The sequence below is a fragment of the Primulina eburnea genome, chromosome 17 (genome assembly GCF_022965805.1).
Source record: "Primulina eburnea isolate SZY01 chromosome 17, ASM2296580v1, whole genome shotgun sequence".
NCBI classification, from domain to species: Eukaryota; Viridiplantae; Streptophyta; class Magnoliopsida; order Lamiales; family Gesneriaceae; genus Primulina; species Primulina eburnea.
Genome location: NC_133117.1, coordinates 5,841,555 through 5,912,484, shown reverse-complemented (window position 1 = coordinate 5,912,484; position 70,930 = coordinate 5,841,555). Strand labels below are relative to the sequence as shown.

At 35.8% G+C, this 70,930-nt stretch overlaps 7 protein-coding genes across 8 annotated transcripts; 3 read left to right on the top strand and 4 right to left on the bottom strand.

Moving 5' to 3' along the window:
- Positions 1 to 6,664: 6,664 nt before the first annotated feature.
- Positions 6,665 to 10,253, bottom strand: LOC140818476 (protein STRICTOSIDINE SYNTHASE-LIKE 4-like). The gene is made up of 6 exons (XM_073178436.1): positions 9,931 to 10,253; positions 8,169 to 8,381; positions 8,009 to 8,076; positions 7,486 to 7,722; positions 7,261 to 7,393; positions 6,665 to 7,134 (listed from the first exon to the last, which is right to left on the bottom strand). Exons 1-6 carry the CDS (start codon positions 10,108 to 10,110, stop codon positions 6,859 to 6,861), a joined length of 1,107 nt encoding a protein of 368 aa, XP_073034537.1. The 5' UTR covers positions 10,111 to 10,253; the 3' UTR covers positions 6,665 to 6,858.
- A 2,329-nt stretch (positions 10,254 to 12,582) lies between these two features.
- On the bottom strand, positions 12,583 to 16,405 carry LOC140818290 (purple acid phosphatase 5-like). 2 transcript variants are annotated; one of them, XM_073178213.1, is made up of 9 exons: positions 16,145 to 16,405; positions 15,807 to 16,013; positions 15,653 to 15,734; positions 14,390 to 14,419; positions 14,075 to 14,301; positions 13,687 to 13,825; positions 13,338 to 13,558; positions 13,096 to 13,217; positions 12,583 to 12,987 (listed from the first exon to the last, which is right to left on the bottom strand). In XM_073178213.1, exons 1-9 carry the CDS (start codon positions 16,307 to 16,309, stop codon positions 12,783 to 12,785), a joined length of 1,398 nt encoding a protein of 465 aa, XP_073034314.1. In that variant the 5' UTR covers positions 16,310 to 16,405; the 3' UTR covers positions 12,583 to 12,782. The 2 variants fall into 2 exon arrangements, with proteins under 2 accessions (XP_073034314.1, XP_073034313.1); XM_073178212.1 differs by lacking the exon at positions 14,390 to 14,419 and having other exon boundaries at positions 12,584 to 12,987; positions 14,075 to 14,326; positions 15,648 to 15,734; positions 16,145 to 16,404.
- Positions 16,406 to 31,194: 14,789 nt separating this feature from the next.
- On the top strand, positions 31,195 to 34,891 carry LOC140818419 (uncharacterized). Its single transcript, XM_073178362.1, has 5 exons — positions 31,195 to 31,935; positions 33,874 to 33,926; positions 34,089 to 34,133; positions 34,318 to 34,368; positions 34,449 to 34,891. Exons 1-5 carry the CDS (start codon positions 31,792 to 31,794, stop codon positions 34,726 to 34,728), a joined length of 573 nt encoding a protein of 190 aa, XP_073034463.1. The 5' UTR covers positions 31,195 to 31,791; the 3' UTR covers positions 34,729 to 34,891.
- A 485-nt stretch (positions 34,892 to 35,376) lies between these two features.
- Positions 35,377 to 38,675, bottom strand: LOC140817731 (subtilisin-like protease SBT1.8). Its single transcript, XM_073177481.1, has 2 exons — positions 36,964 to 38,675; positions 35,377 to 36,202 (listed from the first exon to the last, which is right to left on the bottom strand). Exons 1-2 carry the CDS (start codon positions 38,576 to 38,578, stop codon positions 35,538 to 35,540), a joined length of 2,280 nt encoding a protein of 759 aa, XP_073033582.1. The 5' UTR covers positions 38,579 to 38,675; the 3' UTR covers positions 35,377 to 35,537.
- Positions 38,676 to 48,221: 9,546 nt separating this feature from the next.
- On the top strand, positions 48,222 to 51,121 carry LOC140818451 (putative kinase-like protein TMKL1). The gene is made up of 2 exons (XM_073178404.1): positions 48,222 to 49,725; positions 50,378 to 51,121. The coding sequence occupies exons 1-2, from the start codon at positions 48,369 to 48,371 to the stop codon at positions 51,013 to 51,015; spliced, it is 1,995 nt and encodes a 664-aa protein (XP_073034505.1). The 5' UTR covers positions 48,222 to 48,368; the 3' UTR covers positions 51,016 to 51,121.
- A 3,392-nt stretch (positions 51,122 to 54,513) lies between these two features.
- Positions 54,514 to 57,426, bottom strand: LOC140818406 (RING-box protein 1a). The gene is made up of 5 exons (XM_073178342.1): positions 57,181 to 57,426; positions 57,005 to 57,055; positions 56,855 to 56,914; positions 54,893 to 54,964; positions 54,514 to 54,803 (listed from the first exon to the last, which is right to left on the bottom strand). Exons 1-5 carry the CDS (start codon positions 57,341 to 57,343, stop codon positions 54,766 to 54,768), a joined length of 384 nt encoding a protein of 127 aa, XP_073034443.1. The 5' UTR covers positions 57,344 to 57,426; the 3' UTR covers positions 54,514 to 54,765.
- Positions 57,427 to 63,252: 5,826 nt separating this feature from the next.
- LOC140818039 (vanillin synthase-like) lies at positions 63,253 to 67,105 on the top strand. The gene is made up of 8 exons (XM_073177846.1): positions 63,253 to 63,505; positions 63,619 to 63,740; positions 64,509 to 64,624; positions 65,102 to 65,175; positions 65,297 to 65,561; positions 65,771 to 65,902; positions 66,468 to 66,603; positions 66,795 to 67,105. The coding sequence occupies exons 1-8, from the start codon at positions 63,312 to 63,314 to the stop codon at positions 66,830 to 66,832; spliced, it is 1,077 nt and encodes a 358-aa protein (XP_073033947.1). The 5' UTR covers positions 63,253 to 63,311; the 3' UTR covers positions 66,833 to 67,105.
- Positions 67,106 to 70,930: the final 3,825 nt, after the last annotated feature.

The following is a 70,930-nucleotide window of genomic DNA, read 5'->3' as shown; positions in this document are numbered from 1 at the left end:
ACTGGTAGAGGGTCATCACCCGGAAACTCGTCTGAAATCCCAGGCCTCTGGTAGCTCGGTAAGATGATGTCCCGGGCAGTCATTTGCATGGCTGGTATCGGATCAGCCCAAAGCTTTTCATGACCTAATCCATGATCCGGGATCATTCAGAACACATGACTCAGACCTCCCAAGGGGTATCACCACTCCCTCTCTAAATAGTCGAGCTAGAGTCTAGCTTGCTGTCCTGATCACTCTCTTTTTCCCGGTCATGTAACATTTTTGTCGTTTCATATTCCTGGGTTGGTAGGACTGATTTCATGATGACGTATGCCCTAGAGTTTGAATGGCCTAAAACGCTTTGAATTCCGAGAAGATGAACAGTCTGAGACGCTTCGAATTCCGAACATGTCCTTTCATATCCCTGCACAAAGTTCTAAGATGCATCATGTCCGTCCTTTTATCTTTAGATCAACGGTTGAGATCAATTCCGCACAGATGATGCCAATGATGTGATATGGGAATCGATTCTTAAGGCCAACTTAATTTTTTCTCCTGAGGGTGCTATCAACACCACCCCGACTCCACATCCAGCGAGACTTGCTGCTCCATCCACGAACACTCTTCATACTTCTATTTCGCCCGACTGAATCATTTCTGAAAGAAAATCTAACAGGGCTTGCGCCTTAATGGCGATCCGGGGCTTGTATTCAATATTGTGCTCCTCTAGCTCCACTGTCCACTTTACAATTCTTCTCGAGACCTCAGGGTGAGTCATGATTCTCCCCAGAGGACTGTTGGTGAGAACCGATCGGATGAGAAAGAAAATAGGGCTTCAACTTCCGAGCAGTCATTACTAAGGCTAGAGCTATTTTCTCCACTTCACTGTATCTGAGTTCAGCTCCTCTGAGATCATGGCTGACATAATATATAGGCTTCAGGTCGGAACCCTCCTCCCGGATAAGCACATAACTGACAAGCGTACTCTGTAGTGGATAAGTAAACAAATAATTTTCCTCGGGTTCTAGCTTTACCAAGACTGGAAGTTCTGCTAGATGATTCTTGAGATCCCTGAATTCCTGTTCGCACTTCTCATTCCAGCCAAATTTTGGGCTTTCCGCAAGAGCTGAAAAGAAAAGATAACTCATGTGCGCAGCGGGAGATGAATCGGGAAAGAGCAGCGATTCTCCAAGTTAACCTTTGAACCTCCCGAATAGATCGAGGAGAGGACATGTCGAGTACCGACTTGATTTTCTCATGATTCACTTCAATTCCACAATCTGTAATCAAGAAACCCAAAAACTTGTCACTTTTTACCCCAAATATGCATTTGGCCGAGTTGAGCTTAATCTCATAGAGCGTAGCAAATGTCTTCTCCAAGTTGGGGATAAAATGGGAAATCACCCGGGATTTGGCCAGGATGTCATCTACATACACTTCAACATTCCTACCTAACTTCTTCATGAAGACTGGTTCATTAGGCGTTGATACATTGCTCCGGCATTTTTCAATCTGAAAGTCATGACCACATAGCAAAATGTGCCTCCCAATGTAATAAAAATGGCTTTGTCTTGATCTTCCTTGACCAGAGGGATTTAGTAGTACCCCTGATAGGCGTCCATAAAACTGAACAACTCGAAACCAAAAGTGGAGTCCACCAGCTGATCGATCTGGGGAAGAGGATACTAATCCTTAGGACATGCTTTATTGATATCCCTGAAATCCACGCATATTCTCCATTTCCTTGTGGTTTTGGGAACCAATACCACATTCGAGAATCATGTAGGAAATTGTACCTCTCGAATGTGTCCGGCTTGCAACATTTCCCGGACTTATGCGTCGATCACCTTGTCTTTTCAGGACCAAAGTGCCTTTTTTCTGTATCACAGGTCAAGATCCCGGGATGATATTTAACCTATGTTCGGCTATCATGGGTGAAATCCCGACCAGTTCCTGTTGTGACCAAACTAAAACATTAATGTTAGCTTTTAAGCAGTTCAATAAACTGACCTGGGTGGGTAAGACAAGGTCTCGGGCCACCCGGATCTCCTCTTCTGACACGATCTCCACAATTTTTTGCTCTTCTTCCATCACAAAATGCACTTCCCCCTTTCCCATCGTCTTCTCCTCCTCCCTGGTCCTATCATTTCCCTTCTACTCTTGTCTTGCTTTCTTGTGATCTATCCTGACAGTCTCCACATAGCACTTTTGGAAAGATGGTTGATCTCTCCTTAGTTCTCCAACCTGGTTTTCGAATGGGAATTTAATCTTTTGATATTAGGTGGAAGCTACAACTTTTAATTCATTCATAGCTGGCCGACCCAAGATATATTATACGATGACTGGGCGCTCACAACTGTGAAGGTAGTCATAACAGTTTTTCGTAACTTCCGGGTGCCAAAGGTCAAGGGCAAAATTATTTCTCCTTCCGGGTACACGACGTGACCAGCGAAACCAAAAAGGGTTGTTTCAACTGACTCCAACTGGTGCCCTTGCAAATTCATCTGCATCAGGACTTCCTTGAATATTACATTACCAGAGGTACCCGAATCTACAAAGACTCACATTACGTCGTAGTTAGCAACTCGGGCCTGGATCACCAGAGCGTCATTATGAGGAAGGCTGAATCCCCGGAGATCATCAGGGCGAAAGCTGATGACCAGCTAACTCCTCTTTTCTCCCTCTACTTCCAAACAGTCTCTCCTGCCCTGTGCCTTCCGGACCCGATTAGAATCGACATCCATGGAACCATCAAAAATCATCTTTATTACATCTAAGTCAGGGGATAAGGCCTTCTTCCGCTCTATCTCTTGGTTTCTTCTTCCACTTGGGGCACCTCGGAAACCATCGTGTGATCTAGGAGGCCCTTGACGTTGAGTTGACCAGGGTGGCAACCTCGTTTTTCTGTTTGATGGGTTGTATTCTGGTACGGAAGGATGAATGTATTCCTTCTTCAACATTCGACACTCACTTGTGTCATGAGAACATGGTTTGTGAAGGGTGAAAAATCCCCTCTTTTCGGACATAGCGGATCAAGAATTGGGGTTCGGATCCCGCGATCGATCCGAGCTACATTCTTGGACATCCCGGTCCTAAGCAACTTTCAAAGGCACATGATGGGAAAAATACCCTGAATTGACCCTCTTTTGACCTCTCTCCTCGAGTTTGACCACCCGGTCACCTCTCTCTCTTTTTAAAGCATCTCGCTCCTTCTTCTGAGCTCCTTCCATGTCAATATATTTTTTTGTCCGGGCCAAAAGATCCTCAAAGTCCCCAGGCAGATTCTTGGTTAATGACCGAAGTAACTCCCTCTCCTGTAGTCCTTGGGTAATTCGGTGGTTTTCGTTTCAGGGGCGCAGGAGGAGACATCCATAGAGACTCGATTGAATCTTCTTATGTATGCCCTTAGAGTTTCTTCAGGCTCTACTTCACCTCGAACAAGCTGAAGGTGGTTCTCTTATACTTCTTGCTGCTATTAAAATGGTGTAAGAATAGTTTCTGGTGATACTCTAGGGAAATTTAGGGTCCGCTCCCAGCAAGTGTCACTAATCCAGACGCGGGTTTTGAAGTTACCCTGAGCCTGAAATAACAAAGAAGATCGTTAAGAGGGGGCCAGGAGGGTGTCCATGCGTAGCCCCTCCGACGCTCAAGTCAGTGACTGAGGATATATGGGGGGAGCAGCTAAGGGCGCTGCTGAAAACGATATATTGAATGAATAAACTGAACACCCAAACCTGATATTTATAGGAGAATACCTGGGCCCTTAGTGGGCCTGTCTTCCATTTGGGCTAGGGCCCTTGGTGGGCTCGTCTTTCCTTTGGGGCTTGGGATGGGCCAGGGGTAGTGGGCTTATCCCTAGGGTATCATCTGGAAATCCTCGAATGACTGAATACTCTGAGGGGACAGTCTTTCGAACCATCTTTAGGTCGAATCAACTAGAGTAGTCAAGAACACCTTACATTTGATCTTGTCTCCGTAACAGTGCAAGATAGCCATATTTGTGAACCGAGTAATGTGTTATTCCGGGTCAGAACTCCTGTCATAATCTTTTATCTTTGCGGATTTGAAATTCCCTGGCAGAGGCTCCCGAACGATGACATCAGAAAAAGGACATCCCTTAGCCATCATCCGAGTGCTGCATCAAGCCCCAACTTTTCCCTCCAAGACCTTCATTTTCCTCCTTAACTCTTCAAGTTCTTCCGCTACAATGGGGGATATGGAACCAGCACTCGACTCTTTTTCCTCCGCTCTTCCATCCTCTTCTCTGCACCCATTGCTCCCGCTCCTGCTCACACTCTGGCTGGAAAGAATGATGGGAAGGGGCCTTCTTTTCCATGGCCTTCTCAACGGCGTCGGATATAATCCGAGCCAATTCTTCGAGTGACAAGGTAACAGTAGGCTACCAGTGAGTGGAGGGCCGCCTTGACCAGAGAGAGGGGGGGTCACCTCCAGGAACCCGAGAGTTTTCTTTGTTTGTTCGTCTGGTGGGAGCCATATATACGCCTTAAACTCGATTTTCCACAGACAACGCCAATGATGTGATCCGGGTAAATCGAGTGAGCTGGGTCAGACAATTTACTGGATCAAGTATAAAATTGATGAGGGATTGATATGTGCATTTTGTGCACTTAAATTATCCTTATAAATCTTATAGATTGTTAGTTTTCTTGGGCAGAATTATGCGTTTTTGTTATTTTTGGTGTGATCCCAGGAGGTACGACTACGACATGGACGTGAAAATGAATTAAAATGACGCTTATGAGAAGAAGTGTGAGAAAAGCAAGAGCCGAGGGCAATGCATCAGCGCACATACGCGACTTAATTTCGCGCACATGCGCGACACAAGCAGTGACCATCGCGCACCTGCGCGACTCAAGGCGCGTACATGCGCGGTACAGGCAGAAGGCTCCGTGCATATGCGCGGAGCAATGACGCGCATATGCGCGCGCAAGAAAAAAGCAACGCAGTGAGACCCGCGCATATGCACGAGTCTGTGTCGCGCATATGCGCGCGGCGCGAGTTTTCGGAATTAAATAGGTTTCGCGTGGATTTTTTAAGGGTTCCGAATATTCTTGCCACAGCCGTCATATCATTCGAGAAAAGGAGAAAAAGTGAGAGCGCACGGAGCACGGGATGCGAAGAACAGAGATAAAAGACGTTGGATCCGGACACGGAGACGCACTTTCATCTCTCGCCAACACGTTCTTAATTCGGTTTCTTACTTTTACGTTTTTAATGATTACAAACAGGTTTTGTATTGATTTAAATTCGAGTATGAACTAATTCTATTTTCTAGAGATTGATGTAGTCTTGGTTGAACCTATGTTATTGACGTTTTGAACTTTCATGAATTAATTCTTCGTGTTTATTTACGATTTCTTGTCATTAATGCTGTTGAATTACTGGACATAATTCGATTGATCAAATAATTAAGATCTTACACTCGACAGAGGGGATTGAAGTTAGGACAGGGGATATCTCATCGTCAGATGTTTATAACGTGCAAAAGACGTATAACTCTGGTGAATCCTTGAAAAGAACCTTGTTTACATTTATTACGTGTTACGTGATTTTGAATAGACATATTAAAATCAGTATTAGGTAGTACATTTCTATTTATCACTCGACAGAGGGAATAGAAAATATTGCGAGTTCTTGGGTAGTAAACATGGTGCAATTTAATAATATGTCAGTCAATTTTAATTTAGCATAGGGGAAACCAGACGAAATCATATCTCTAGATTTATTTACTCAATGAATTTTCTACTGCGTGCTAGAATTACCGAATTTGTTATTTTATTTGAATTGATTATAAACCAACTATTTGATTTGTCTAAATAAAGTTAAGCTATGTCAATTATGGTAATTAATATACAATTTTAAATAATTACTCTTCGTGTTATCGATATCTGTACTCAACCCTGTACTAAAACTTGACACCGTATACTTGCGGTAGTGAAAATACACAACAGGGATGAGAGCATAACGAGATGTATCCAAACCAGAGGCTTTTCTCCCGGGAAAAGCTGGTGCGGACCTGCAAACAGGAAGATAATCATATGAATGGACCGAAGAGGTATCCGGCATGGCCACTCCGATGCTAAAGTCAACATGTGAACGAAGAGAACCAATGTAGCATAGAGAATATTGTGCCAATGGTGTATAAATTTTTTGGAGAGTTTTATAGTAAAATGGTGTGGGCAATATATGTGTGAATGAATGTTTAAATATTAAGCAAACTTGATATTTATAGCAAGAAAGTCAATGATGAACTTGTTTTCAGTGTCTGCTTACTAATTATGGCAAGATGGTTGATCATACCCTGTTTTCTGACTCCAACTTTTCTGACACGCCAAAATATCCCTTTCGCCCTGTCAAATCCATATGATTTTTGACGATATGATTACCAAGATAAGGTATCACATGCTTGTTCATTCGAGTGTGGTGCTATAATCGAGGTAACTCGGGTAGAGGGCCATCGCCCGAGAACTCGTCTAAAAGCTCAGGCCTATGGTAGCCCGGTGAGAAGATGTCTCGGAAAGTCATTTGCCCGGCTGGTATCGGATCGGCCCAAAATTTTTCGTGACTTAATCCATGACACAGGATCATTCAGAACCCACAACCCGGGCCTCCTCGGGGGTATCACCAACCAACTTTTTCAAAAATATGAAATTATTGTCGTTCATGGATCACTCGATCAACACATTCATTCAAGAAACACAAATATCCTGCAAATAAAACACAATTCACAAAATATGGAAATATATTTTATGTATATCTTATGGAAGTTTTACTTTTTCTAAAAAAAGTGTTTACAATGAGTCTCAAACATGAAACGTCGTCCCAAGAAAGAAGGTAGGCCAAGAGGCCTTTGGTGCATTACACGGAATTTAATGGTAATTTCCCAATGAAATTGGTTTGAAGACTTCCCAAGTACAGATGGTCTTCAAACTCTAACACAGATGTTACAAAAGCCATCACTTTTCCTGTTGGATCATCAAAACTCCTCTTGATCTGCTTCCCATTACTTGCTACATTCACCACCGTTGCTTTCTTGTGCAAACCAAAAACCCATAATTTGCTCACTTGGAGAGACGCTATTACGCGTTTTACAACTCTCGAACCATGTATGAATTTCAGCCTAGGAGAAACTAACTGCATCACCAATATAATTTTTTTTGCCAAAAACATGTTATACTCCGGTGAAAATTAGCGAAATCGATTCAAAACTAACATGGATGATCACATATAGTTCATATCATAATTTAATGTAGGAGGTACCTGTAACAAGGCAATCCAAAATGAGCCATCCGGAGCAAGATTAATGTTGTCAGGAGTACCAGGAAGATTATCAATAAAAATCTCTGTTTCTCCTTTAAAATCCCCTTTCAACCAATATTTCAAGCACCTAAATCTGATCCAATAATCACATTAACTCACTCGAATCAACCATCACATGTAAAAGGACGAAGTAGACAGTAATTTGCTAGAATTTTTACTGCTTACTTCAATGTTTCGCATACGACCAAGAAATCTTGATCTGCAGATAGAGCAACACCATTTGCAAAGGCAAGCTTGTCCAGCACGATGGATGTCTCCTCCGACCCAGGATCGTATTTTAGAAGCCGGCCATGAGGCTTCGCTTCAAGCATGTCGAGATGCCAGTCACGGAGGCCGAATTTGGTGCTTGCATCACTGAAGTACAGCGTGCCATCGGATGATTCGATCACGTCATCTGCCAGCCTTACATCAATGCATAGAATCACGATCAAGATTTTTGAATATTATGTTCTTTAGAATAGAAGAATTCATTATCGGAAGACAAATATGTGTGCACTTGTAGGCTACAGCCAAGAAAAAAATCGCCAAATTCAAAATATCAAAATTATTATGCCAAGAAAAAACATCATACCATGCATTAAAGAACTAAAATTAAGAAAACCCTTTTAATTTCCGGACAAAATGAAAACAATAATAAATCAAACTTTGCTCAACAAAGAAGAAACCTTCTATGATTTAACATTGTTACCTCAACTTGGAACCGTTAAAATGGGATACAAGAACCTTGACACCCTCTTCATTAACCTTAAGCAAACCCTGTAAGCCCAGAAACATGCATCATCCCAAGTTCTAATCCTAAAAATAAGTTCAACAAAATAAATTATGGTGTGATACTATGTTTCACTCACATTCTCTGCATCGCATACGATAACATCGCCGGCCCGTGTTACGGTTAGCCCGAGTAAACCTTCACTCTCAACATGCCACCAATTCTCCCATGTTCCATTCTTGTGCAACCTTTTGATCCAACCATCTCTTGTAGCTGTATAAAGTACGCCATCTTCGTCTATTGCAACGTCTTCTGGTTTATCTAGTAATCCTTCTCCTAATTTAATCACTTCCTGTGTTATCGTAACAGTGAAGTTAGCGAAAATGTAATCTCGATCCGCTTGAATTACTGGACAGCATGTAGTAGCCCTTCGAAAAGGTCGGGCAGGGCGGCGATCCTTGAAACTATATATATTTTTAAAAAATCAAACATTAATATACATTGTTTGTTTGAAAAAAAAAAAAAAAATTATATTTGGGCCACCAGAAAATATTCTATTAATTTTAAAAAACTGCAATTATGGTCCATTGTTTCTTTGCAAATTTTTCTTTCATATTATCTAATTTTAGTCTTAATCTCGTATTTTTAAATTTTTTGACAATTTTAGCATTTTTTATCCGAAGTATTGATGTGAGATTTCATACATCGACTCAATATCAGAGCCACGTAAACACCACATAAGTATCATATTAACTTCACGACAGAAAAATAACTAAAATTATCAAAATAACATTGGTCTGAAATCCGGCAACATAAACTAGTAAAGACTAAAATAACATAGATTTCTGATTATGTTAGCGAGTTTTTCATTTGTTTTTAATGATATACCAATCATATTTAAAATCAGAAAGCAAGGAATCTTTTATTTTGTTATATCACAAACTAGTACTAATCAGTGAAAACATTTTTTAAAAATCAATGAAAACAATTTTAGTTAAAAGTAGTGAGAATGGGAAAAGAAATTAAGTACCTCATAAAGATACATTCCATTAGCATTAAAAAGAAATATCAAACCACGTGTTTTTTAATCATAGAAAAAGAAAGCAATCCAATCAAGCAACGTATGGATCCAAACCAAAGGTTCTGTCTATGCTATCTATGGGACAGTGCTCACAAAATCTCACAAAATCTGGCCGTTGATTTTAAAGAATTTGGTGAACCACGTATGAATTGATGGACATACACCATAAAGCAGAGTGAAATATTCCCCAAACGACTATGCGACAATCAATTATTAAACCTAATCCCAACTTGTCTACGCAACCTGAGGAGTGCATCATCATCTCTAATTAAAAAAAAATATTTTAATACAAGATTTATAGTAAAATAGTATAATTTCTACATCTAATATAACTTTTCTCTCTAATTCATTTATTTTAAATCTTACACATAAAAAAATATTATCTAAATATTTTTTTTTATTTTACACACATTATTTTTATAATTTATTTAATATATGTTTATATATTAAGGATTAATATTAATATGATTTAAAAATATCAAGATTGTTATATATTAATTAAATTATATAATATGAATTAATAAACATAATGATAAATAACTTGAATACATAAAAATTCAGTTAAATAACATGATAATTTTATATTTGTACATTTTAAATTGCATAATTAATTTCTTATCTATCAAATTAAATTATTTATAATCATAAATAACAACAACAACAACAACAACAACAATAATAATAATAATAATAAAGCTTTTGCCCCTGCGTCAAATTTGGTGCAAGGGATTCGAGCAATCCACCCTGCATTGCAGGGTTGGAGATGCCCTAATATATGTTAATACATGTAGCAGATGAGAGAGTACTCGATGCTAATTACCTGCAATTTGCTATTGGATTGAAGTAGTAAAACAGAAGAATCCGGAGGAAATTCAAGAACTTCGGGAGATATCGGTGAGAAGAAGATAACTTGTAGGGAAACCGCCACTAGACAACCTATTACGAAGCTAGAGCATGTTTTCCAATGATTTCTTGGTGCCACGGCCTGATCAGAATCCATTCAATTTCTGGGTTCTGTGTTTCTACCAAGTACTCGAAGAGCTTGATTGGAGAGGCGATATATCTTTCGAAGATAAGAAAAATAATGGGCTAGAAGATAAGTTGGGAAGATTAGACGTGCTAACGGGTCATTGTCACTTCCGGGGACACATTGTCTGTTAGCCAAAAAGACTGGGAAGCAGTGCCATGCTACGTCTATATTATATTCCATTTTGAAAAGTCTTACTTTGAATCTGTGGCCTGATTGAGTTACATCGACTGTTGTAACTTTTCTCTTTCCATAATTTATGTTTTAATACACGATATTCATGTATTAACTCTTTTAGATCTGATACAAAAGATAATATATTTAATATAAAATTTAAAAAACTATATTATATTAACATTTGTTATACTTATTTGTGTACTACAATATCATATATGAGGGTATCAGATCTGAAATAGTTGATACTGAAATATCATATATATTAGTATCACATTTTTAATGTTGTGTACCGATTTTCATCCGAAAAATGATATGTGTCATTAATATCAGTAATTGTTATACATGTTTAAGAACTTAAAATCATATATAAATATAATATTTAAAACATTTTGTACTAGTATATCATATATCAGTATCATATTTTCAATATTTTATACTTATTTTCATCCGAGAAAATATGTTTCATTGATATAAATTATTATCATACATGTTGGAGTACTCAAAAACCATATATATTAGTATCGGATATTCAATGTTTTGTAGTGAATTCATCCGGTAAAACAATTGGGGCTAGAGAGTGCATGAAATTTTTTTGTGTTAATCAGGGATTACAGAAAAAAATCTAGTCCAACGGAACATAATACAACCAACAATCAGCTTTTTGTTTTAACACAAACAAGTACAAATATGCTAAGTTCGTAATATTAACGAATGAAATATATTATTTGAAACTCACCAATTTCAAAGTATGCTAAATTATAGAACGTGATCCGACCGTGTGCTTAGTAACTCAAGTGCCTGTGCCACCCACCTCACTATTTCTGTTATTTTTAGTTATCTCTGATTTTTTTTTTTCCATTTTACCTCACCCCAAACAATCTGCCATGCAGCCCATATATTAATAGGAATTTGTGTTGGTGGATGAATCCTTTTTCTCCATTTGTGCAACGGTTTTTTGTATAGTTGCTGACAATACAAATTCCGTGTTGATTTAAATTGTTCCTCTTCCTCAGGTTGCCATGTATATATCTTCTGCAATGTTTAAATCAATAGAAACAAAAAAAAAATTATTATTGTTCTACTATTATTATTAATATTTAACTTCTTACCAAACACTATTTGTAGTAAAAATCTTTTCCGTCTTCATCTAAATGTCCTCATATATGACCAGATGCATACTGTCTTAGTTTGAACTTAGAAGTGATATATGCAGAAACCCTATGTCCATGAGGAACAAAACTGCAATAAAAAATTCATCAATATTTAAAACATGAACAAAATGAAAATGGATTGAATATTATAACATCTCAAATGAAGATGCAGAAATATCCTAACTACATCTCAAATGGAAAATTAAGAAAATACTGTATCAAAATTCTGGGATCTTGAAATTCTAGTCACCATTTTTATTCCCATTAATAAGATTATTTTATTAGTGTCTACAAAGAAGTCCTACATTTTATCGTGAAGGAGTGAAATTGATTTTCGTCATATCTCCCCTTATTCTCTCTTGTATTTAATAAATTCCCAAACATAACCAATCCCTATGTGTGTGTGTGTATAATTGTTCCCAAAAATAATTGTTTCCATACCAAGAAAAATGACAAATTATCCTTTCTCTCGAAATTCAAGAGTTCCAAATTGTTCATGAATATATGAACAAGCTTAATTTAAATATAACCCAAATTCTTGAAGGCTTTTACATAAATACACAGACACACATGTATATATCTGTATATATGTGTGTGTGTGTGCCAGCAATTACCTCCCTCCATTTAATATTCCTCCACACATGATCAGAGACCAACACAATATCGTCACAAGGATGGAACATTTAGAGACTGATAATATATTTCGATCTCAAATCAAAGACCAACACAGTAAGAGACCGGTATAATATCTCGGTCCCAAATTAGAAACCGAAAAAATATGGCGGTCTTACATTAGAGACCGACATAACATTTCGGTCTCAACTTAGAGACCTTAATAAAAATTCGATCTCAAATTCGGTTACAAATCTCCGTTTCTAATGTTTCGCAAACCCATTTTTCTTGATTTTTTCAGTCCCAATCAATGTCGGTACTCCTATATTTATCGGCCTACCGGATGAGGTCCCGAACTTCGGAAATCTCAAATATCCGGGTCCCGATATTATCAGGTACGAGATCGAGAGAAAAAATACGTTTTCTCGATTCTTATTAAGATGGGAATAAGATAAAAGGGTAAGGGGACGGTCCCAACCCGATCCCACCCCAAATAGCAATAATACCAAGTCCCAAATTTTTAGACATGCATGAACTGTATAATTCTACCCGATAAAAGTACTCGTTGAAGAAGCCAAAATAAAACATCCCCATGGTAATGCAGAAACTCCAAGTTTAGCTTGAAAACTTTACTGAAATCCAGGCCAGCAAAAAGAAAGAAAAAGCTACACAATTCCATAAAATTATGTTCCATTTCTTCCTTCGTTAAACCAAGCTTGAGCTGGAGCTAGGCTCATCGTGCGGGTACCAATATCTATTGTAAAACCAAGTAGAATCAGCTACGGTGGGCTCGTTATCTTGGTTACGATGCCAAGTATAGAATGCATGAGTCCGGTTTTTTATTTCAAGAATCGCGTGTCCAAAACTTGCTTCCCGAAAGGCTGAGTAACTCGGCTGTGGATCCGCAAAGCTGCATATTGTATGACGAATATTAACAAAAAAATAACTTGTCCATGAGCAAATTATGCGACTATAAAGAAAGAAGAGCTAATAAAATAAGAACATAAGATGGTCTCACTTATCGGCCACGCCTTCGATGTTTCCACCGTCACCAATGGTTATATACACTGGAGCAGAAGGGTCCTTAACTGGTGCACTTAATCCATTTGTTATGTTGTATCGAATATTCGATATTCGTTCCTTTTACGCACGAAAAAACAACATGAATAGATCAAGAAAACAGCATGCTCTGTTTAATTGGAAATGTACACTACATATATATGTTGAATCTTTATTAAAATGAGCAACTTCAAAGCTTACCGAGCGTTCATAGGAGTGAACATGTCCAGAAAACACGAGATCGACTTTGTTTTCGACGAACCATGGTTCGAACATAACTCTCATGCTCTCTCCTTCCATATAGTGATAGTTGTTACTATTATACATGGGGGAGTGAAGCAGCACGATCAGCCACGGAGTTTCGGATCTGTTAACTTTTGGGAATTCTCGTTCGAGCCAATTGTATTGAGGGGTATATTTACCTTATTAAATTAATAAATGAACGACAATTCAGCAAGTATCTCAATTATTTCCAAAAGGGATTTTATAGGAGCAGGAATACAGCTTGAGATAAAACGAATATCGCGAGCAGAGAAGGCGAATTTCTTACCATAAGCCGAGTAAGAAGATAAGACAATTATGTGTGCTGATGCACGTTTTATCGAGTACCAAAGAGGAGACGTGCTTTTGGATGCTTTGTAAGGAACGTGATACCTGTGCATATAAGGCTTGAATGGAGTATTTTCCTCCTGCAAAACATAACCAAGTCACATTAAAACACATCCGTTGCTAATCCAACTTGACAGAGCTTGTTCTTCAAGAAATAGCCTCTAATACAAGTCACGATATGTAAAAAGTAAGTCAGAGCATAAAAACAGAGGTGACATGTTTTTCTTGTTTCAATACTTCTAGAAGGGATTCGCAAAATGGAGAGGAGGATCGAGTGCGCAAAGTGTGCCGAGGGGAAGGATTAAGTGTATTTGGACAAGAAGCCTTACAATCTCAGGGGCATGGTCGATTTCGTGATTGCCTGCAGTCCATATCCACGGTTGGTAGGCGGTACTCTTCTCGACGAAACGGCCCCAAATATCCCACTTGACATTGTCGTGAAAGGGATAATGATCTGCATATGAAAGATCCCCAACGAAAAGCACTGCTTGCCCTTTTGGGTTGGATACATAATGCTCGAACGTTTGATTGGAGTCATATGTTTGTCCCAAGTCCCCTGGGTGGATAAACAAACAGAAAGACTAAAATCTTGGAAAAAATTGTGCATTTTACCGTTTAGAATTGAGTTCTTGAACGATGCTCACCCATAACACCGAACGTGTAAGGGACATCAGCAGGGCCGTGCCTATGTAGAGGCATAAGAGTCCATTGACTCAGGCCCATTTATTTTATGGGGCCTATAATTTTTTAAAAATTTTATTATATATTAGTATATGTTTTTCCAACATAAATATATTATTTTGGGTTTTTTCATAACAAAGTCATCATCTTCCTGTCAAATATTCAATATTTCTTACAATTATATTATTAAAAATATGAATATTATAATAACTACTTTTGGTTGGTTGATATCTCCATATTTTTATTATAAAAATAACAATTATTCTTTTTGTTAATTTCAATTTAATATTTCATTTATCTATTCTATTTTATTAAAGTTGAGGACATGATAGTCACTTAGGAAGCACACCAACTTTTTCTTCCAACTTTGCTTTTATATGATAATAATATTACACTTTAGTTTTTTTTAAAAAAAAAAAATTCAACACACACTTTTATTTTTATTTTTTTTATTTCAACAATTCGAATATCAATTTAATCCCTCCATAATTTTTCAAATTTCACTTTAGTCCATCGATAATGATAAAAAAGACTGTACACACACATTGCGTGTGCAGAGTAACTAGTATTTCTTAACTCTTAACCCGCATAAAAGAAAAAAATTGCTCTGCCTACTCAATGTTTAATTAGTGGACAAAAATATTTTTGACTCTATCTTTTAGCTCGCGCAATTCTTATGCCCAAACACTACTAGTTCGTATGAAATATTTGACTATAGAGAACCTATTGAAAAAAAACGTTCGCTACCGCTTCTTGTCGCCAGCAAGCGGCACAGACGCTCCTAGAATCGAGATTCATTAATCTAAACCATGAAGTTTCTCGATCTTTCTAGATAATCACGAATCTTCCGCTATATTCTTTACCGTATCTGACTATTTTTGGAGGTTGGTTTTTGTTTTTTATTTTCTCGTATAAGATTGTTTTGCTTCATCGAGCACAAAAATTTTAGCACTAGACCAGTAGTATTGCTATAGTATCCGACAATTCCATCTGTTGTCTACAATCTGTTTGGCGAAATGTATAAATCTGCTCTATAAGTGATTTTTTAGTTATCATTTTGGACATGTTTGATCTTTTTATTCGTTTATTTTTTATATTAATTTAATATATTGATTTAATTCGAAAAATTTGTTATGGAACTAAAAAATATGAACACATGATGAGAGAATTATTAAAAAAAGTTAGACTCGGGCCCAAAAATTGCTAGGATCGGCCTTGGACATCAGGCCCTACTTTAGGAGGAGTTGTGAAGGAAAATTTCCGGGCCGCGTTGTGCTTACCAAGTTCATAGATATACCTCGTATCATACTACCCATGAAAATAAATCATGCAAAAAACATCAGGAAATTAGAAGAACACAACAAACAAAGGTAGCCTCACCTTAAGCTTTCTAAGAGTCGCGTGATGAATGAAACCAGAAGTGTAGTTATAGTATCGATAACTCGTGGTCGCAGCGTGAACCTTATGCCTGTGCCTATGTACCCCCTCCGCTTCCCAATACGTAACCACATTCGGATTCTTGTGCACTGGCGTAACCCAAGAAATGATTATCCCTCTCCCCTCATGATCTCCCTGCGTTATATGAACCTGCAACATATTCACGTAAACGGCCATAAACTACGAAAACACACCACGAATCGGCACACATTTAGTTGGGTTCGCATCAAAATTTCCAGAAAAAGTCGAAACATCACAACAGTTCAAGTGCAACTCTTAACCTGTTCGGGTGCATTGAATATTGCAGGAGAAGGGAAGTGCTCAGGCGGCATATCAACGGATGCATGCGGTTTTCTCACGTACTTGCTGGTGATTCCGGCGTTGCACATTGCGGAAAAATGGAGCCATAGACAAAGAATTGAAAGTATCCACGTTACAGAAGCCATTAGAGTTGAGAACTAGCTCGTTACCTTGGTAGATTTTATAGGACGAGGGAGGATTTATAGAGTCTAATTTGTTAGCTGTTGGGATTCTGATTACAAGCCAATCTCGAATATTCTACCCTTTTTTTGAGATTCAGTTTAGTTTTCGAATCATTTGCTTAATTTACTTTTATTCCAATCATGGGATTGATTTAATAAATTTGAATATCATATGTATATAAAAACTCATATCTAAATTTGGAAATCAAAAAAGAAAATAAAAAATAAAATAAGATTGTTCAAGAAAATGTAATTTTTGACGTGTAAAGGAGACCAACAAAATAAGAGAAAATTGTTTTTCGGTTCTTTCTGATTTTGGTAATCTATATTGTCAAATTTTAGTTTTAGTCTGTTATCTATCTATGTTGGTTTTTTTTTTTCAATTTTAGTCATTTTCGACGTCGTGCTGATGTGATATCAATGCAAAAATGATGTGGCACTGACATGTGTAGTGACACATCAAAACTCTCGATGAAAAAAGACTAAGTTTTTCAAAAATTGTAAGATGCATGGTGTTTGCACAATATTTCGATTTGCGGGTCTGTCAAGTGCAAAGATGCGCTGATTTGTGTGAAAACGGTAAAATCTAACTTCTAAGAACACAACGATTGTAGATACTGAATTTGACCGTTCGTTATGATCTCCTAAACAAATATGACTCTAAAAAAAATAGAAAAAAACTACTGGAAATTGAAATATAAACTCCTAACATGATCTATATTTTCAATAAAATGTAAGAATTCACGAAATATTAACATAAAACAAAGAACATTGCTGAAATATGAAATAAAATGACTCGAACTAATGAAATCTAGACTGAAACTATGAAAAATGATTGATTAATGCTATGAGAATTTTGCATATAGTTTGTTAGAATTTGTGCGAGAAATTGTGTGTTTCTTTTCTGTAGCCGATGCCCCTTTTCTTCCTAGCAACTATGCGATCTTTCTACATTCCCCCGTGATCTCCTCATATACGCTCCACGATGTCCTCTTATAAACACATCATTTGACTTACTCAAATCAATTTAATTTATTAATGGGTTTATCCTTTTTTTTTTCTTCCTTTTGAACTTGGGTTTGTTTATTTTTGGGCCTACTTAAAATATTTTCCCAACAGATGATCCCCGCAAGAATTGGCCCATGGGCCGATATGCTTATATATTATTTTTTTTACTCTATTTCTCACCATTATGGCCCATTAACAGAAAAAGCCCAAGACAAATTCCATTTTTCAATTAAACCAGTCTCAAAAATTCAAAAGCTAGCTTTCTTCTTCTTCACTGAATAACCTCCAAAATCTTGTTGAAAATCTCATTTTTCTGAATACATACTTTGAAAACTCCAAATTTCATAATGTGAAAGCCAAATCTCAAAGTTTCCAAGTTACTTCATCACCCAACTCACAAGTACTCCACATTGTCGTCTGTGTTCCTTTCTCATCGAGTCAGTACATCGTCACCCAACTGCCGCAACGAGCAACCGACGTCTCCGCGGGTAATCTGTCTCTTTCTTTGCCTTTGCTCTCACCTCACCATCACACAACAGCTACCTACTGTAGTTTTTGTTTCGATCATGTAGTCCTTCTCAGCCATCGTTGTCTCCACTGCCTTCCTCCAACAACTCCCCAAGTTTACCGATCATCCGCAATCAAGGAACATGTGTAAATGTTCTTGTTTCTCCCATATACCGCGCTTGAATTAAATGATAGTCATCATCAATAACTAAAAAAGGCAATGAGATCACGGTGCAACTCAGGATATGGAAATCGGCAACCCAGTAGCCTTTTAATTTGGGATATTATATTTTTGGGATTTGTCAAACTTGAAGCAGCCCCTGCCATCTCAAGGAACCTCTGCTTGTCACCAAATGTTACAGTAGCCAGAGTTTCACATTTTGACTCCTCATTAAGGTTGCCATCTATACCTCTCTGCCTTTCAAAAACAACTACACGTTTCTCATTCCCGAAATCGAAACCCACGACACTCATATTGGCTAAAAGCTTCTTAGAAGCACAGATCTACACAATCAGGAACTAGTTAACAACCGGGGGCTTGATTGTTATCGTGACTCCTAGCCTCTTTTGTGGTTGATTGTAGAACTTCTGGCTGCTGTCATATTTCATGGTACCGGGGAGTTGTTGAAAGAAATTGGTCACAATCAGACAAGGAATATGAGCTATTTGCCAACACTTGTCACCTCGGAAAATGACTCCAACAGAGTGCCTGACAAAATGGAAGCAACTTTGTCAGCTTTCTCGTGGATATCCTTGGTGAGTTGGGGATGTTGCTACAGCAGGGAATTTGAAACCATGATCATGTTTGACCATTCATTGGCCAAATTGTGAAATGATTTGATGGTCTTGATTGACTTTTGGAGTTTTTGTGATGTGGGGTTGCTATTTTTTACATATATCTCTGGTTCTAGTGTTGGTTCTGAACTTGCCAAAAAAATAAATATTATGTGTGGAATCGGCACATAATTAGGAGAAAAGTCCATATTATAAGTAGCAGTTGAAAAAAGAATAAGTTAGTGGCCCTTTTATAAACCGAGCCTGGCCAGTTGCATCCAGTTCAGCCATAGCTGGTGCGCTGCTTCGCAGCTCTGCTTGTTGTAGTAACATCAACCATAAGAGCTCACTCATGTCTGCCCAATTTACTACTTCATCAATGATTGGTTCAACTCCCCCTTCAACCAAGAGTATTTCTTTGACTACCCCTGTTGCGACTTATGTCACTCCGAACGTTCATTCTCCATCCTCTATGGCCATTGGTAAATTTATTGCCCCTTTCTTGAATCTTATGCAATATCCTCTGATTTCGCGATCTATGAAATTAATCAGTGCTATACTTTTACTTGTTGTGAAAGATGATTACCTTGTATTGCAGGTCTGCCTCTTTAGCTTCCAATCTCACATACGTACTAAGATATGTATTTCCTTCAACTCCTCACTCTCTTTCTTGGGCGTCAACTCCCCACTTTTTTTTAATAATTTATTATTATTATATAGTGATGGCATGTTTATTATTATATAGTGATTGCATGTTTGCTCGTAACAGGTATCACTAGATTGAGATTGGCCATGGGTTGGCCTCACTTCCCTGGTGCACTTGACACTTAAGCTTTGGTGTCATTTGGGGCTTCATTGGCAATATCTCGATGTCTTCGATCATATTCAACAATTATCTCATTGTCTTGTATTCTTAGGCTCTCAAATTTGGAGGTCAGCATCTTCAGTTTGGTTCTACGGATACTTTCAGATCCTTCGCAGTGCTTTTGAAGAATGTCTCATGCTTCTTTAGCAGATGTGCAATTGGTAATAAGGCTGAACATGTTGACATCGACCGATGTAAAAATGACATCGAGTGCCTTAGATTTGAAATTTGAGGTTTGAACCTCATCATTAGTCCATGCATTCTCAGGCTTGACTCGGCTGTCACCATCTGCATCGAACTATAGTTGAATTTCCTCGATGGAATTTATGTACATCCTCATCTTGACTTTCCAAAACGCATAATTTGATCCATCCAAGACCGGTAATCTAAAGGCAGCACTTGAAGCCAATGCGTCCATTGAACTATAGTTGAATTTCCTGTAAAAACAACAGTAAACCAAAATCAATCACTTAGTATATCAAGCGTAGGCTCTAATACCATTTGAAGGTCGGTGTTGATTATAAACGTACAGGAAAGAAATTATTATATGTGTATCAGAAGTTAGTGTTGTGCTCGGGTGTTGTCAACATTAGCTCACAACATGCAGCGGAAATTAATTATTGACACACATGTGTAACTTTACTAAATAGAGATCAGATTTATATTATACATAAATATGAATACTTGTGCAACGCCTCATGGCAAAAATTCACTAAGAAAATACACAAAACAATACTAGTGAAAATAACAAAAACAAATTCCTTGACAAGCAATGGTATTAGAAAAATTCCAACCAGAACCCGAAAACTATAAACCTGAACTCGTACCCAAATCAACCTTATCAACCCAACCAACCCGGCCTGTTTTTTTACAATTCAACATTATTCTTTTATTGTCTAACAAAATATACAATAAAAATTCATATTAATAATAATAATAATTTTTAATTTAAACACATAATAACGAAATCTCACATATAAATATTTTAATAATGTTTCATAAGACTAAATATATAAATGAGTATAACAATCTAAACAATTGTTCAAAAAATACAAGTATTTCACAAAATAAATATTACATTATGAAAATTTATTATATCAATATATAATAAATAAAAAACATTCAAGCATCACATACTAACTTTTAAGTTTCAAACTCTACTTCTCCATCGTTTTACACTTTTTTTTTGAGTCAAACATTTAAAAAAATATAAATGGATCGGGTTGTTTTACGTTGATATGTGACTTGATTATCAATCTATGTCAACCCGAGCCCAATCTGACCCCACCTCAATTGTTTTCCAGTCATATTTCTGATCCAATCCGATCTGACCCGTATCCAAAAACATCCAACCCTAGCCTCATATTTTGTGTCAACTTGTGACGAGTTGACGAGTCGAGTTCATTTTTGACACCCTTAAGTTAGGGATAAACTGATCTAAATCCCGGTACAACCCCTATATAGGTCTGTCCAAAGGGATGCCCATATCCACAACCATATTTGTTGGAATTTTTTAGTTTCAGAGTTTGATAAACTGATCAATAACCGATCATATGACATGAACTGAACCAATAATTGAACTCAAAAAACGTAAATAAACTGAAGGAGACTTATCAATCTTAATTGATCAAGTAAAACTGAAGTAAACAAATTAAAGTTCTCAAATGAATTTAGAAAGTCTCAAACTAATAAATTGAAAATTGACAAACTGACCGTTACCAGATCTGAAGAACTGAATGTGTTATTCGCATAACTAGTACAGCTTAACAGAACATTGAACTAGAACGTTCAAACTGAAAAGAGATTAGTTAGAACTGATGTAGTCTAGCTGAACTGATCAGTCGTCGACCAGTTTGACTCCTGATCAGTTAGCCACGTCATCAGTTGCAATTTGAATCTCATCAGACAAATTGACAGTCCGTACAAAAACAGAACATATGAAGCATAACAGTTTGATACATCGTACCTCTGCCAGAAAAGTCATCTGCATGGACTAAAAGACGATTCAACATATATTAACCATTAAAAGCATTCAATGTGACCGTTGGAATCAAAGACTATATATAGTTGATTAGTTCAGTTGTGGAAGAGGTTAACGATTACGAACAACAACAACAACAACAACAACAAGATCAAATCAGTCAATTGCGATTTACTTTCGATTTTATTCAGTTTACAAATAGAAAATCCTGGCTCATACTTCATTTATTTATTCATAGCATTCAGGCTACTTATTTGAGCTATTCAGTTATCAACGGATAAGTGAAAAGAAAAACTAATAGTTTCAGTTTGACATTGTTTAACTCTAACTGAAGTGGGTTATTACAGTTCATTGTAATCAATCAAAGTCTTTTAATGAATTCATATCCTTGAGATAGAAAGGGTGACGTAAGAGCAGTTGAAGTCTCTGAACATCCATAAAACTCTTTGTGTCCATCTTTTTACTCATTCAGTTATCACAATATTCTAGCCATAATATTCAATCTATTTTTCGGTTTGTTTCTGCTCTACTATAACTGATCGATATAAACATACAAGTTTTCAAGAATAGTTTCTTAAAAAACTAATTCATATCTAAAAGATTTCAAAAGCCGAAGTGTTTATTCAACCCTCTTCTAAACACATCATCTATATTAACCAATCCTAACAATCTTCTTAATATAAGGGTGCATCGACATACCCAAAGCTATTTGAGATCAAATATCACATAACTTATTTTAATGATTCCTCTAAATGTTATTGTTATTAGTTATTAATCTTTTATAACGATGGAACAATCAACAGCTACTATTTGATGTGTATTAGATAAATCTTGACGTAGCCTATAAATCACATTAGTCAGGTAAATCACACTGGACAAATATTGTGTAACAGACTTACTCAAGAAAATGTTGGTGAGGAGAATCGAACTTCTACTATTGGTCACGTTCATCTATTTCATCAATTCCAACACCCCGTTGGGACAATATTATTGTTACTATTATTTATAGCTTAGCATTACCATGACAACATATGTTTTGAAACTAATTTTATAAAGATGGCAGAGCTTATATCCATTTTCAAACTCAAATCCAAAAGATGGAACTCTCGTGCTTGCCAGCACTAACTTTAATTCAAGGGTGGACAGAAAAATTAAATTTTAATTTTGAGTTTTGATCTATTAACTATTAAAAGTTTGTTTTTTGCATACCCACTTTCAGTTTTACTATTTTGTCCAATTGCTGAAGTGACACAGATATATCAATATTTTCTGATATCATGTCAGCAATCCAACGAAATAAGATTGATGCCTAAAAATAAAATAAAATTAATTAATCAAAAATCAAAATTTGAAAACTTGATTGATCAAAACCCAGAATTGACAATGTTAGTGGACCAAAAGATTGGATAAAAATTTTCAATTTTGTTCATGCATGTTTGTTTCTCCGCAATTATAGTTTTTTTTTATATTTTTCACAGTTTTACATGCCTTTTAATTTTTAAAAATTTAGTCATTTTTCATCTTATGAGTGTCACATTATTATCATTTCGGAAGAGAAATATAATGATAGGATCGATTGAGAGATAATAGTTGAGCTACAATAACTCGTTTCTTGTAGGTCACAACCTTAGAATCTGCATAAAGTTTAATGTCTTTTATGTCAATACTACAAACATAATCTTTAATGTCTTTGTATGAAAACTCATTCAACTAAACTTTGAAGCTCAACTCTCATGCGTATATATAAGTGATTGTGTGTGAGGATTTAATCTTTTACAGTGTATTTATCTCTCAAATATATTCTTACACATCGGGTTTGCTCTCTTTCTTCATGTAGGCTACCCATGCTTTGAATTCCCTTCAAAATCTTGTAATTGAACTTCAAGATGTATTTATAGGCTCTAATAATTATATATACGTTTTTCATTTTTCTGTTTAAATAATCAAAAACAATTATTTAATATAACTGTTTTCCGTTTTTCAGCCCTTGATCTCTGTTCCTCGATCGCAACTCGAATAACCCTTAAAAATACATTTTAATGCAACCATGTAGAAAAATCTATTTTAAATATATCAATATGCACAACATAATTAATTTATGCAATTAAAACAATTAATTAAAATACACAAGAAATGTTATAACTTGTATGCATGTGGTTCGCGTAGACCTTCGAATTTTCGGGGCTTTACAGTTTATGTATTGTTTTTTATATAGAAATGGTCATTTCTGCCTTGCTGACCACTTTTTCTGTGCCCAACTGATTTTGACGTTTTTATTAAATTTTGCTCGTCTGCTCAATTAATCATTCAGTTTTACTCAGTTGAATCTGCTCAATAGAATTAAACTCAACTGAACCAAACTGATGAGGTATACTAATTTCAATCTGTGCAGAACTCGTATCTTCAATGCCATCTATCAGCATATTACACTCCAATTCAAACTTTGACATGTGAATATGTTTTGTAGAACATTGTATTAACTTAGTAACCCATATTGAATCATTTTATTTGGATTGCCGTTGTAACGTCCGAAAAACCAACCTACGTAAACCATATGCATGCAAAATTATTTTAATTTCTTAATTGTTTTATTTAATTGTTTTTAAATGCTTGCATGATATTTATAATATGATTAAAAGTATGATTGCATGATTAAATGATAATACGACATGATGTCATGAAATTAAAGATTTTACCCGAATATTCAATAATAAGCAGGTAAAAGGAGACCGGAGACGACCAAGACAAGAATATTTATTTTTCGTTAAATAATGGTAAGGCTCCTAATATGATTTAAAAATGATTTAATTTTCCTAAAAATATTGGAGTTCGAATTATTTTACGAGTCGAGCTCGATTTTTAAGCCGGATTTGGGCAAACATGGAGTTTTAAAAGATCAGAAATATTATTTTATGAAAACTTATTTTGTAAACTTTTATTATTTAATTAATTAAGTGTTATTGGGAATAATTTAATTAATTTAAGTAGGCTCAATTATCTTTAATCATGCAAGCCCAAAACCTAAGCTCATTTAACTTGCAAATTAAATTATAAATATGACTCTTATGTCTTTTATCACCACAATTCCTTCATCAATCAGCCGTGCAACACCTCACACACACACATAAAATTTTCGAATTTAAGGGAAGGAGAAAAGGCTAGGAGTTTTCGTCGTCCGGTCGTCTAACGTCGCATCCTCGCCGAAGATCGAATAATCGAGCGTTATAAATGCAAAGGCACGTTTCCTAAACTCTTTTAACATCATACAAATCATATTATGCGTGATTTAATTGTTGATGCTAGGGGTGGGCAACGGTCGGTTTGGTCCAGTTTTACTCTACAATGGTTTCGGTTTTGAATATCTCTAGTCCAAAACCGAACCATTTATTACGGTTCGGTTCGGTTTTTTGTAATGTGGTTCGGTTTATACGGTCGGTTATATACGGTTAGCTAAAATTTGTTGCGAAATAAAATTATACGTCACTTTATGCCTTTAGAATCTAAATCATAGTATTTTTCAAACATTTAATTTTTGAGACTTATTTTTTTATATAAAAAATTAAAGAAATATATACAAAAAGGAAAATAAAACATCGACTGGTGAGTGGTAAGAAAGAAGAAAAAACGATCGGATTGAAAATTGAGGGTTAATGATTCTAAATTCTTAAATTTTAATAGGTCCATTATACATAAAAAGTCTTATACTTAACAATAATATGACACATTATACATAAAAACCTTATACTTAACAAAAATATTGTCGGTTCGGTTTTTCGGTTTTTTCGGGGATTAAAACCAAAACAGAATCAAAAAACCGAATTTCATAAATTTAAAACCATAACCGACCGAAAAACCGATAAAACCGAACCATTTAAACCGAATTATTCGGTTCGGTCGATTTTTTCGGTTTTTCGGGTTTTATGCCCATCCCTAGTTGATGCAAGAATAAAATAGGTATTGGATAATTTTTACGGTAGAACGTTTATACGATGTTTTTGCGCTTTTATGAAAAACGTTTTGAATCCAACGAGTACGTTGCCAATACATGATAAAATATGATTAATTTATAGACAAAACATGATAAAATAAAAGAGGAAACAAGCTGGAACGTTGGGCAAAGAATCACCATAAAGGGGCGTGAGTTGTGTGGCTTGGTGCTCTTCAAGTGACTCATTACTATGAATGGGGCTTAGGAGTTCGACCAAGGCTGGGGGTTGGGTCCTAAGGGTCGTGGCTAGGTCCTAGGAAGAGTCCTAGCATGTTTAGGACTCACGGTTCAGGCTGGGGAGGAGTCCACGAAAGCTAGGACTCTCCCCAAGCCTTCTCTCGTTCAGCTGGTGTACAGTGGGCTGGGGCTCGGTTTGGGGCTGGGCTAGTGGTCTATCATGGTCCTAAGGTGATGGGCAGGGGTCGGGCTAGGGTGGTGTGGTTCGCTGCTGGCTCGAGAAGAAGTGGTGATCGTGAGGCAGTAAGGGGACGCGCTGCTGGTGTCTTCGGGCAGGAGGCTGACGCGTGGGTTCAGGGGCCTAGGCTGGCTTGGGTTGGGTCTGTGCTTGGTCCAGGGTTGGTTGGGTGGTGGCTCGGCTCGAGGTGTCTTAATTCACTAGGAGCCTTGGGCAAAGATGGTGCATACGCAGATTTCCTGTGGCTCGGTTGAAGGGCTGTTAAACGAGCTAGGGTCTGGTTCTAGGGGCTGGGCTTTGTCATGAGGGTGCCTATGTGGGTTTAATAGGGTTTGCCTTGAGGTGGCTTGGGCGTTGCTCGAGTAAATTGAGAGATGGCTCGGGTGGTTCGATAATGAGTCAATATTTCAAATTTAATAACTAAAATTGAATCCATGGGCCCACGGGTGTGGCTCAAGACTTGGAAGGGTAGAATAAATCTTTAAAATGGTATGTTTAAAATTTGGTATCAAAATAACGAGTTTTGGATTTTTCTGGGGTTTAATCACCGTAAGAAACACCAATAAAGAATAAATTGAAAAGCCTAGTTTTATGCTTCATAAAATTAGTGAAAATTAGGTTTAAGCTTAAATAATTATTAAAATTCTAAGTTTTAAATTTGGGAATTTTATATTAAGGTTTGATTTAATTCGGGATTAAAACGCATTAATATGTCTTATTTAAAGATTTATTTAAAAGTAATCGATTTAGGCTAAAAAAAAAAGACAAAAAAATTCATGTAAGCTTAAATAATTATTTATAATAATCTCATGTTATTAAAAGTGAGAAAAATATAAACTCAAGATTTTTTACGTCCAGGGGCAAAACGATAATTTTATATTTAGGAAAATACGAAAACGTTTGACAGCGTCCTGAAGGATCATAACACATGTTAAATGATATTATATGATTTAAAATGATGATTTTGATGATAATATGTATTTTTATGATTTATGATAAAGCTGCGTAATTTATACTGTTTAAAATGCTATTTTTTGAAAGCTATCTTATTTTATGATTTTTGAAGAAAAGAAAAATATTTTAAGGATGTGAATTGACTGTGACAAAAGATATAATATATGATATATGATTTTTTTGGGATGATGTGAGGGCCAAGGCTCCAGAGAGAGCCCATATACGGGCTAAGGCCCCAAAGGACCCCGTGTATGGAAAAAGGCTCCAGAGGACCCCGACGATCGTATTTCTACGGTAGAGCCTAATGCAGACCCCCATGGACCATGTGGAGCTAAGACTACAATCGACCAAAGGATAAAAGCTAGTCACTTTCAAGGATCAAACTTCACCCAAAATGATATATGATTGAAAGATTATGATTAAAATGATTTAATGATATGTGATTTATGATGATGATTAAAGCTATTTTTAAGTGATTTTTAAAGGATTTATTTATGCTTAACGTTATTTTAAAATGATTTTACGACTTATGATTTAATTATGCTAAAATGATTTTAAATGGTTTATTTATGTTCAAAAGATTATTTTAAATAAAAATATGATTTTTAAATGCATGTGGATGTATATGTATTATTTTTTATCTATGTTTAGGACGTGTCGAGTCTTTATACTCACTAGGTTTGTATGATGCATGATTTGATGATTTTTGGAGGTGGTGACGATTGAGTCGATCGAGTGCAGCAGTACACACCCGAGGGCCTTTATGTTTCCGCACTAGCTAGATAGATTTATGATTTAAAGATTTATGTTAATGATTTTTATTAGAGATATTTTTATGCTTTAATTTATTGTTAGTGATTTTTTCAAAAGTCAATTTAGGAATTTTGTTTAGGAAATGATTTAGAATTCATTTTATGCACTTGAGATTTCATATGTTAAATTATTATGATGGTTTATTATGTTAAATTCTTGTATTCAGTAATTTAGAATTTATGATTTAATATTAGAAAAAAGAATCGAGGTCGTTTCAACCGTGCTGATCAGGCTGATCAAAATACCGCAACTGTCATGCTCAACTGATTGTTGTTTTTGTGCAATCAGTTTGGTTTTACAATTGTCAGTTTTCCTAGATAACATCCTATTTAGCCCAACTGACGTTAAATACTACTTGATACAAATTGAGTTTTTTGTTTAGTCGTTTTGGCGGTAGGTCATTCAGACCAACGAACAATGAGATATCATCAAAAAAATGAAACTCGCAGGATTCTCAGTTTAGCTAAATTTGAGTTTCAACTTTTATCTTGAGTTAGCAACTTGACACTTAAGTAAATATGTTAGAAACACAATAACAAATTTTGTTATCATCAAAACCAAGATTACTTATGTTTGTCAACCCAACATATAATAAAGTTAAGGAATATTTATCGGAAGAAACTTTAAAAAATGAAGGTTCTTACATATATCTAGCTAATTTTCCTCAATATTTGAAATTGATTTCGAAAGAGATTTTGAATGATAATAAATTGCTAGAAAAATATGTGAAGGGATATTTATGAGATTTTGGAAAGAAAATCACTCACATACCAAAGTCGTTAATTAAAGAGGTTTAACTTTATAATATAATAATAGATATTATGTGAAATTTTCATTTTTATCATATTAATTGCATGTTTTTCAGTTTTGATTATTTTTTTTTTGTTAATTTACTATCTTAATGTATTAATTTGAACTTTTTCAATGTCAAATATTATTTTTATCGGAGTGAGACATGGTGATGGAAAATGATTGTGTGATATCGAAAATGATGATATATTGAAATTGATGATGTGATATCAGATATTAGCTACATTAACACCTAAGTGAAAAATGACTAGAATTGGGTAAACGTAAAAATCAGTTGATTAAGACTGTCATTTGACATATAACATGACAACAAATAAAAAATGTGTAAATTAATAACTAAAATTATAAGTTTCCCAAATGTTGTCAACTCAAACTCAAATCAATTTGCTCTCCTTAGCTCATTTTTCCTCTGAGAATCTCTCGTCTCCCCCTTTTTCCATGGGCATACAATTACAAAGTCGGTCGATTATTAGATCTCTTTGGAAAAAAAAAATTCAAAACTTATTGATTTTTTTTATTTTTTTTTGAAAAGAAACTTATTGATTTTTTATTTTTTTTTTTTGAAAAGAACTTATTGATTTTTTAAACCTTGATAAACATATATTTTTATTATTTATATACTTGTTATATCATACTCATAGTATCTTTTTTAATTGATTTTTTTCTTTAATTCATTATATTATTTTATATAATATAACAGTGTTCTATATTTGTTATATCATACTCATAGTATCTTTTTTCTTGATTGATTTTTTTCTTTAATTCATTATATTATTTTATATAATATAACAATTTTCTGCTTCAATTGAACTGATCCAACTAAGTAACCGTTATTTTAAGGTAGAATGACTCTATCCGATTATGAAATCATTTGTTTTTATGCAAATCTGTTATTTTTTGAATTTACGAGTCTCGATTTTTGTCCGCTTTCTATGCTTTAACATATTCTCAATTATAGGATCCACCAATTGCTGGGGATCACGTCTTTTGTATTACAATCCCAGCTTTATTAAAAGATTGAGTCTCAAGACCGTCTCACGGATCATATACTCATTTTCACAATAAAAAATAGTACTCTTAGTATAAAAAATAATACTCTTTTATGGGTAATCCAAATAAGAGATCCGTCTCACAAATAATACCAATAAATAGATATTTCATCACATACTTCAAGCTATTGACTGAATTGGAAACCAATATCCCTGAATCGTAAGTTTGATTTTATGGAAAAAAACTCACAAAATTCATATGCGATGAATAAATGAAAACACTAGGCTTACGAGCGAACCAAAGAAAAAAAAAATTATACTACAATTTTGAAGTAAAACATAGAGTAAATTGAAAGATTTAAACCTGGCAAACTTAAACAGCCATAAACATTAATTAAGCCACAACAATTACTGGCTTGTAAAAATCAACACACCTAAGGGGTATTGGTCTTGATTAATGATAAAATGTGGGGTTTATTACGTCACTCTTTCTTTATTATGAAATTTTATTATAAAATCTTTAATTAGATTTTCATTTTTTTTAAAAAAAATTTAATCTAAGGGATGGGAGTACTAGAATTCGAGAATGTGTCCTGAGAATTTCAGGTGAGACCACTAGATCAAGCACCTAGGGTTGTCAAAATACAACACGACCCATAAACCCGACACGACCCAATACAAAAAATATCAGGTTCAGGTTGGGGTTTTTTGTGTTCGGGTTCGGGTTACTGCCAGGTTAGACGGGTTTCGGGTTAGGTCGAGTTGGATCACGGGTTGACCCGATTTCTTTTTTTTTTAAATATTACCTATATTTTTATATATTGTATGTTTGAACAAAATTTATTGTATATTTATATGATAAATTTTCATCATTTAATATTTATTTTTTTACTTTTTTATTTTTTTAATAATTGTTTATTTGATTTAGTAAATATACTTTTACTTTTCTACAATTAAAATTTAAAATTTAAATTGAAAATTTTGTTATTACGTGTTTAAATTTAAATATTATTATTATTTTTTATTTTTTCAAATTTTTTTCATTAAATTTTTTTAAAATAAAAAAATAAAATTCAGGTTAGACGTAGTCGTCTTCGGGTTGAAGGTTTTCGGGTTGGGTTCGGGTTCAAAAAAAATCACGGGTTGACCCGAAACCCGACCCACCCGACACGATTGACACCCCTACAAACACCCGATCTCATTAGATTTTATTTTAGGGAGAGACTATCTTTGTTATAATTGAATCATGATTTTGATTTCCTATAAAACTCAAATTATCTATGATTTCAAATCATGATTTTGATTTCAGATAGACTATAAAACCCAAATTATCTGTGATTTCAACTATATTAAACACAAATCAGTGTTATAATTGAATTTTGAACTCGAGACTATAAAACACAAATTATATGTGATTTCGATAATATTATACACATAAACCAGTTGGAAAAAACGTTATAATTGAATTTTGGACTCGAGACTATAAATCATAAATTATCTGTGATTTCGATTATATTAAACACACAAACCAGTTGAAAAAAAAAACATTATAATTGAATTTTGAACTTAGGACCATAAAACACAAATTATACATGATTTCGATTATATTAAACACATAACCCAGTTGAAAAAATAAACGTAATTGAATTTTGAACTCGATATGTATCCAACCAACACTGTAGTATCGATCAAATGGTATGTAAACAATGAACATTATACACTGTTTACATAAGGGTTAGATAAGATACAAGAACTGGTGGGTCGAGCTTCAGTTCTGCCATTACCTGTGCAACTCTGCAACACCTTACACACACCAGCACACTCCAACTGTGTGAGAAGAAAGTGACGTTTGCTATTTACTTCGACTTCTCAACTTCGTTTAAAGCTTTGGTTTCTGCCTCAACCTTTCCCCAATCACAAGCTCCTTGCAGCCTTTTCCACTGCCTTCTCTATCATTACATCAGTGCTTCAAAAAAAGCACTCTTTTTTTTCCTGCAGGTACTCGCCATTATATCTCACTTTCTCTCCTCTTTCAAAGTAAAATGCTCGTGGGTTTGTTGTTTTTTTAACTGTTTCCTCAGTAAATTCATGCAACTGCAAGTAAACGTGTACTGTAGTATCTGTGCGTGTGTGTGTTCAAAGTGTAGCTTTTGTTTCTGGCTGTTTCGGAGCTCAGTAATTATTTCTTCTGCCTTTTCGTCTTCATTTGATGCTTCTATTTTACATCTCAGTTCCATTGTTCATCTCTCTTCGCTGTGATTCATTCAACTCATTCCGGGTTTTGTCAAACCAACATGAGGAAGCATTGAGATATAAGGAAGGGGTTTGATTTTGGTGGAGAAATGGAGGGTTCAAGGGGCAACGGTTCGGTGTCGGCACTCCCGCCACCGAGGCCGAAGTCGCCGCCGGAGTATCCGGATTTGTATGGGAAGCGGCGGGAGTTGGCCAAGATTCAGATACTGGAGAGGGAAATTGGCTTTCTTGAGGTTAGTTTCTTGGCCTAAAAGTGATGTTACTTCATACTTAACTTCTACGATAAATCAGATGGTTTGTTTGGGTTCACAATGAAGTTTGAACTACGATAAATGGAAGAAAATCCTATCTTGGAAAAAATGAGTTTAAAGTCGGGTAAAAATATTTTGTTCCCTTTTGGTATGATATTGACAGTTAATTATTTGGAAAGAGAGAGGACCTTGTCATTTTGCGGTGATTCAAGGCTCCCTATGGAAAAGAGTGGTATTTGGCAGTGCGAATCATGTTTGGGAAAATAAATGTTTTCTAAATTTTGTTTTAGTGTTTCCCTTCTTGAGAGAGAAGAAGCACTATCATTATACACGTTGGTGCACGTAGACAGAAACATAAGATTGGCATTATATCAGAAATTGGACTAAGATTGAATAAAGACCATCTGGATTGAAATTGAAATTGAAATTGAAATTGAAATTGGAGTGAGTCTCATGTGAGACCGTCTCACGGATCTTAATATGTGAGACGGGTCAACTCTACTCATATTCACAATAAAAAGTAATACTTTTAGCATAAAAAGTAATACTTTTTCATGGATGACCCAAATAAGAGATCCGTCTCACAAATATGACCCGTGAGACCGTCTCACACAAGTTTTTGCCTTGAAATTGAAGTTTGATAATATATAAGATAAATATTAGATTTTCTTAGAAAAGTATAATGTAACGAGTAGAATTTATATATGAAATTAGAATAGCAGAAAAATATTTTCAACTTAATATCTGATCGAGGTTGTTAATAAAAAAAGATAAAAATTTGTGTGAGACGGTCTCACGGGTTGTATTCGTGAGACGAATCTCTTATTTGGGTCATCAATGAAAAAGTATTACTTTTTATGCTAAGAGTATTAATTTTTATTGTGAATATGGGTAGGGTTGACCCGTCTTACAGATTAAGATCCGTGAGACGGTCTCACATTCCTCTCATACAAAAATGCAGAAAGTTTTTTTTACTGAAAACTTTACGATCATACGTAGAAAATGGGTTTGGCTAAACCCAAGACCCTCCCCATGAAAAAAACTTTGACCCATTACCTGCCCCACCCCGGTTAAATATTCTTCGGACCCACCCCACCTCGAATACGAAATGGGGCCGGGTAGACCCGTGAGACCCGAATTTTTTTAAAATAAAAAAGTAATCTTTCTTCTCACATGACTGAATTATGAAACAGACAAGCCTCTAAATACAATATTGTGGAAAATTAATTCATGTCTTCGACCACACTTAATAATAATAAACAAAGTATTTTCACAACATAAAGAATTACATAAAAAAAAGAGTTACTAGCTCTCCAAAAAAATCTTGACATCCCCAAAAAAAGTCATAACATTATTTAAACAGATCAATATAAAATCAGTAAGTAGACAATATTTAAGTCTACTAAGATGAGCACCAACTATTATTCCACTATTGCTAAAAGCAGATTCAAATGCAACAGTTGACATAAAAATAGCTAAGATCATTATAGTTGAGGTGAGCTACTAAAAAAATGAAAATTAATAAAACTAAAACTCTAGAATATTTATATGCACATGTATATGGGGTGGGTATGGGGCGAGTATTATAGGACCCATGACCCGCCCCATATCCGGACAGGTCTGAAAAATTGGACCCGAGACCCACCCCAAGACCCATTTAGTATGCCCAAACCCACCCCATACATGCGGGTTCATTGTAGGTCTGGGTAAAACCCGGACCCATTGACATCCCTAATCATACGTGTGTTTCTTACTACAATAACCTGTCCGATTTTGAGTGAAAAAATTATATCTTTTTTATTATTAAAAATTTATAAAGCTAAATTTGCCAAATTTTAGTTGTCTCCGTGTGCTTCCCTTGCACATAGATATGGAGAAGCTTCGATCTTTTTTGTTTAATGATAATTTTGGGCCACGCAGGAAGAGTTGAAGTCTGCCGATGGGTTTCAACAAGCTTCAAGATCCTGTAAAGAGTATGTTATTTATTCGAAAACATGTTACGTACATATGATTTTCGAGTATCTAAACTTCATACTATTTGAAAAAATGCATTCGATTGTGTCACCTTAGCTCTTTTTATCGATGTCAATCTTGATCCCGAGCCGGAGTTAAATGACTATCTTTCGACCTGCCAGGGTTGCGGAATTCGTCACATCAAATGCAGATCCTCTGATTCCTACGTAAGAATGATGCCCAAAAGTATCGAGATTTTATTTGTGCTTTTTCAAAAACTACGAGGTTTTGTGCGAAAAATTTTACTCGGGCCATCGACGTTGCTCACACCCGAGCTCTTGCATCAGGCGTCAGCCCCTGGCAATTATTTTGTTTACATTTTATATGTTATCTTTGTGTTTTTATCTACAGAAGCAGAACCAAGGAAATTCGCAGGCCTCGTGGCTTCGGGAAATGGCTCTGGTACTTTACCTTCTTTAAATGTGAGCGTTATCCCATTTGAAGTCAAGTCATCAGTGATCAAAATTTTCGTTTTCACGCAGCGGAGTATCTTGTTTCAATGTGTCCGGGATCTGCACAACCGATCCGGAGATACCACCATGCAGCAAGTTTCCTTGCAGCGGCGGCCTATGTGTGAGCTGCCGAGTGCCTGAATTTGCTTGTGGCTCCTGCTCGAACGCAGGACGCCTTAGTATTCCCAAATTTCCTTCATGTATGACTTGCTCTTGCTCCAGTATTAAGTGTACGTATCCCAAGTGTGTCGAGGTAAACTTTTGTTCTTGCTACAAAAACTGCTGCTGGCCTAGCTACTTTTGCCATTAAAGCACATTGAAATCGTGCAACGCAATCAGTTTCTTGAATCTATACCTTCTGAACCAACAGCACTTGATCTGAGATGCACGATTTACCCAAAAATTGAAATTTATAGGATTAATTGATAGAGATTTCATTCATTGAAAACAGCGCTATCAAAGGCAGTACACTATTGCCCACCGCCCCTTTTTTTGAAAAGCGATGCCTCTGGCGTTGTTCCTAGTTGGCTCAAAATCTCGCCTAGCCGTTTTCTTAATATGATAAATATGTCAATGATTTTAAGTTTGAATTCGACATAGAAAAAAATTTTAGAAGAATATCTTGTTCCTAGTTGGCTCAAAATCTCGCCTAGCCGTTTTCTTAATATGATAAATATGTCAATGATTTTAAGTTTGAATTCGACATAGAAAAAAATTTTAGAAGAATTAGATATTTATTAGGTCTTTTGTGAGACGGTGGTTAGTCAATTCTATTTATATTTAAGATAATAAGTAATATTTTACTAGAATACTGGTTGAAAATTGATTTCTGGTATGTGATTTCAAAAGAAACATTTGCAATTATAAGCCGAAACGCGCTGTCCATGGGTAAAAACATCTACATGAAATTTTTCACCATCATGATCAGATTCTTGATAATAATAGTTGAAAGAAGACATGAACTATAATTATTCTATTTGGGCCTAATTCAGTAAATTAAAAAGCAGCAAAACTATGCCACTCAACTGTTTAATTTCACCAATACACAAGAATCCTTGCAGAATTAAATTCTGTATCTGAGGATTCTGCAGAAGGGTGGTGATGAAAAATCACATAATCTCATAATCGCGTCCAAGAGAAAGCAACCGGGCTCTTCACTAGATGCTGCGAGTTGCTCCAAGAAATGGACCCAAATGCACTTCGAGCCAGCAGGTGTGCGCCCTTCTGCGACACAAATGTCACTGTGTACCGTTTCTTATCACCAACATTTGGAAAAACGAGAGTCGATGGTTTCACAGTAACTGAAACCATAGAGGGTGCATCCACAGAAACTGTGTAAACAGAACCTGCAGCTCCCACATTGGTCAGTTCCCGGGTGTATCGAACTACCCTCGACTTCCTAAACAACACCGAGAATGAGGGATAGTTGAGCTGGCCAGGGTCGCGAAATTTCCTGGCACAAGTGACGTTTGGACGCTTTGCAAATATCTGCACCATCGAAACAGAGTAATCCAAGGAACAGAGGAATGATATGTAATCTTCTGGTGTGGCATCGTACACGAGCCCTGGAGATAGGGCCTTCTGGGGATCAACATGACCAGCTCCATATGCCCACGGAGTTGAAAGCGAGTAGTCGGCAGCATCGCGCAGAGGAGAGTTGCTGTTGTCGAGCGTGTAGGCCGTTGTCATCAGAGAGGATTTGATGGCACTCGGGCTCCAGTCGGGATGCGCTGCTTTCAATAATGCAGCTAGTCCACTTATGTGGGGGCAAGACATGGATGTACCTGCCCATTATCATCAACGTTATCATTACCAATTCCGAAATATACCAATCATATGTTTTGGAATAAGTTCAGGGATGTTCGTTCCACGCATCGGCACCAACTATGGCCGGTGAGATAACTGGAGGTGGGGGATGAGTTGGATTGCTCAAAAAACTTTGGGGGAGCAAAAATTCAAAAATCATACAGCGAAAGATACAATCACCTTTGCAGACACGCTTTTCAAGAATAATGTGAAAACTCTACTATTAGCAGAAAACGAGGACCATCCTTTTCAAAAATCCACCAACACCTCTTTACAGCTCATTCTACTCTATGATATAGATTCGTTTATCCAATAGTGTCGAACAACCCACAAATTATTTGTCATCATCCACATTGGTAATTATTATTATGATAATTCAAATTCTATCCATAAGTACCTGTCTAAGGAATACTTATATCAGTTAATAATTCAAAACAAAGCCCGCCCACGATCTTTATAAGCATGCCCAAACACATAGAGTGGCTGGCTTTCTCTTACCAACTTGGAATAATAAATTATTGCACGTACTTTAGGAATGTGAACACAACTTTTCCAAGAAAGTATATGTCACGAGCTTTTCATAACCTAAGGTTATAAAAAACGTGAAGCCAGGGAAATCATTGTTTTTTAGTGGTGCTTTACGACTAATCTTTTTTTTTTAACAATTGTGTAACTACCGATTTTATGGGAAAGAAATGAAAAATAATTGAAATGTAGCCGTTAAAGAATTGATTCTTACCAGACATGATGTTGAACATGGTCTTCCTCTTGTCCTTCTCAAGCCCCGTGGGCCCCACGGCCTGAGACCAACCTGCCAAGATATTCACGCCAGGCCCGATCACATCTGGCTTCAGGATCTCCGGAGTCACCATGTTGGGCCCTCTCGAGCTGAACGCCGCCACCACCGGCGACGGCTTCACGTCCACCACCGTCCCTCCGAAGCTTAACACCGCCCTCGGATTCCTCTCCGTCTGCACGTACTGCCTCATCATGTCGCCCACTTTCCTCCCCACCGCCATCGCGGGTAACAAGTGGCTGTCCGCCACAAGCTCCTCCCCATTCGCCGCTGTGTTCGCCAGTATCATTCCTATCCCACCTGCGTCTCTCACTACTGAACCCTTCTCCACCCGAGCGCTGATCCCTCTGTCGCAAAGCACCACCTTTCCACGCACCGTTGATGAGTCCAGAGAACCAGGCAAGCACAAATTGCTGGAGCCATTGCTGCCTTTATCGTAGACCAATTCCACTAAACTATGCCCCATTCCTCTTCCACTGTACAATGACACCCCTGTATATTTCTGTCCATTGCCAAATGTGGCAAAAGCTGGGAAATCCCTGTCAATTGTGCCAGCTCCGACAGTCATGATCCACGGCGCAACATTTGCAAGAGAAGCTTTTGCAGGACCGCTGTTTCCTGCCGAGCATGAGACTAAAATACCTTTCTCCATGGCTGCGAAGGCACCAATAGCAATGGTGTCGCGGAAGTACGTTGCAGATCCGCCGCCCAGAGACAGAGACAGCACATTAACCCCATCGAGGATAGCACGGTCCATTGCAGCAAGTATGTCGGAACCAAGACAACCCGATTTCCAACACACTTTGTAGGTCGCCAATCGGGCATGAGTCGCCATCCCGCGGGCGTTTCCTCTGGCATAACCCAAGAGGCTAGAGTTGTCCACCTGAGACCCGGCTGCAGTGCTCGCTGTATGTGTACCATGGCCATCGTTATCGCGTGGGGACGGAGATTCCTTCTCCCCGGCTGACATGTCGTATCCTTTGGAGAAGAACCGAGCACCAATTAACTTCTTGTTACAGTGGATTTTAGGATCAAAATCAGCCGCCGCCTCGCACTCACCGCGCCACCTCGCCGGCACATCAGACATTGTTTCGTCGCTGAAAGACTTGGATTCCGGCCACACCCCGGTATCGAGAACCCCGATAACAACATCTTTCGAGGCCTGATTCAGTTCATGCAGGTTGTGCCCAGCCCACGTGACGGAATCATCTCCCAAACCCAGAAATTCCGGAGTACGCGTGGTGTGAAGAGTGTAAATTTCGTCTTCAAAAACTCCAAGAACCGAATCCGACTGGCTGAGGAACTTCGCCTCCTCCGGCGAAAGCACGGCTGCGAAACCGTGATAAGCGGACTCGTAGACGTACAGAAGCGAATCTGGGTCGCCGGAAGTGAGCGACTGGAAATGGTCAGCATACCATTCACTGTGCGTGGCATACGATGCGGGCTTTTGGTAGTGCTTCATGTGGACAATGTAGGTTTTCTTGGAGGAAGCTAAAAGGATGCATGCTTGAAGAACAACGGCAACGGCGGAGAACCAAATTACAGGCTTAAACGCCATAGTTACAGAATCAAAGAGATTAAATGCTCATATATATATATAGAGTGTGTAGTTTGGTAGAGAGAGTCGGAACAGACTGTCAGAGGATGCAAGAAGATGGACTGGTGTCGGGATTATAAGCAGGGAGTGTGTTGTGTTAAGGCTTGAATTTCCTGTTTATTACGATAATGACACTGCGAACTTATCCGCGTGTGGGGTGGGTGGTTTTCGTGTACGTGCAGTGGGATTATTGTGTGGAGCCGGTGAACATAAGAAGTAGGTCTAAGAAATTTCAGATTTAATCTGAACAGTAGATTTCCATTTTTTGTTTTTTTTTTAAAAAAAATTGCGGGTTGTGACAAAAACGAATTCATCTTGATTCTATGTAACCACATTTATTTTTTTAAAAATTATATTACCACGTGTATTAAGTCTTAATATAAATTACGTTATTATATAATATAATTTATTAAAAAATTATAATTATTTTTTGTGTTTTTTTCTTAAAATTTTTAGATTGTATTGGAATTATAAATTTGATTTGAGAATTAAATAAAGAATGTGTCTCATGTGAGACCGTCTCACGAATATTAATCTGTGAGACGGGTCAACTCTACCCATATTCACAATAAAAAGTAATACTCTTAGCATAAAAAGTAATACTTTTTCATGGATGACCCAAATAAGAGATCCGTCTCACAAATAAGATCCGTGAGACCGTCTCACACAAGTTTTTGCTTTAAATAAAAGGATTTCAAACAACTTTTTTTTTTTTGAAACCCTCCACGATTGCTATGAAATTGTATATCTTGATACCTAATATAGGACAAAAACTTGTGTGAGACGGTCTCACGGATCGTATTTGTGAGACAGATCTCTTATTTGGGTCATCCATGAAAAAGTATTACTTTTTATGTTAAGAATATTATTTTTTATTGTGAATATATGTAAGGTTAAACCGTCTCACAGATTAAGATCCGTGAGACAGTCTCATATGAGACCCACTCCTAGTATAGTAGAAATCCACTTGAATTTGGTTCATTCAAACATATAAAAAAATTGAAATTTATCCTTTCAAATTCATTCATTCAAATAAAATTTAAGAGTTTATCTATGTTCTTCTTCTCAATTATATCTTATAAATATATAATTGTTATATTCTATTAAATAAAGGTTTAAAAAATTAATATGATTAATAATTATTAGTTGTAATAAATGTTTTTTGAAAAATTGGAAGAAAAATTAAAATACTAAAGATTATTATTAATATATGGACATTTTATTAGGAAGGACACATGAAAACACATCAAGACAAGAGACAAAAATAGTTATCATGTGATGTTCTTTCTTTTTTACTAAAATACACCTTCTGGATAGAACAGAATAATAAAATGAAATTTGGTTCAAATAAAAATACAAAAATTTACTTAAAATCGTCTCATTGTTCAATTTTGTGATACAAATTTCGGATACGGTCTGTGAAAATATTATTATTTTTATTTCAAAAATATTATTTTTCACTATATGGACTGAGTTACCTCTTCTCACGTTTTATCTATTCAATAATTAACTACTTTAATCTCATTATATTTCACGTAATAACTTATTTTATATTAAAATCTAATATACGATTATACATCGCATGTGAAGGTTTAATTGCAATATAGTAAATTAATGGAATGGTAATACATAAGCATTACGAAATTTAGATGTTTTTAAAAAATTGTATTGAATGAGATTGCTGGCTATGTGGGAAAATTAAGTAAATCATCCTATAATTTGCTGAAACTAATTAGTTTCAGAGTAGGTCTCATGTGAGACTGTCTCACGGATCTTAATCTGTTAAACGGGTTAACTCTACCCATATTCACAATAAAAATAATATTCTTAGAATAAAAAATAATATTTTTTCATGGATGACCCAAATAAGATATCGGTCTCACAAATACGACCCGTGAAACCGTTTCACACAAGTTTTTGTCTCAGTTTCATGACAGAAGATGTTGTGCTAGCTTTTTATTTTATTTTATTTTATATATATATATATATATATATATATATATATATATATTAACTTTTTTTTATTGTTTTTATTTAAAACTTTGACACATATATAGTTAAAAAAAATGAAACTTAAGAAAACAAATAAAAAATTAGAGTTGAAGTTTCTTTATAATTTTAACAAATAATACTCTACAGTAGCAATATATATTTCCCGTGGAAGAACTTGAAATTTAGTACACAAAAATCCCAAGAAACGTGAGAGAGTATCTCATAAAGAACCCCCTCGAGTGTACAAATTTATTTCACATGCACCAACTAATTGTGACAACTACTTCAAACAAAACTCAGTAATTAGGTATTTAAATCCAACAAATAAATAAATAAAAAGCCTTCTTCAAGTCTTCTCCAAGGGTTTATTACCTCATTTTGACCTACTTTTTGTTTCTTTTTTCGTGTGTGCTCTAATTTATCTCGCAGTAGAAAATGAAGTACAAACAATATTCACCTCTGATAAAAATTCTAGAAAACGAAGGACCAGGCGCTTGTCGTTTTACCAAAAGCTATAGCCAGTAGTAATTGTGCAACTCAAATCTTTTAAACCACACAGCAGCTCAAGCACCACGGTTCGATCACTCTACCAAGAAGAGACAGTTATTGCACCCAACAATCTCTCTTCCAATAATTACACTCCTTGCAATCAATGGGAATCGAACACGTGACATTGGCTCTGATACCAATTGTAGGACCGAGCGCTTGACGCTTTACCAAAAGCTATAGCTGGTGGTAATTGTGCAACTCAAATCTTTTAAACCGCACAGCATCTCAAGCACCACGATTCGATCGCTCTGCTAAACATGGACAATTATTGCACCTAACATTTCTTAGAGTAGGTCTCATGTGAGACCGTCTCACGGATCTTAATCTGTGAGACGGGTCAACCCTACCCATATTCACAATAAGAAGTAATACTCTTAGCATAAAAAATTATACTTTTTCATTGATGACCCAAATAAGAGATCCGTCTCACAACTACGACCCGTGAGACCGTCTCACACAAGTTTTTGTCCATTTCTTAAGTCTCAAATCGAATATATAAGGTTATTTGTTTTTCTACAAAAAGTAATCTGTTTTTAAAATAATTTAAGTCAACTATTTTGGTAAAACGATAACAAAACAAATTGGTTGATATAGGAAAATAGTTACTATAGAAATTTATTATATTGTCATGTTTGCTCGGAGTTCGGACGTGACATTTATAGCTTTCATTTTAATATCAACTGCGTGTATGCTTCCTCGAGGCATTCAAGTATGCATGCAATTCTAAGATTTATTATTATTATTATTATTATTATTATTATTATTATTATTATTATTATTTCAAAAATAAGGTTTAATTTCCCCAGTCCCTTCTTATAACTATCAACGAACCACATTCGTACTCGAAGATAATAAAAGTCCTATTAATTATTGACAATTATGAAGAGTCGTTATAATAAATGGTAAAATGTAGGTGCATTATTATGCAATATAAAAAAAATTCAAATTCAATTTAAAAAAATAAAATGTTGAATCTAAATTAAGATTCGATAATAATGAATATATACCATAGTGTATTGTAGATAAACTCGTAAGATCATTTTTGGGGTGCAGTAATTGTTCTTACTGAAAGAACGATCGAACCGTGATGCTTGCGCTGCTGTACGGTTACAACGTTTCCACCGACTATAGTTTTTGGTAAAACAACAAATGCTCAGCCCTTACAATTGATAGTAGAGTCAATGTCATGGGTGTGATTCTCATTGATTGATAGGAATGTAACTATTATGACGTAGATGGTTATGATGCAATAATTATCTCTGTTGAGAGAGCGATCGAACTGTGATGTTTGCGCTGATGTACGGTTTAACAGACTTGAGTCGCATCTTTAACAGATATAGATTTTGGTAAAACGAAAAGCGTTTGTCCTACAATCAACCATGACATAGGCTACTGAAAGAGGAAAATGCGAACAATAGCAGAAGAAAAGATGGCCGATTTGTCGATCCAACGAAGAACTGGGAAGAAATCAATGAGTAAACGGGAAAAAAATCATCGATGGAGCAACATAAAATTTCTCCTGATACCATATTGTATTGTAGGGAAATTGCTTCTCTTGTATTCAATAACCTGAATCAATCTATTTACAAAGCTCATGAAAATTTTCTCCTGATACTAACTAAACATAGATGACGTGGCTAACTAACACTAAACTGAAACTGTACGAGTAACTAGAAATGAATTATCCAAGAATAGACATGTTCAACAAAAGGTTAATATGAATCACACACTGACCGCCATCCCTTATTCCAGACTCGAGATTGAACGATTGTACAATGAGTCTTTATAACAATTGCTTTATATTTGTATCGTTTTACGAAAATCGTTAATTCAAGTTTTTATATATGATATTATTGTGACTCGTTATAAATCATTTCAAACTTTCATTTTTAACTAAAAATGAGGCAGATGTATCACACTCACACATTAATTTCAAGAAAATATGATAGTGATTACAGTCGATGATTAAAGAAATCAAGATTCTTGAGCCTGCAATATGCGATTGATGATTTTTATCAACTATTGCTACAATTTTATTTCAAGGGCCGAGGTTTGTTAAAAACTTTGTTATTTTTTTCATTTTTTGGTCACTTTATTTCTTTATAAACATACATATTTGTCAAGTGAGCTTGAAAACTATATACTGTAATGAATCTGAAATAACAAGCCATGATTTAGAAAAATGGTGATTAAATGAGCAAGTTTGCATTCTGGTCGATTCTTGGTTGCATTGATTTCTGTAAATATTCGAATGTATCCTTGTACATTTTGAGAATTTCTACTAAAAATTGGAAAAAATAATAGTTTGCAAAATGTTTTCACGCTATTTCTACAGAGAAACAAATATGTAATTCTCCAATAAAATGATAGCCAACCCATTGACAGGGTTATTCCATAAGGTCATCCGGGGCTCATTCTAGCCTGGCGGTCGACTTGCCCAATATCTGTTATAATGTTGATTATGAGAATTGTGCCGGTCGACCGGACTCCAACCTAACTATTCATGCTTGTTCAGCCAATATAGAGTCCATAATCCGAGATTCCGAGCCGAGCTCTTCAGGAGGCCTTGGCCGACTCATTACGCATCAGGCGGGCTCGACCTAACTATATATGCTTGTATCCTTGTACATTTTGAGAATTTCTACTAAAATTAGAAAAATAATGTGATATCTATTGTTCTAGATGGTAAAAATTAAATATTTAAAATTAATTTATAATAGACTATAATAGACTTCTATAGTAACTTGGAACAATTATTTTCATAAAGCGATGACGAATATGAAGTAGTTGGTTATAGGAGCTCAATGTGCATTCACGCAGGCCCGAGCTTGGGGCGTGACATAATGGTATCAGAGACGGTCACCAGCAATGAACGCCGAGAAATAAATGTTATGTGGGGCAAAGTGCTACGTGTATGGGGGCCACCTTTAGATTCTCGGTACTGGTAGATCGAGGGGTCAGACCGCAACGAGGATGTCGCGTTCTGAAATAAGGATGATTGTGATACCTCTTGTCCCGCATGGTAAAAATTAAAGATTTTAAATGATTTTATAATAGACTACAATAGACTTCTATAGCAACTTGAATTAATCATTTTCGTAAAACGATGACGAATACGAAGTAGTTGCTATAAGAGTTCATTGTACGGTCACACAGACCCAAGCTCGGGGCGTGATAATATATGTTTGCAAAATGTTTTTGCCTTTTTTGCAGAGAACAAAATATGTAATTCCAGCCCCTAGCCCAATAATTAAAAATGGTAATCTATATATCTATTTGAATCCAAAACTATGATAAATTAACCAAGTCACTCATTGTGAAAGTCCGATTAACAGACAAAAAAACTACGAGCAAAATCATTGATATTTACTAGATAGCGATTACTTTATAATTTCTAAACTCAATAAAAATTATGTGAATAAAAGAAATGGAAGGCATGATCACAAATAACAAGTCAAGAAAAAGAATACACAACATAAAATTAATAAAACCATTACTTCTCAGCTAGGGAAGCGGAGTAGCATAAAATGTGATCGTCGATGTTTTGAACTCGAATTCATGAAATTTTACGAATTAACCAGATTTAGCTCGATTTAATTACTCGATGCAATATGAAAATTAAAAATAGAACTAGATGGACAAGTTAACGGATGGGGGAAAATGACTACTTCCATTAGAAATCATGTGTGTCATGAAGTCCGTTTCTATGACAAGACACTAATAAAATAAGGAAAGAGAAAAAGCCTCGTCATCTTCCGTATGCAAAAAATGCAGCATGTGAACGTTGTTTATACTCGAGCTCAGATATATAATGAAAACCGAGTGTGTTTACACTCCGTTTTGAAAATCGCTTGTACAACACGTGGGATCGGATCATGTCGACTCTTTTTCAACAACTAGGTACACCTTTATGCGATTTTTTCTGATATTTTCATGTTTACAAATGATTTTAAGAAAAGGAGTCCATTCCGAATAACAAATTTGAGATTTTATTTGTCATTTGTTCAGAAAATAGAACACTTATTTAAAAATATATTGAGTTGATAGTTATTAAGATTTTGAACCATTAATGAATTATGAAACTAGAAGAAAGATTGAACCAAAACTGAAAATTGAGAGCAGTTCGGGGTCCTAAATGACAATATCATGCATGATAAAGATAAGAAGATATTATTAGAATTCAAGTGAATTGGTTATGGGCTGGCCCAAAACACCGTTTCTTGCCCATAGCTAAATCAAACAATGGTGTCATTGTTAATAAATTGCATTTTTTTAAAGTCAAATTGTCAATTGAAAAATGACAAAAACTTGTTTGAGACGGTCTCACGGTTCTATTTTGTGAGACGGATCTCTTATTTGAGTCATCCATGAGAAAGTATTACTTTTTATGTTAAGAGTATTACTTTTTATTGTGAATATCGGTAGGGTTGACATGTCTCACAGATAAAGATTCATGAGACCGTCTCACGAGAGACATACTCTTGAAAAATAGGATAAATTTTATTTAATCAATAATAACTTTGATTTATCTATGGATTCTTTTATTTATATATGGATTTTTTTGTGATATTTGTTTGTTTCAAATTCTTTATTTTTGGGCTAAAAATGCTAATTATTATTCATTGCAATGTTTCATCGATAATGTTATTTTAATTTAGTGTGACTTGATATATTTGGCTCTCTCGTCGTGTCGTCCCATACAAAATGAAAATTAATTTATATTTTTGTATTTTTCTTATATATTTTCATCGGCACAAAAAAAATTCACATCTTTTTACACTTGAACAAAGTGAGACTTGCATGGCAAACCTATAATCATACACCTAAAATTCAAATTCACACTTTTTAAGGTTAAGGTTGTTTGTCGCAAAAGTAGTTGACGCTCATAATTGGTCCAAGAAGGAACGAAACCAGAAAATAGAGGTTGAGAGGACAAATTTTTTAAAAATATTTCAGGAGTGACAAGAGAAAAGAATAGGAGAAAATGTGAAAAAAAACATAATTATTATTAGACCTCTAGTTAATAAAATTTAAAAATTGAGGGGCGAGGTCGAACCCACCCCACCCCAGCCCCACCCCACCTTGGTGTTTAATGTTTATAACATTGGTTATTAATTCAACCATAAAAGGTAAAAGGTAAAAAAAAAACGAATTGGTTAAGCGTGCACACTACCAATCGACGTGACTTTTGTGCTGCCTGTTTTACCTCTTACCTAAAAATTGCATGAATTATATACCGGAAGTTGGTCTTCAGTTTCCAACCGTTGATTTTTTTTGTGTTCAGTCCCTGAGTATTTTGTTAGTACCACATTTTCACACGAAGTGTACCACATTTTATATGACATAGCACCACAATTTTGTGGGTAGAGAGTGAACCTAAAGAAATATTTTGATTGGAGATTTTTCACCAACTTCCCCAATTATATAACAAATAGATTGATTTCTTTTTTTCTAAAAACAAATTACAAATAGATGGCTTCTTGAAATAATGGGATATATATATATATTTTTAAATATATAATATTTTCTCATAAAAATAACTAAAGATTATTATATTTTTTAGGTTATACTTAAAATGTGAAACAAAAAAAAATCAATGAGTTGAAACCCTGCATATTTTGTTATGGTTCAAATGTAATACAAAATTTAACAAATTAAATACCAAGTGTTTATAAATTTATTGCTACAATCCTATACCGGTTTTTTTTCGTGTGCTCGTGTGTTAGGTTATAAACTTAATAGAGGTATTATCCCAAAATGTTTGTTTGTTGGGTGGTGTAACTTCATTGAGTTTATAAGTCACTCTTTATTAGTTTACTATATCGACGTTAACTTATAACATTGTGTGCACATATATATTCAATCCATTTTAGTAAAATCTTGTGTGAAAAATGTCTAAAGTTGTTGGAAAAATGGACTCTATACATATTTAGAATCGAAAAAACCTTCAACATGGATGAAATAATAAAGAAAAATTATTTTCTATTATATTAAATATTTTTTCGACTATGGTTAATCAGTTCTCCATGTAATAAATATCATGGATAGACATTTTAAAATCACAGAACAAAAGTCAGAAAAGTTGTTTATGTCTATTTTTATCAGCCGTTGGTTTTAATTAAAAGTATGCCTCATAAGAGACGATTTTACGAATATTTATCTATGAGACGAGTTAACCCTACCGATATTCACAATATAAAGTAATATTCTTGGCATAAAAAGTAATATTTTTTCATAGATGACCCAACCGTCTCACAAAATACGATCCGAAAGACCATCTCGAACAAGTTTTTACCTTTAATTAATTGTAATTGATTATTTGATGATATTATTGAATTATTTATAATTACTTATTATAACGATTGATTGTACTATATATGTAGAAACAAATATGAATGTAGCCCCTCAAAAAAAAAAAGAATTTGCCAAAATTAAATTATATCATTTTATTAAAAAAAACAAAAGAAGCTAAAGGGGAAGATAGTAACATTAAACATTCCATTGAATTCAACCTTGAATTTAATGAACAGGAGAGATGGCTATAAATTCTGTACCAGGTCACGGAATTTTAAATAATTGTTTGTTTTAATTGGAAAAAATTATTAAATTCTGACAGAAAATTTGGAAAAAATAAAGGGTTAGATGCATGTGAAAATTGAAGGTGCCCAAAACTTTACAAACTTTATCATGATGGATGAAAACTTTTATTACCTTTAAATAACATGTAATGATATCAATAAATATTAAACACTGTCACTCCGACTTTTAATTGATTTCCTTTTTTTCAAAAAAAATAAAAGTGTTAATTGATAAGTTCTCTTGTGAAATCTGCAGATCTCCAAAAATTTCTTAGGAAAAAAATATTTATTAGCTATTGTATTTTCAAAATTTGAATTATATATATATATATATATATGTTATAAAAAAATATACATATTCTTGTTTGTTGTTTGAGAATTTGAATTTTTTTAGTTAGTATATATTGATTAAAAAAATAAATCATATGTTTTCAATTTCATGCAAGAATCAATAAAATCATGATTCAATAGTTGGTGTGGTGAATGAAGATGAGTAAATGTTGAGTAAATAGTCAACACTGTCAGCTTTTCCTAAAGAAAATGCCTGAAAAAGAGCTCCTCCATCTCCTTTTCAAAATTTCCATACATTTTTCTTTCTTCTTCCTTGTGTCTTTTTCTTATTTGCCTCATTAATGGCGGCTCTGAAGCTTCTTCTCATGTTCTGCATTTCGATTCTCCTCACTCTCACTGAGTCTACTTCAGATGTCGAGTTGCTTTTGCAGAAGATTAAGCCTTCACTGCAAGGAACTGGAGAGAACTTGCTGTTACAATCTTGGAATACCACTGTTCCGCTCTGCCAGTGGAGAGGCCTCAAATGGGCTTTTACCAACGGTTCTTCTTTACTTTGCACAGACCTCTCTTCACCACAATGGACTAGTGTTGCATTATACAAAGACCCTTTTCTGCATCTAGTTTCCCTTCAGCTTCCATCTGCTAATCTCTCTGGTACTATTCCTAGGGAGATTGGGGAGTTTACGAATCTACAAAGTTTATATCTTAGTGTGAATTCAATATCTGGGGTCATCCCGTTAGAGCTTGGTTACAGTTCTTCTCTGTCGGATATTGATTTGAGTTACAATTTGCTCAGAGGGTCATTGCCAACCTCGATTTGGAACCTGTGTGACCGCCTCGATTTTCTTAGGCTTCATGGTAATGCTCTCTCCGGTTCTCTGCCGGAGCCTGCATTGCCTGATGCCACTTGCAAGAACTTGCAGTTTCTTGATTTGGGGAAGAATGTGTTTACTGGGAGTTTCCCACAGTTCGTTACTGGTTTTCTTGGGCTTAAACTGCTTGATCTTGGGGACAATATGTTTTCTGGTGGAATTCCAGAGGGTGTGACTGGGCTAAAGCTGGAAAAATTGAATCTTTCTCACAATAATTTCACAGGGGTTTTGCCAAACTTTGGGGGATCGAAGTTTGGTGTGGAGGTTTTTGAAGGGAACGGTCCAGGTCTTTGTGGGCCACCTCTGAGGAAATGTGGTGGAAGCTCAGGATTGAGTTCTGGTGCAATAGCTGGGATAGTTATTGGTTTGATGACCGGTACCGTGGTGTTGGTTTCGTTGTTGATTGGATATTTTCAAGGAAAGAGAAGGAATTTGGATGAAGAGGATGAGGAGTTTGACGATGGGGAGGATGAAGAAATTGGCAATGGCGGTGATGCTGGCGGTGATGGAAAATTGGTTTTGTTTCAGGGTGGTGAGCATTTAACTTTGGAAGATGTGTTGAATGCTACAGGGCAAGTAATGGAGAAGACAAGTTATGGGACAGTGTACAAGGCCAAGTTAGCAGATGGAGGAACAATTGCTTTAAGGTTGTTGAGAGAAGGGAGTTGTGAAGATAAGAGTTCTTGTTTGCCGGTGATCAAGCAGTTGGGGCGGGTTCGACACGAGAATTTGATTCCTTTGAGAGCTTTCTATCAGGGGAAAAGAGGGGAGAAGCTTCTCATTTATGATTATCTGCCTAACAAAACCCTTTCTGATCTCCTACATGGTATGTTTCATGATTCGATCTTTGCTTCAAAACAGAACTACATATGCTTCATATTGGATGTTGGTTAAAATGCAGTATGTGTATATTTGTAAGTAGACTCCATTTACATTGTGATTAACAGTGATATAATGATGGTTATGTATGGTTTATATTTGCGCCAAGAATAGGTAAAAATTATTTAGAATTCAATTAATGATGTTATGTTATGTGAATCGAATCTTGCGTGATTAGTTTGAGGATTGAACTTCAACCAATTTTGTAGAGGCCCGCAGTGGTGAGATTTTCATGAAAAGCAAAATCAAGAATGTGATGACTGTTAGAGTAATTCTTCATCAGAAGTGATACAACAAATATCTTCTTGTTTCATTTTAATGTGGCCGCAACGCCAATTCTCGACTCATATCAAGATTTGATGGCTCATAAACAAAAGTCTGGGGAACTTGTATTTCGGTGTTCGCCTGGTTATACTTTTCTTTGAGTAATGTTTGATATCCTGCATAGGCCATGATAGTACTCAGCTTGTAACCAGAGCTATTTATGTGGGTAGGTTCTCAAATGTATTAACACTGTTATTGCTAAGATATTGTTGATGATTAATTGATTGAAAATTTTCAACTAATTTCTAATATTTGCATCACTGGCTTATGTTTAGAATCTAGGGTAGGGAAGCCGGCCCTAAATTGGGCTAGGAGACACAAGATTGCACTGGGAATCGCCAGAGGATTAAGTCATCTTCATGGCCTCGAAACACCAGTAACTCATGGCAATGTGAGATCGAAAACTGTTCTGGTAGATGACTTCTTCGTGGCGAGGCTTAACGAGTTTGGACTGGAAAAGATAATGGTTGCAGCTGTGTCAGATGAGATAGTAGCACTAGCTAAAGCAGATGGTTACAAGCCACCAGAACTCCAGAAGATGAAGAAATGCAATTCAAGAACCGATGTTTTTGCATTTGGGATACTACTTCTCGAGATTTTGTTGGGAAAAAAGCCAGGGAAGAATGCAAGAAACGGTGATTTTGTCGACTTACCTTCACTAGTGAAAGTAGCAGTTTTGGAAGAAACGACCATGGAGGTTTTCGATGTGGAACTCTTAAAGGGTGTGAGAAATCCGATGGAAGAAGGGTTGGTTCAGGCGTTGAAGCTTGCGATGGGATGCTGCGCTCCCGTTTCCACTGTTAGGCCTACGATGGAAGAGGTCGTGAGGCAGTTAGAGGAGAACAGACCGAGGACTCGGTCTGCTTTGTTCAGCCCGGCAGAAACTAGAAGTGGGAGCGTTACTCCCTTCTGAGCTTTAGCTCTTTTCATTGAATTTTGAATTGCATCAAGTGCTGTTTCATGTAGTTGGGATATCAAAGCTAATGTTCTCGAGTTTCTTATGTTGGTTCTTTATTGTATTGATGCTACATTAATATCATAGGTAAAAATATTAGTGAGAAGGCCGATGTCTTATAGCCCAAGTTTAAGACGAGTTTCGAGTTCGTGACCCAGTTGTAGCAAACTACTCATTGCCCCAAAAAAAGAAGTAAAAAATGATTGCATGTTACTTAACAATATACAAAAACTCCTATGAGTGAGTCTCATGTGAGACCGTCTCACGGATCTTAATTTGTGAGACGAATCAATCCTACTCATATTCACAATAAAAAGTAATATTCTTAGCATAAAAAATAATACTTTTTCATGGATAACCCAAATAAGAGATCCGTCTCACAAATACGACCCGTGAGACCGTCTCACACAAGTTTTTGCCAACTCCTGTAATACATGTTGGGATATTTGGTGACTCACAAATTGTCAAATAGACAGAATATACCAAGGGTTGGTTACTGGTTGTTATGGGCCGCAACTATAAGTCAATTAGTTGCGGGCTTGGGTCGTATATTCCGCTGAACAGCTTGGAGTAACCGGAGCATTGGAAACTCAGGGCTATACATATATAGTTGGACTCAGAGGCTGAGAAAAACAAGGAAAAGAGGAGTCAATAATCTCCATCGTGATCACTTGACAGAGAACAGAGAATACACGACACAAAGAGAGAGAGAGTCGAAGTGGTTAAAGGGATATAATCTCAATTGTGATTCGGTCTTTGTTCTCTCGGTTCTGTATTTGTAACTCTTTTTCGAATTAATAACAAAGAAGGTGGTTGTGTTCTTCCGTGAATGTAGGCTATTCAAAGTCGAACAACATAACTCAATCGTATTCTTGTTGTGTTTTTCATAATCTTGATTTGTACTGAATGCTTGTCTGAGCGTGTTGTGATTCTTGATTGATTATTTCTAAAAATTTGGCGCCATATGTGGGAAACGAAGCCACGACCACCAGAGATCAAGAAGACTTTGGCCTTTGGAGGATCAAGATGAAAGCTATATTAATACAATGGGGGCTGGTAGAAGCACTGAAGGGCGAAGACGTAATACCAAGCGACTCGAAGGAAAAGATGCAAATTCTTGCCAAAGCACAAAGCGTCGTCATCTTGTGCCTCAGAGATACACCTCTCAGGGAAGTTTCAAAAGAAACTTCGGCTGCAGGCATGTCGAACAAACTAGAGAATCTGTATATGACAAAATCCCTAGCCAACCACCTGTATATGAAGCAACATCTATATTCATTCAAGATCGGAGATGAAAAAAAATATATCTGTTCAAATAGGTGTATTCATTAAAACCCTGGACGATCTTGAGAACATATATGTGATGATGGAAGATAAGGATAAGACTCTGATCTTGTTAAACTCTCTCCCAAGCTTATATGAAAATTTACGAGATGCCATGTTATATGACAGAGAACGGACAATCTCCTTGAAAGAAGTTTAGTCACAAGTTTAGAAACAGAATAGTCTGGAGAATCCTATAGTTGGGTATGTGGATTCTGATTTTGTTAGAAATATCGACACGAGAAAATTCCTTTCAGGTTTACATTCACTATGTATGGTACTGCTGTGAGTTGGAAAGCTAAATTACAATGGGTGGTAACATTTTCAACCACAGTATCAGAATGCGTAGCTCTATCTGAAGGGATTATTTAAAGAGGCACTTCGGTTGAAAAGAATGATATCTAAATTAGGCATACTTCAGGATAAGGTTACCAAAGTGCGATACACCTATCTTAGCACCAAGTGTATCATGAAATATCCAAACATATAGACAGACGTTAGGCTGCATTTTGCAAAGGATGTTAATAAAATAGAAACGTAAATGTTATTTGAATTGCATGAGTAATAAAATAAATGGAAATAATCGACAAGTTTAAGTCTACTGCAATGTGATTCAAATCACACCTTTTGTCATTGTACTAGTGGTGCGCTAATATAAACCTTCGACCATAAGTTAGAAGTCTAATTCGATTTTCGATCCCAAATAACAGAGAAAAAACCTCAAATCTCATGTAATAAAAAATGATATTACCCACGATATTATATTTTAAGTTAGTTTCTTTAAACATTTCGATGTACTATATCACAGATAAAAGTTGCAATGAATTTAACTTACTGAATTATTCTTTAGGTAACGTTTAGTTCATGATACAAGACAATTAATACGAAGATAAATAATATTTTTTGAAAAAAAAAATTATATAAAGATGATAGTTAACATAATGTTTGATTTGACTGATTAATTTGATTAAATTTGAGATAATGTGAGATTGTCGTGTTGTCCTTTTTAAAATATTAATAATATTATTTATTAAGGGTAATAATATAATTTCAATTCAATGATTTGATTGATGGCAAAAACTTGTGTGAGACGGTCTTACGGGTCGTATTTGTAAGACGGATCTCTTATTTGGGTTATCCATTAAAAATTATTATTTATTATGCTAAGAGTATTACTTTTTATTGTGAATATGGGTAGGGTTGACCCGTCTCACATATTAAGATCCGTGAGACAGTCTCACATATTAAGATCCGTTAGACGGTCTCACATTAGACCCACCCTTGATTGATATGAGATAAATTATTAATGATTTGATTGATGTAAGATAAATAATTAGTAGATGAATAAATAATATGATATATCAAACATGAGATTAGATAAAAATATAAATAAAAATATAGATAATATAATGCATCAGACAATAATTTTCTTGTAATATTCTTGGAGAGGAGAGGTCCGAGAGGAGATGAGGTCGTCGTCGTCGTCGTCGTCGTCTGATTATGCATATTGGCCGCAACGAGGGCCACTAAATTATATTTATAACATATAAAATTTTACTCAAAACATCTCATTAAGCCACGTAATCAATCGAATATATTCGTTCTACAAGATTCTATATTTCACCATCAAATATCTAATCAACCGAATATTCAGGAGTTTCACTATTATTTTATTATTCTTTATTTAAATAAAATGATTTATACTTTTTAAAGTTTTTATTTAATATCATTAATTTCATATACAATTTTCCTTCATTTTTTTAAAAATTTTAATATCCAATTTATATATATTGGCAATTATCAGTACTATTAATTTAATATTCAAATTTCATTTAAAAAGACACGATACAACAAAGAAATACAAAGAACTGAAAAATTAGAAACCAAAATACCTCACATTAAAAATAAGCAACCAAAAATCGACTTAGTAGGCAAGATGCAAACTCCTCGAGTAACTAACTACAATTTTTTTAGTGGATGTAAAATTTAGGGGAAATTTTTGTCGATATATACCTAAAATTTAAATCCTAAACTTGTGTCAATATCTAAGAAGATTCTTGAGCTCGTGCTCGTACTCGTGCTCAAACTCGATCGAGTTCAAACATACACAATTTAAATAAAATAAAACTATAGTATGGTAAATAATTATTAGTACAGGGGAAAAAGAGGCGTAACAAGTTTTGGGAAGCATCCAAAACCGTTGAAGGGACAGAGGTCAAATGATGCAAAATGATTCAAATAATGACATACACACATACAACAAAGTTGCGAGAATTCTAGGTTTTCCATATTTAAAAATATACTTGAGTATTAAAGTATCTTTCAATATTCCACAACTCTTTCATAAAATGAGAATGCCCTCCCACATTGATTCCAGCAATGGCTTTAGTGACCATACTTCTGAAACTCCCACTCACTATTGTCTGTCAAGTGTGGTTCGATATTAGAATCAGTGCCGGAGTAAACAAACCATGAAATACATGGAAAAATCTCAGAATGAGAAAACGCTTACCCAAGGGGCAAACTTGGCGAGTCTTGAGCCATCTGCTGATGCAGTGGAAATGGAAGGCATGATTGCAAACACCTGTGTGATTGCAAACCAAAATCATAATACAAAATATTTATAACGCATTCACCAAATACCAAACGTTAACTAGTTTCCGTCCATCTTATCGAATATTTGATCACGGAGGTGGGGATAAAGCGATCATACAGAACAGGGTATAAGATGAAATCAACTGTCATAATTTAACTTGAGAGACAAGTAAATTTTTTAAAATCTTCCATTTCATGCAGGATACAAAAGTGAAATCAACTGGAAGTCTTGGTATTGAAACTTGGGGAGGCATGGACTCCACTGTCAGGGGTGGAGGGTTCTGTGAGTAATGACGCATATGGAAAGTCCGTGAGGGTAAATGCCCAAGATCAGGATAGCACATGGTCATTACAATTTAATGTTCAGGTATTCAACAATGAATCGTTATATTGATACCTTGATTAGTTGCATCAAATTTGAAACAACATAAAGCTTCTCAGTTAGAAACTCATAAACAACCTAAGAAAACCATCTAAAAATCGCAGGAGAGCTACATGATATGGTTTCCACTAGAAGACCCGAATAAAAAGCTCTAAAATATCAGAACTTGAATAAATTATGCAAGCATGCAGCATCATTAATATCTTTTGTCGAATTAAACACAAGCATATACTTGATCGTATGTTTCTCTACTTGGTACTATAGAGTGCAACAGTACTCAAATATTAAGAGTTTGGCTCAGTGAGAATTCTTCAAATATGTAACATAACTAGGGCCTTATATTTCAGTAGTCAACAAATTTGCCACACAAAGACTGGTAGAAACACAAAGAAAAAACACACAAGTATGATAAATTTTTTTATGAAAATCATATTAGAAAGGATTCTAAAACAGAATTGTGGTTGCAGAGGGAATAGTTAATAATACAATAAAGAACTTTGTAGGATATTAGGATGTGGAAAACCGAAGTTTTTTATGGGTGTTGCAAGTAAGATTATATTATATTCTAGCACCTTCTTCTGTATCTCATAGCTTTTAATACTGTTCATTCATTCGCTATTAATTCTAATAAATTGGTATATCAAATGCTTGTCAGTATTTGGTTCTCTTGCACTTTACATCCCGCTTTGATGGGGAGATTGATTGAAGGAATACCTTATTTCAGGTAAAAATGCAGTTTGGTTTGACGAAAAAATTAAATTGAATCAACGGAAGAAAATATCAATTAATTCAATCACATCATTTAGTAGTTGGACTTTCACTCATTAAAATAAAAGTGTTACAACTTTTCAAAACCTACGCATATAAAACGGAAATAATTGAAGATAAGCTCCTAACAGGGGAGAATAAAAATGCATATAAAATTCGCTGACTGATGCAAAATCACTAAATCAGTGTCATATTTGTTTCTATGAGATAAATAAATCAAAATGAGGAACTTACGTATCAAATCAAAGATAAGCATGCATGTGTATATAAAATTTCTGTGTGCACGTCCATTCAAGACACTAAGAAATAATTTGAGAAAAGCACAAGTATACAACATGTTGCTGCATGGCTTACCAACTATTTTTCTCTCGGCCCACCAAGACTAATATCATTTAATATAAACAGATAAAAAAAAAATTCTAGACAACCGTAGAAACACTTCTCCATGAAGGATGCTTCTAACCAAATCTAAATTTACAAAGATACATGCCACAAAACCTATTTGTAATGTGTAAGATTTACTGCACCAAAAATCAGAATGATCGCAGCTGCGCACATTATCCCATTAACACAAAATTCAGAACTTTAGTTAAGATACTAATTATTATCCCGTAGTCCATGTAAAATTTTAAAATGCTAAACAACCAAAATCAGCCACAGCAAAACCAAAGATTCGCAATACAGCAACAGATGAACAATCCAAATCTAGCAATACAGAGAAAAACATACCCCAAGCAACCGTGCACTCCTCACTGGTCGCACTAGCTTGATTAGCCTGACACTCGATGCCTAATAAAGATATTAAATCACAAACATTAAACAAACTGAATCGAAACAAAAATAAAAAATCAACAAATAAAAACAGGAAACAAAACTCACAGAGATCCATAATATGATTCCTGCAAATAGCACAATTATCAACCACAATATCTGCATAAAAATTAGGGTTAGTGTCCCGAACAATCCTACAAACGGATCGTGAACTCGCGCACACAAAAGCTAATAATCAACAAATACAAAAAGACCAACAGATAAAATCGGAATTCAGAGGATACCCCAAGCCCAGAGAGCGACGGCGTTCCACTTCTTGATCTCAAATCGCTTGGCTTTCTTGGCGGATAGCGACGGCGCTGACGTGGGAGCAGCGTTGGAAGGCCCAGCATCGGAAGACCCCTCTCCGGCGGGGATCATATTCACGTCGGTGTCCAGCGACGCCATCTTCGTTTAGTTAGGGTATGCTTCAGCGCAGCTGGGATACTACTTGCGGCTCGAAAAATCAAATAAAGAAAAATAAAAATGACGTCATCTAAAATAATCGGGCAGATCAACACATATCATCGACCAGATCAGCACATACGTGAATTATAACTACGGTTAATTGCCTTTAACTCCCCGATAATCTTTATAACTACGGTTAATTGCCTTTAACTCCCCACTTTATTTTTTTAATAAACATACATTTCATTAGCACAATGAGTCGATAAATGATCAAACTAACATATTTAAAAAATAAAAGATTGTATCCACAAAATCTATCTCTCATAAGGGTAATACTCGCTTCTAGACAAAAACTTGTGTGAGACGGTCTCACGGGTCGTATTTGTGAGACAGATTTATTATTTGGGTCATCCATGAAAAAATATTACTTTTTATGCTAAGAGTATTACTTTTTATTGTGAATATCGGTAGGATTGACCCGTTTCACAGATTAAGATACGTTGGACGGTCTCACATTAGACTCACTATTGCTTCTATGAGCCAAACTACGTGCAACTTGATTCGCTATCCAATTCTAAGACAAAATGTATAATTTCCTGCAATATGTAATGTAGGATATAGAATGGAGATTTTTTTGAGTGGAATTAAAAACAAAAACGAAAATTCTCAATTCAATAACCCACAAATAAAATACATAAAGTATATGGGAGTTGAATGCAAAAAGCTCGTTAAAAACCTTAATCCGTCTTTAAAAAATTTCAAGACGATACATCAAAATAATTTGAATTGAAATTCTAACCCATAAAAAAATTACTAAAAAATGTAATTTCAAACATAGACTTGCCTCAGTACATATATAGCATATACAAATACATCATAACATGAAATTGTGCTGGAACATATTTGTTTTGTGACAGATTTGGAACATGGATTTCAAATAATACATACATTACGTGAATTTGAAATTTATTATAATTATATTAAATTTATAGGAGACATGTGAATTTGAAATCTCCTTAATCAATCTTCTCCAAACAACTAAAATATCCCGAAATGAGGACCCCCGATTTTTTCGGGTTGGTTCAGTTTGAGACGGGTATGAGATTATTATCCTCATCTCCATCTCCGTCCCGTCCTATTGTCATCCTAAATTCATACAAAAATAAATAAGTATTCACATGTGTCTTGACCCAACAACAAAATTGATAAATACACACATTTTGGATCTCCCTACAAAAAATCTTATTAGACGCGCATATTGAAAAGATATGTTCGGTAATTTTTTTTTTTTTTTGAGGAGAAAACAGATATTATGCATTAATTAAATCCACAGTAGCTACATCCATCAACCACGATGGGTAAAAGCCGTCCATCCAACATGAACGAGAAGGATGAGATAAAGCAAAATGCGCTAAACAGTGCGCTAACTTGTTTGCATATCTACTAACATGATTTAACTTTTTAAATCTACCAGAATTCAAGATATCTAATATATTCAAGACTAACAGTCCCTGGTGATTGCGAGCCTGAGACTTCGAATTCACCTCTTTAACAGCATTACAGGAGTCCGAGAAGACCCAAACTTCAGAAACGTTACATCTCATAGCAAGCAACAAACCAAACTGAATAGCCGAGAGTTCTGCCTCCAACACTGATCCTGGTTTACGTATGCCTATGGCTGAGGCAGCAAGAATGATTCCAAAGTGATTTCGAATCACAGCACCCACACTATATTTACCAACAGTATCATTAAACCCAGCATCTACATCAAGTCGCCACTGCCCCAACGGAGGAGGCACCCACCTCAAATCCCTGCTACTCTGCTCCTTCCCTGTAGTTATAATCCAAGCACCTCTAGCTAATCTAAATTGCTCAAGATATGACAATACCCACTCAACTTTAATACATCTGTTGGAAATGTGGCTATTATGTTTTAAAATACAAATCTCTTTCCAAATTGCCCAAGCAATCATTGCAAACACTTCAAAATCCGCAGATGAAACTTGATCCGATAGGCACAATCCACAAGATATAAAAGACAGCATACCACATTTCTTTAGATATGGCCAAAAAAGCGTACCTTTCCAGATATGCCTTACAAGGGGGCAAAAGATTAGACAATGGCTAGTTGAAGCATTTGAAGAGTTACAATAAAAGCAGCATCCATTGGCATGTACATGTCTTCTAAACAAGTTCAGTTCAGTGGGAATTAATTCACTGCTCGCACGCCAAAAAAATATTCGAACTTTCTGTGGGATGTTTAGCTGCCAAACCTTTTTCCACCACTTTTCCAACGAGAATGCCGATAGAGATTCATGTGGATCAAAGCATCCAATTTGGACCAGATAGCCCGATTTAACTGTGTACTTGCCTTTCTTTTCCCACTTCCAGAATCTAACATCTTCAGTGTGCTGATTTCTCAAAGGTATATCAAGAATACATTCTGCTTCGAATGAAGGAAATCTGGAGCGTATCTCAACTTCGTTCCATGTTCTGTCATATGTAATAAGTTCTTGAACCTTACTCAAACCACTTGAGCCTGTCATCGAGCTTTTCCCAGAACAGAGACTAGGAATCCAGCAATCAGTAAGTGCATTGATGTGAGATCCATTCCCCACTCTCCACATTAAGCCTTTTTGGATAAGATCTCGACTCCAAAGGATCGATCGCCATATGTAGGATGGATTCGATCCTAATGTAGCATCCATAATGTCACAGTCTTTAAAATATCGAGATTTGAGTGTTTGTGCCATAAGCGAGGAAGGCTCCGTAATAATTTTCCATACCTGTTTAGCAAGAAGAGCACGATTAAAATCAGAGAGATTACGAAACCCCATACCTCCATATTGCTTCGGTCTACATAATTTCCTCCAGTTAGCCCAATGCATTCCCCCTCCTTCGATTTTTGTATTCCACCAGAATTTAGCGCACAACTGTTCCAGTTCATGGCATAGTGAAATTGGTAGCTTAAAGCAGGACATTGCATAAGAGGGTATGGCTTGCAAGATTGATTTAATCAGAGTTTCTTTTCCTCCAGCAGAGAAAAACCGTGATGCCCAGCCATTGATCTTCTTGATAAGTCTTTCACGAAGATTAGAGAATTGAATGCGCTTACTACGAAGAGAGAACGTAGGAAGGCCCAAATACATTTCATGGCCTTGAACCACCGGTATAGAGAAGATATTCTGGATTGCATTTATAGTATCCGACGAAACACTCGGACTGAAGGTGAGGGCTGATTTTTCATAATTTACTGTTTGGCCAGAAGCTCTTTCATAATCTCTCAAACATCTTCGAAGCTGTATGCATTCTGTTTCCATAGCACGAAAGAAGATTAAGCTATCATCTGCAAACAGTAAGTGAGAAATTTCTTGACAATTATGGGCAATTTTAACTCCTTGAAACTGTTTCATTTGCACCGCACGAGATAATATGGCCGAAAGTCCTTGAGCACATAAAGCAAATAGATATGGAGATAAAGGATCACCTTGACGAATACCACGCTTTGGGATCAGCTTACCGTAAGTATTATGATTAACACGGAATGAATAAGAGACAGTAGATATACAATTTAAGATCAGCCTTACAAAACTTGCAGCGAAGCCTAACTTCAGCATGATGGCTTCCAAGTATCTCCATTCTACGCGGTCATATGCTTTGCTCATGTCTAGCTTTAAAGCTCCAAATCCCTTCTTGGCTTTCCTGTTATTGCGAATCCAATGCATACATTCAAATCCAATAATAACATTATCAGTAATTAAACGACCCGGGACAAATGCACTTTGGAATTGATCAATAGCTATGGATAAGATTGGCGTTAATCTGTTTGTGATTGTACGAGAAACAATTTTGTAGCATGTGTTGCACAGACTAATAGGACGAAAGTCCTTCGGTATTGATGTCTCCAGCACTTTAGGGATAAGAACAATGACAGTGGAGTTCCAAGATGATAAGTCACCATTTTCATTCAAAATGTGGAGAATAGCCTCTGTAACTTCATCACCCACAATATCCCAATTTTTCTGAAAGAAAAGAGCAGTAAACCCATCATTCCCCGGAGCTTTAGAAGGATGCATGTCAAACAAAGCTTTCTTGACTTACATGACATAGTTTGTAGATTATTTTATTAGTCCGAAGGTTTACTAAGTACGTATCAAATGATAGCGGTTATGGATTCATACGTTATTAAATTTTAAAAGAAAACACACACACACATATATATGTTGCACATCCATCGCGTAACTTATGTGAGCACCGATAATATGACACTTAATTATTGAATGTGATCAAAGATAGAAAAATTGCGAATCCGATAGTTGAATGTTACTTCATAGATCTGCACATAAATATAGCTAGTAGTTGTTCAACACACACATATACACACACACACATATATATATATATATATACACACACACACTACCCATAAGCCAATAATTTTTTTCCGTGTTTCAGAATACGGTTAACCAACCTCGAGTAGATGTATAACTGGTCATTATCTATACATTTATATTGTATAAAAACCTAATCAAAATTGTCTTTTAGCCAATGATGTGGTGTAAATGCTCCCAATAATCGGTAAGAAGAAGACGGAAAATTCGACCCTGCCCCTGCAGGCAGATCCAAGGGCCATAATTTTTCTGGCCCTTGGTTTTTTTTTTATTTTTAATTTTTCATTTATAAAACATAAAAAAAAAAAACGTTCTTAAAATACTGTCTAAATTGAACCTTAACTTCACAATTTTATTTGGTAATTTTATATATAGAATATGTGTTAGATATTTATGGATTCATTAACCAAGACGGACCACAGAAGAAAGGAATCAATCGTAGCCGTCAGTTTTTTCATTCTACGTAATCTCCTGCGTCACTGACGTAGACCCCTACTCTCCCATTTGCTAACCTCGTTATTCTGTATTATTAGATAATATACTCAAATATAATCAATAAATCCACTTGTTTTTAATGCAACCAATCCCCAGTTTTTAGATAAAATATATTTTTTGTGAGATAAATTATATTTGATATCAATATGGGTAAAAACTTATGTGAGACGGTCTCACGGGTATTACTTGTGAGACGGATCTCTTATTTGGGTCACCCATAAAAGAGTATTACTTTTTATGCTAAGAGTACTATTTTTTATTCTGAATATGGGTATTGTTGACCCGTCTCACAGATTATGATCCGTGAGACGGTCTCACATGAGACTCACTCATCAATATGATAACGATTTTGAGGCCAATCAATAAATTAATATGTTTATAATTTTCAATTTGGTAGAATAAAATTAAAATTGAGTTTTTTGAGTTGATTAAACAAGCGATTGTTTCACTAGTAGTCATATATTCGATCATTTATTAATATTTTTTCGGACAAACTTATTTTAAAAAGTTGAAACTACGTTAAAAAATATTAATAAAAATAATCAAACTTTATATTTCACTAACTCATACGTGTCGAACTTATGTATCTATATTGTTTATATTATGATTATATTATTAAGTATGAGATTTTTAGAATAACTATTTTAGAGTACATCAAAATATTTAATTCCATAATTACATTTCTTACCCTATTAAAAATCTCATCAAGTAACCCCATATTTTACATATAAAAAAATCTAAACAAAACTTTCTTTTTAAATCGAACAACTCTTCTAAATTGAAAATATTTTTATTTTAATTGTTTAATATTATTTGATGAAATTAAAAATAATAATAACACATGCAATACGTATTTTTTTTACTAAGTTTATAGTAATGTATATTATTGTGATATATTATTTCTCATAGGCTGATAGGCATAGCATTGTAGCAACACTCAACCAATCACAGACGTTAACATCATCTCGTTGCCCGAAGGTCCCGCAAGTGGGCCCCAACAAACGGACACTGAGCAAGATAAAAGGAACCCAATTCCGCCCATATCGTTGTTGCATTTGATAATATTTATATTTATTTGTTAAATGGCTGGAATCGCGCAGTTCATCGCCGGTGTTCTTATCCTCTGCGCCGCCGGCGTACTATCCGGATCGGACCTCTTTGTGGAGGAGAATCCGATCAGGCAAGTTGTAGACGGTTTGCACGAGCTCGAGAACTCGATCTTCCAAGTCGTCGGAAACTCTCGCCATGCCTTTTCGTTTGCTCGCTTTGCTCACAGGTTTTTCAATTTTAATTCATTTATTTTTTGCGACGTTTTCTTTGGTTTTTGGAGGTTCTGGATTGTTTTTTAGAGTTTTTTTTTAGTTTGTAAATGGATTTTTGTTGCAAAAGGTACCGGAAGAGGTATGAGGGTGCTGAGGAGATTCAGAAGAGGTTCCAGATATTTGTGGAGAATTTGAAGATGATCAGATCGCATAACAGGAAGGGACTCTCGTACACTATGGGAGTCAATGGTATCTTTTTAGCCTTTAGATGACTATCGAGTGTTTTAATAGTTTGGATTTCGTTGCTTTGTCTGTCTATTACTCAGAGATGATAGTATGGTCCTCTCGATAACACTCCTGACTTTGGTGTTGTATCATGTATGGGTTGACTTTGGAAGTTTATTAGTTGTCTTCTCCTGCATTGGAAAACTTGAAGTGTGACTGTATTGTCGTTACTGTAGCTGATCCGTTTTGTATATTTTATGTTTGATTCATAGGATTGATCTGGTAATAAAGGGAAGAAGATGAGAATTTCTTCTAATGTATCCGCATACGTTCGAAGTTTTGCTTCACTTCTATATATCTTTTGTTGGGTTAACTGCAAAACCCTGCATAAAAAAAAAACTGATCTTTAGTTCGGTGAACGGCTTTTTTGGATTAACTGCCAAGTACTGCATATAGAAACTGATATTTACAAGTGATTGTAGGTACTAGCTTAGGATGATAACTTTTCTCCGGATATGAATCTATGTACTCTCTTCTTGATTACACATGACCGTTCTTTCGGAATGCTTATTAGTTATTACTCATAAAAAAATGATATACTTCATATTTTCAATACCTGAAGTATGCAGAAGACAGTTCCTACAATCAGACTTCACCCAAGCTTTTGTTTCCCCTCTGCATCAAATTTTTTTTTTTTAGATTTTTATGGATTCAAAGACATGGTTTTGGCTGTTTGAGAGCCTTAAAATGTTTATCCTCATTTCATTTCTCAACTATCTTAATTGTCAACAGAGTTCACTGACTTGACTTGGGAGGAGTTCCGTAAGCACAGGTTGGGAGCCTCTCAAAACTGCTCCGCTACCACAAGGGGCAATCACAAGCTCACCAGTGTCATCCTTCCAGAATCGGTAATTACAATTGTTTCTTTCCTCTAAGATTTTGGTGTTTCTTATAGTATGCATCTCTTCTGATAAATTTATTCGTGCCAGAGATGATCTATGCGTTGTGTAATTTCCTCATTTGTTACCTTGAAAGAGCACTCTGCAGTCCCAGGTTGCCTTGAAATGAAAAAAACACAACCATGTAATTCAGTTTCTGAAATGGAATATCTTTAAATGGCAATAAAAGAAAGCTGTGTTTGGCCTGCTACATTCCCAAAAGATTCTTCTTTTCCTATCAGGAAAGAAATTTCTGGTGGGCATACTTAATACGCAGATATGATGAAATCACCCTTTCCCGGGATTCAAATTAGAAATTCTATTTAACTGACTATAAAGGGTATCTATCAAGTATGAAAAATATTCAAATGTGTTTCAAAGCTTATGAAAAGTCAAAAACATTTATAAAAGACTCGTAACATCTCATTTGGTCGTGTTGAACTGCAGAAAGATTGGAGGGAAAATGGCATTGTCAGCCCTGTAAAAAACCAAGGTCATTGTGGATCCTGCTGGACATTCAGGTTAGCTCAAGTTTGGGTCAGCTACTGGGGTGGAATTTAGTTTCATCCATATTCATTGGATCAGAACCCACCATTTCCAATTTTCCATCAACGCCGCCTAACATGTATGTGATACTTACAGCACAACTGGAGCGCTTGAAGCAGCATATTCTCAAGCATTTGGAAAGGGTATTTCTCTGTCCGAGCAACAGCTTGTGGATTGTGCAGGAAAGTTTAACAACTTTGGATGCAACGGGGGTTTGCCCTCACAAGCCTTCGAATACATCAAATACAATGGTGGGCTTGAGACTGAGGATTCATATCCATATACTGGACTTGATGGATCATGCAAATATTCATCTGATAATGCTGTTGTCAAAGTAGTTGATTCTGTCAATATTACTCTGGTAAGATTTGTGATTGGCAAAATAGTAGTTGAATTGTTCTTAAGCCTTAAGTTTCATCATTCTTGTTCTTGGAGGATGTTCTTTGGTAGAAATGGGGCTGTCAAATTAATTTATGGATGAAAATCACATGAGACACAAGACTATATTATAACCATTTACAAAGGTTGAGATGCTTTTGAGTGTTTCCTCTAAATTTTCTGCAATCACAGGGTGCTGAAGATGAGCTTAAACAAGCAGTAGCATTTGTTCGGCCAGTAAGTGTGGCTTTCGAGGTGGTTAATGGTTTTAGAGCGTACAATGGGGGAGTTTACACCAGCACTTCATGTGGCCACTCTCCAACGGTGAGTTTTTTTGGCATTGTAATGATGTCACCCATAAAACAAAACAAGTTTGTAGGAAAAAATATTTGTCTTGATGCCAATCTGCATTAACTGGCACAAAAATATGGTCTCCAATACATTGCAGCTCTAGTACTATCACAAACTAAGACACACAAGAAGAATATGTAATCTTGCATCCTAGTTGTACTCTAGTAAAAGCCTTGTTTCCTGCTCTATCTCTGTCTCTCGACCAACTTTTGTTAGACAAATGATATGATGAAAGCGGAAGTATTTTTTTAAAAAATTGCGGTACTTTCGAGTTGGAATAACTTACATGCAAGGCGTTTAAGCATGTATCTAAAATTTATTGTGCATCGGAGGCAATGCAAGTATATATTTGAGATCTTGTTAACCAATTAGTCAAGGACTCAAGTGTATGAAGTTGGTGCACCATATTTCAGTTCTTTGTTTCTAGTCTTAGTCAAGGACTCAAGTGTATGAAGTTGGTGCACCAAAATTTAGTTCTTTGGTTCTAGTCACAACTGGTGCATGCAGGTGTAAGAAACCTTTTTGAACATGTTTGCAGGATGTGAATCATGCTGTTCTCGCTGTTGGTTATGGAGTTGAGGATGGAATCCCCTACTGGCTCATTAAGAACTCATGGGGAGCTGATTGGGGTGACAATGGTTACTTTAAAATGGAGATGGGCAAGAACATGTGTGGTAAGTCTTTCTTCGGATTATACATAATGATCTTCCAAGTTCATAACTCCTACCTAACTCCTAATATCACACCAGGTTCAGAAAAATGTTCTTTTGTTGTAATCTGTTTTGTAAAATACATCGAATACTTATCTACACACGATATCAATCTCCTTTGTTTTGACGAACTTTTGTTCATAAATTTATTGCAGGTGTCGCCACTTGTGCATCATACCCCGTGGTTGCTTAACTTCTCGTAAAGAAAGATCGGAGTCACTACTAGAAATTCCAGGAAGCCATTTATATAGTTATAGATGCAGTAGTTATCAAGGATTACCTTGGAAGTTATGTGCAAAAATGGTTCAAGTCTGTGCAAAAATAAGACATGAAAAATTCGATGCTGTATTTTCGATGTATTTTCAAACCTGGATTTGTATATCAGTGTACTGTTATTTAGACATACTTCAACTGATGAAAATGTGCTTTAACGACTCATATATAAGTATTCCATCATTATGTTCGACATATGCTATATTAAAGTTAAAATCTTTATTGTTTGCACAATATTTTGAGTTACGGACATGTCAGGTATAAAGATGCATCAATTGTGTAAAAATGATAAAAATCTAATTTCTAAAAATACCAACTATTGTAGATATTAAATTTGACTGTCTCCTGAACAAATACAATGTCATAAACAAATAAAACTATAAAAAAACTACTGAAAATTGATATATATATACTTCTAACATGATCTATATTTTCATAAATTGTAGAAATTTACAAAATATTAATATATAATAAAATAACGTTGCTTAAATCTGAAAGAAAAATGACTTGCTCTACTGAAATTTAAAAATTGTTAATTAAATAAATCACATTGATGCAGTAACTTAGAAATCACTTTAGTTTGATAAATTGCATTAGAAAATAGTGGCAGGGAGAATCGAATCCATAATCACTGGTCAAAGCCGCGACAAGGCCAAAAAAACTGGCACTGAGCAAGATAAAAAGAACCCAATTATGCCCATATCGTTGTTGCATTTGATAATATTTATATTTGTTTGAATATGCCAACTCATTATTTGAGTTTTATTGACTCTTATGTAAAAATAATTTTTATTTTAATAATATTTTACGATTTTATCCAATTATGACATTTTCTTTATCTGTATACACATGCAATCTATATAGATAAAGTACTTGAATATATCATAGGTACCATGAAGTCTGTCTTTAATATAATATCATGAAACTCATAGGAAGTATACTGTATATTCTAAATAAGTTACTAGTCGATTCAACCTCCTAAAATAAGGATAAAGGTTGTTTGAGCTTGAGACTAACATCTGTGATATAAACGCCATGTTTTATTGGTAAGACATGAAGATGACCATTCATACAGATGAGTGGTCATTTGATGATTAACTGAACAACCCTCATTCGTACTGTCCAAGTGGTTATTATTTATCGAGTGTAATAGTCCGCTGTTATGGTTGTACTCTATTAGTACTTTGAACGTAGATGTTCTACGTACTAGCATGCGTTTTCATCTTTTTATTTACTCCATTGAGGGTCATCAGTTGACAAGGTTGGATGTAGTTTCGAAATACATAGAAGCAAATATATTGTAGTTGGGGATTCACCGTTTGCTTATGGGTGAAGATATCTGTAATAGCCGAGCCTGGTGTACGGTACGGTTTAAGTTTTGTATGTTTATTGGGTTATATGATTTAGATTTTAAGAGTTGTGTTTATGGGTTATAGTGTGTTGGTTATTATTGTTTTGTGGTGTTGTTGTTAGTGGTTGATGATGGTTGTGTTGTATCAGTGTTTCGGTTCGATTTTAGTTGCTTAAGATTTTGTCTTGGCCGTGACCAGACCGCACCCGCGCTCAGTACAGGACCGCACCCGCGGTTGTAATTCTTGATTTTTGGTTGGTTTTGCCGTAGCCACACCGCACCCGCGGTGTTAAGTGTACCGCACCCACGGTGTAAGCAGCGCACCCGTGGTAGTGTTAGGACCGCACCCGCGGTCGTGGTTTTTCAGAAACTGTTGGGATGCCGAGAGCTTACCGCACCCGCGGTAAGGATAGACCGCACCCGCGGTCGTGCACAGCAGAAACGTGTTTCGGATTTTTAAGTGATATAATTGGATGATTGGTTCACTTTCCCTCATTTCTTATCTTCCCCTTTCCGATTTCTCTCCTTAGAGACTAGGGTTTCTCTCATTTCTTTCATTTCCTACCTTTGATTCTTGCATCTTGGTGGTTATTTGTTGAGAGATTAAGGTTCTACTTGGTGCTAGGAAGCTAAGGTAAGCTTTTGGTGTTGTTTATTCTTGGTTTTGGGGGAGATGTGATACGGGTTTGTTGATATTGTTGGTTTTATAGATTAATTGACATGTGTTTTTGGTTATTGAGATGTTGATGGTGTATATTATGGTTTATTGTTATAGGATTTCAACCAAGGGTTTAGTTGAAGGTTTCAAGTGGTTGTAAGTGGAATTTCATCCTTTGTGCTCACATGATAGTATATGTATTGTATTTCAATGATTTTAAAGTGATATTCCCTTCACTTGATTCATGTTTATGTATTGATATACTTGTTATGTATTGTGGAGACAATTGATGTCTCAATTATTGGAATGGGAATACAAAAGAGAAAGAGTTTACAAAGTGCTTGTTTAAATACCAAAGAGAGTTCAAATTGATTTAGGGATTGATAGATACATAGTCAGAGATTGCATGCAATTAGTTGATCAACGACCATAGGCTTATATCCCTCAGAGTTGTCGATTTATATCGATGGGATATAGGCACAGAGACAGAGATACTATTTAGATATCAATCCATACCAGAGAAAAGAGAAATACCATCTTATTGTTGATATGCTATGATATTCACATTTCAGAGTTGATGGTATTTATGTTTTTAAAGCTATGATTTTCAGAGTATGATATGTTCATTGATATGCAAGAGTTCCACTTGCTGAGTTTTATACTCATTTCAGTTATTTCATGTGATGCAGATAAGAGCGACGGACCAGGACAGTGATTGTGGGCCGGAGTCATATGCATGGGAGAAGGAAGGAAGATGTTATTTTGTTGACATTTTGGACATGATCATAGGAATGATATTTTGTATTTTGTTATATCATTTGAATGATCATGTATTTAGTTTTGATGTAAATGTTTTATAGAAATGTATTTTGAATTCCTTCTTCCCTTTAAAGAAAATTTTAAATTCCGCTGTATTTTATTTTAAACGGGTCAGAGGTGTCACATTTAGTGGTATCAGAGCACCGTTCTTCGGACCAATGCATATGACTTCGCCTACTTTCAACTGTCCGGGTATGTCTTCCTCTACATCTATTCATTGTTATTTATTGATTTGTATTTTGTGAGCACATTGTAGAGTATGCCTCCTAAGAGGAAAGCCGTAGAGGGTGAGGATAGTTCTTCCTCTAGAGTTGTCGATGAGTTCGGAAAGTTGTTGAAAGAGCAAGCCAAGGTCCATAGTGAGCAGATCCAGCAGTTGCTTCGTATGCAAGGAGCAGGCCAAGGTAGAGGTCAAGGTAGAGTTCCTGTAGCTCAAGCAGTTGGTACCGATGGCATCTTTACTGGCCGATCTGTTAGTGGCCGTGGAGTGGATCAAGGCACTCGAAGCTATCTTTGATCATCTCAACTACGAAAACAAAGACAGAATCAGTTGTGCAGTGTTCATGTTGGTCAAGGCTGCACGTATTTGGTGGAATGCGACCAAGGTTAGTGTTGATCTACCGGCATTTAAGTGGCAAGAGTTCACCGATCTTTTCTACGACAAGTACTTCCCAGATGCACTTCGAGCTAGGAAGGTGACTGAGTTCTTGGAGCTTCGTCAGGGAGGTATGAATGTTGATGAGTACATCTTGAAGTTCGAGGAGGGCTGTCTGTTTGCCCCGTATATTGCTTCCAACGACAAGGACAAAGGTGCTCATTTCATTCGAGGCCTTAGAGCAGAGATCCGGAGGGACATCAACATGTCGAAGGCTGTGACGTTCAAGGAAATCGTGTCTAAGGCTTTGTTGTCCGAGCAGGACGAGAAAGACATTGCCAGAGAGAGGAAAGCGAGATAGCAGGCCATTGCTCAGAGAGGCCAGGGTTCGAAGCGAGGCAAGGATCGTTTCAAGGGGAAAGGCAAGATAGAGCCGAGTCCTAAACCACCGGCAGTTCCATTTGATCCCGAGAAGCCTTTGTGTCCCAAGTGTAGTCGACATCATAGAGGGGAGTGCAGATTTGACACTCATACTTGTTACCGTTGTGGCACTGCAGGCCATATTGCCAAAGACTGTCCAAGAGGAGCGAGTAAT

What these genes read in the sequence shown, in the direction of transcription:
- LOC140818419 (XM_073178362.1), top strand. Translation starts at nt 31,792, where the DNA reads ATGGAGGGTTCAAGGGGCAACGGTTCGGTGTCGGCACTCCCGCCACCG. An exon ending in GGGAAATTGGCTTTCTTGAG is followed by an intron (nt 31,936 to 33,873) that starts GTTAGTTTCTTG and finishes TGGGCCACGCAG; the next exon opens with GAAGAGTTGAAGTCTGCCGA. An exon ending in GGCTTCGGGAAATGGCTCTG is followed by an intron (nt 34,369 to 34,448) that starts GTACTTTACCTT and finishes GTTTTCACGCAG; the next exon opens with CGGAGTATCTTGTTTCAATG.
- LOC140818406 (XM_073178342.1), bottom strand. Translation starts at nt 57,343, where the DNA reads ATGGCGTCGCTGGACACCGACGTGAATATGATCCCCGCCGGAGAGGGG. An exon ending in GAATCATATTATGGATCTCT is followed by an intron (nt 56,915 to 57,004) that starts GTGAGTTTTGTT and finishes TATCTTTATTAG; the next exon opens with GCATCGAGTGTCAGGCTAAT. An exon ending in GGAGTGCACGGTTGCTTGGG is followed by an intron (nt 54,965 to 56,854) that starts GTATGTTTTTCT and finishes GCAATCACACAG; the next exon opens with GTGTTTGCAATCATGCCTTC.
- LOC140818039 (XM_073177846.1), top strand. Translation starts at nt 63,312, where the DNA reads ATGGCTGGAATCGCGCAGTTCATCGCCGGTGTTCTTATCCTCTGCGCC. An exon ending in TTTGCTCGCTTTGCTCACAG is followed by an intron (nt 63,506 to 63,618) that starts GTTTTTCAATTT and finishes TTGTTGCAAAAG; the next exon opens with GTACCGGAAGAGGTATGAGG. An exon ending in ATTCTGTCAATATTACTCTG is followed by an intron (nt 65,562 to 65,770) that starts GTAAGATTTGTG and finishes CTGCAATCACAG; the next exon opens with GGTGCTGAAGATGAGCTTAA.
- LOC140818290 (XM_073178213.1), bottom strand. Translation starts at nt 16,309, where the DNA reads ATGGCTTCTGTAACGTGGATACTTTCAATTCTTTGTCTATGGCTCCAT. An exon ending in CGACTCTTAGAAAGCTTAAG is followed by an intron (nt 15,735 to 15,806) that starts GTGAGGCTACCT and finishes TTTCATGGGTAG; the next exon opens with TATGATACGAGGTATATCTA. An exon ending in TTACACGTTCGGTGTTATGG is followed by an intron (nt 14,302 to 14,389) that starts GTGAGCATCGTT and finishes TTATCCACCCAG; the next exon opens with GGGACTTGGGACAAACATAT.
- LOC140818451 (XM_073178404.1), top strand. Translation starts at nt 48,369, where the DNA reads ATGGCGGCTCTGAAGCTTCTTCTCATGTTCTGCATTTCGATTCTCCTC. An exon ending in CCTTTCTGATCTCCTACATG is followed by an intron (nt 49,726 to 50,377) that starts GTATGTTTCATG and finishes GCTTATGTTTAG; the next exon opens with AATCTAGGGTAGGGAAGCCG.
- LOC140818476 (XM_073178436.1), bottom strand. Translation starts at nt 10,110, where the DNA reads ATGGATTCTGATCAGGCCGTGGCACCAAGAAATCATTGGAAAACATGC. An exon ending in TTTAACGGTTCCAAGTTGAG is followed by an intron (nt 7,723 to 8,008) that starts GTAACAATGTTA and finishes CATTGATGTAAG; the next exon opens with GCTGGCAGATGACGTGATCG. An exon ending in TTTGGATTGCCTTGTTACAG is followed by an intron (nt 7,135 to 7,260) that starts GTACCTCCTACA and finishes TTGGTGATGCAG; the next exon opens with TTAGTTTCTCCTAGGCTGAA.
- LOC140817731 (XM_073177481.1), bottom strand. Translation starts at nt 38,578, where the DNA reads ATGGCGTTTAAGCCTGTAATTTGGTTCTCCGCCGTTGCCGTTGTTCTT. An exon ending in CATGTTCAACATCATGTCTG is followed by an intron (nt 36,203 to 36,963) that starts GTAAGAATCAAT and finishes GATAATGGGCAG; the next exon opens with GTACATCCATGTCTTGCCCC.